The 72,089-nt window shown below is 39.3% G+C and overlaps 1 protein-coding gene across 1 annotated transcript; it reads right to left on the bottom strand.

The window, feature by feature from the left end:
- Nucleotides 1-34,726: 34,726 nt before the first annotated feature.
- On the bottom strand, nt 34,727-70,084 carry LOC127795018 (katanin p60 ATPase-containing subunit A1). Its single transcript, XM_052326416.1, has 7 exons — nt 69,601-70,084; nt 68,160-68,628; nt 66,993-67,190; nt 63,857-64,101; nt 63,268-63,426; nt 63,032-63,119; nt 34,727-35,265 (listed from the first exon to the last, which is right to left on the bottom strand). Exons 1-7 carry the CDS (start codon nt 69,738-69,740, stop codon nt 34,984-34,986), a joined length of 1,581 nt encoding a protein of 526 aa, XP_052182376.1. The 5' UTR covers nt 69,741-70,084; the 3' UTR covers nt 34,727-34,983.
- Nucleotides 70,085-72,089: the final 2,005 nt, after the last annotated feature.

Raw genomic sequence — 72,089 nt, 5'->3', positions numbered from 1 at the left:
TAATTTTTGTTAATATATTTTATGTGAGAGGCAGAGCCTCGGTTGCAACAGTATGGTTGCTCTGGGATCAAAAGGTCACAGGTCTAGGTCAAGGGTCTTGTATTTATATAGCCTTTGACATCCCCGGCAGACAACTAGCTATTAGAATTGATGAGCAGTTGACAGTTTTTCCTTTGCATTTTAAACTTTGGCTACATTTTGTAATCTATCAATTTCAAGTATTGTTTAAATATATTAATCCTTGGCTCATTATTTCTAAAAGCCATTTTTAAATATCATTCAGGGTAATTTAAGATTTAGTCATCATTTATTAAAGTTTTGTGTTGAAACATTTATCATCAAAACACTATCAAAATCAAACTAATAGAAGTGAGATTTTTGGCTTACTAGTTATCTCATGTGTTAAAGAAAATAGGAGAAGTATTGGTGTTCAAAAGCTTTTCTATGTTCATCTTTAATTTATTAAAGAAGTGTTGTAAGTAATTTATTTTAGTTGTATTTACTCACAATTACAATTAGGGATATTTTTATTATTTTTTTTAATCACAAGTTTAAGTTCTTGTAAAGTAAAGAGTTGGATTAGGTTGTTTTCTTCGTTAATATTTTCGTCAAACACCCATAGTATGTTTTTTATTAAGATAATATGCTCTCAGCTTCTGCAAAAGCAAATGACCACAGTTAAGTACTGTAATAATTAATGTTTCTTTTTTACTTAAGTTTGAATCTAAGCTCATTGGCTATTTTTATCTTTATTTATATTGTTAGATTGTGTTATTGTGGAAGGCATTTTAAATTTATAATGCTCTGTCTCAACTGTTTAGGTTAGGGATAATTGCTTACTCTTAGCTTGTTGAATTCTATACATATACTTGCTTGAACTGCTATCTGCTAAAAGTGTTAACTTTTTTGAATTATTAATATATATGTAAAGAATACTAATATAAGAGCTTTGTTTCTTTTAGGTTGATAGAGATATATATGTATATGTATATATATGTGTACATGAATACTAGTAGTGCTTTTATCCCATATTCTTGTGCTCTATAATTTAATCTATCTCTAATACTATCAATTTTTGTTGTATCTAGTATGATGGATAGGAATTGGATGCAATTTGATGATAGACTTTCTTACCAGTATGTTAATGGAGTTGATAATTATTTGTGATACCAACATTGTTCAAGGTATGTATCTTGTGAGTGATAGGATTTAATCACTCCCGCCAGGTGGTGAGTGATCACCCATTTTTTAAAATCTTGAATACTTAGTATTATATATATCCTGTGAGTGATAAGATTTAATCACTCCCTCCGAGTGGTGGGTGATCACCCATTATTTTTTATTATTAATACTTAGTACTATATGTATCCTGTGAGTGATAGGATTTAATCACTCCCTCCGGGTGGTGGTTGATCACCCATTTTTCAAAATTTTTAATGCTTAATACTATACGTATCCTGTGAGTGATAAGATTTAATATGTAACGATTCATCTAGTGAGCCTTAGATGTTAATTATATTTTTATATAGTGTGTTGTATGTGGGCTTGTTAGATGTCAAAAATAAGTTATGGGTGAATAAGAGGTTAAATGGCGCAAAATACTACGATGTGTACACCTCAAATGAGAAGAGAAATCAAGTAGGTCTAGTAGACATTGAGAGAGAGCAATGGAGACATTTTGTGCATTGGTTGAGCTCACCTGAGTTTCAGGTATACTACACTTGAAGGGTGTTTGCTTTATTATATTTGTATTTATAATATAATCCACTTATAATTGATGTAATCCACTTATTATTGAAAAAAGTTTCAAATTCTTCTTCATAAATCCTAACACAAATTGTTGTCCAATGATTAATTATATTACATAGGGTATGTCTTTAATAAACAACTCATGCTCTATTCTTTTCTAAAATTTTGAGTCTTCGTAGAGATAGAATTAATGTATCAATCATGATTCATACATATATATCTATATAAAACCCAAAAAGCCTTTAAAACTTTAATATAGGATTTGATTTAATGATTTCTAATGCTGTAAAAAAAAAATAATTTTGAAATATAGGATCTGAATCCTTCCAATATGAATTCATGGATTGTTGGAAGGAGATTTTATGTTTGAAAGTTGCATGAAGAGAAAGTGGCTTTTTGATTTGTGAGATTAGCCATGAATGCAAAAAATAATATACTTGCCATCTTCCAAATATTTTATGTTGGGTCATAGGACTAATGATCTTATAGAAGATATGGTCATGGATAAAGATAATTCACAAATTAGAATTCATATAGGTGGCCCCATTCCATAGAACTAAGGCTTAGTGTTTTTGTTAATCTACATCTCAATATACTTTATATTTAAGGGTTTCTATGTTTTGGTACATTTTAGTGATTGTATGTTATGTAGTTTGTGATGGAAACGTTTTGGGCTTTGTTAATTCTATTTCTAACATTTTATAAAGAAAACATGAACACTTCTTTGACTCTAATTTCATATTTTATTTTTTTTTTTATAGGTCAATGAGACAACAAGACTCTAAAGGAAGCAACTGCTGTCTTGGAGTACATGAACAGTTTTATGACTATATATAGTGTTTTGTTGTACATTAGTTTTGAATAGTATATATGATTGTTAAAGTGTTACTTTTAGTTGAATATCTTTTTTGGTGTAAATTTTTTAATAGTATATACAATTGTCAAAGTGTTATTTTTAGTTGAACATATTTTTTGGTGTAATTTGTTGGCAATTAACACTTATATATATACTACTTTTGGTGTATAAATGCTAATGGATAATAATTACTTTGGTGTTATTTGAATGACATGTTTAATTTTATAAGTGTTATTCCAATTTGATATAGATAATGATATATAGGTTTGGTGGTTTATATCAAAACAAGATGTTTTTGTCATTGATGACTAGCAATTATTTTCATACTATTAAAAAAAATAAAAAATAAAAATATTTTTTTAACGATAGGAATCATACCGTCGCTAATTGTTCACATTATTAACGAGAGGAAATATTGTCGTTTTTGGTTTGTATTTTGATAACTAAAAAGTTATTTTTAACGACAAGAATCATACGGTCGCTAATTGTTTAGACTATTAACGACGGAAAATATTTTCATTATTGGATTATAATTTGGTAGTTAATAATTATTTTTAACGACGGGAATCATACGGTCGCTAATACAATTAATGACGGGTTTATCATTCCCGTCGTTAAAGACTTTTATTCTCGGAGGCAATAACGACGACCGACGACAGGAAAATTCTCGTCGTTACAACTTTTTAACAACCGGAAATCAACTTTCAACGACTGATTTTCTCGTCGTTAAAACCCATTTTTCTTGTAGTGCACCCTTTTTGTGCAAATAGCAGCGCAAGCAAGAGATCGAGGGTCTCTTGCCCCCTCTGGTTATAGCAAATAAAGGTGGGAGACCAAGGGTGTCCCACCCTTCCAACAATGGTGGCTAAGGTAAGAAATCCATGGCCTCCCGCCTCCTTTAGCTCCAACGACATTGGTGGGAAACCAAGGATCTCGATCTCCCTCATCCCTCTCCAGCTCCGATGACCTAAGTCTCTTGCCCCCTCCTTCAACAGTGACATTAACAAGATATTGAGGGTCTCCCGCCCCTCCTTAAGCGAGACGAGTGAGGCAGAAAACCGGCGACGGTAGGAGACCTGAGGTTTCCCGCGCCCTGCCATCGACAACTCAAAGGCAGGAGACCATGGGTCTCCCAACCTCCGTTTGACTTAGACACAAAGGTAGGAGACCTTAGGTCTCCCAACTTACCTTCAAGCAACAACGCAGGCAGGAGACCCATGGTCTCCCACCCCTCTTGCGCAAATAGCAATGCAAGCAAGAGACCAAGGGTCTCTTGCCCCTCTTTGGTTATAAAAAATAAAGGTAGGAGACCAAGGGTGTCCCACCCTTCCAACAATAGTGGCTGAGGTAAGAAATCCATGGCCTCCCGCTTCCTTCTTTAGCTCCAACGACATTGGTGGGAAACCAAGGGTCTCGATCTCCCGCCTCCCTCTTCAGCTCCGGTAACCTAGGTCTCTTTCCCCCTCCTTCAATAGTGACATTAACAGGAGATTAAGGGTCTCTTGCCCTTACACACGGCGTCGGGGGGGGGGGGGCATTCCACACAATGCACAAATATTATCCATGAGAGATGATTATCTCTTAAGAGTCGTAATCCTAGCAAAATTAGAATTACTCCATACTCATCTATAAATAAGTAAACCCTCATTTCAGAAAAAGTACATCTTTGATATTAGTATGAATACTATTCTTAGATTTTTAATGCTTGACTTAACTATCAGAGTGTTTGCACGAGAATTTTCCTATGCCCTCTAACAATTATTTTCCTTGCAGACTCAAGCAACTTCACAACGATATTTTTTAGTCAAATAAATTTATTGTTATATCGAGAACAACAACAATAATTAGCACTATCTATGGGAATGAACGAAAAGCCAATGAATCGGTCTACAATAGCCAAAAATGAGAAACACCACCAACCAACAAAGCTAGGAAAAAGTAAAGACCTAGTCTTTGGGGTACCAACTCAAGAAGCAATATGTCCTCCGTTGCTCCATGAGACTGCCATGGGATAATCACTTTCATGCCACTCAGGACACACAACCTTAGGTCCAATAGGAGACTCACTCAGGTCCAATGAGAGACTCACTTTTAGGACCGGACTACAGACTCACTCTCAAGACCGACTGGAGATTTACTCTCGAGGCCAACAAGAGACCATCCCTATGGTCGCACAAATCCAACTGAACACTCTTTATCCATGGTATCACATGTGGGGTATGAGGCTTTGTAACGCCAACATGAAGAAGGAATAATAGCACTACGAGAACTGGCAAGGTTATTGCAAAACATTACCCCACATATGGCATTGCCACTAACCCTAAAAAAGTTTGTGTCCGACTCGATCCCTCTCCAAGAAGTATAGAAAGAAAGTTTTGAGACTACATTAAAACCACAAAGAACTTAGACATAGACCACTCCTCCTTAGAGGATTCTCGTGCGCAACTCTCCTCCCCGCCAAATTCAAGGTCGAGAAAGAGGGAAAGCCCAAAAAATTCTGAGAAACACCCAAAAGGATCCTCAAAAGGAAAAGTATCTTGAGACTTTGAGGAGCACGTCCATTAATGAAAATCGAATTCCACCAAGGGGTTTTGTGAAAATGATCAATACAATTGAAGACTCGTCATCATTTAGTGCTCAGGAGACAGTGGATATGAAAAGGATGATCGAGGAAGTTTTGGAGCAGAAAAAGTTATTTCCTATGTCAAAAGATCAACCTTGAAGGAGAATCTCTTTCGCCTCAACTATCATGTAGAAATCTCTACCAAAGAAGTTCAAAATGCCCCAAATATATGTCAATACTTTGGCAAGGACAACCCTCACGACCATATTCAAAACTACGAGTCCCTCATGGTGTTACATGGGTGTGGGAAGATGAAATTATGTGCCAAGATTTCCCTCTGAATTTGATAAACCACGCTTGAGCATGGTATATTGGTTTGCCTAAGGGCTCTATATCCACTTTCGAACAACTAAGATCTAAATTTTTTAAAGCATTCCTCATTAACAATCAAAGGAAGAAAGATCCAACTTATCTTCTCACCATCAAGCAAAATAATAAGGAGGCCTTTCGGCAATACATAAACAGATTTTGCAATGCAAAGCTCAAAATGCAAGACCTGCAAGTAGGAATAACAGTAACAGACATGTTATAAGGGACCAAGTCCACCTCACTACAAGAATCTTTAGCCTTAGACTAGCCAACTACCTTGGCAAACCTGTTTGTAAGGGCTAATAAATACATTCTTCAGTCGGAAGTCATGAGAACCGTAGGAACCAATGAGGAGAGAAATGGGAAGAGGATGGAACAAGATTCTAATGATCGTGAAGACAAGAAAGAAGACAAATCCAAGAGGAATAATGGTCCCCTGAAATTGCAATATAAGAACTACACTCAGCTTTCTAAGCCCGGATCCCATATCTTAACAGCCATTGAAAGGTCAAATATACTAAAATTCCCTAGAAGAATAGACTAACCCATGGGGAAAAGCAAAAACGCTTACTGCAAGTTCAACAAAACATATGGACACAACACTAACATGTCTCGTGATTTAATGAATCAAATTGAATCATTGATTGGGAATGGAAGGCTTCAAAGATATGTTCAAATAAAGGATAAAGACAGGATAAGACATAAAGAGGCAAAGAGAAATGAAAGGCCCACTGATGAAAGGCGGCACGATGATAGGAGAAGAGAAGAAAGGCAAAATTCCCTGCTAGACAATCAACTAACTAATCAAGTTATCTATGTTATATTAGGGGGAGAAACCATGTGATGATACTGGACTGATCACCGAGGTCTGTCTCCAACCAATTGTACTTGCAAGGGCGGGGCTTTAATCCCCTAGGAAGACTTCAATGCTCAAGTCAGTAGAAAAAGATACCCGAAATGAAAATTCACTCAGTAGTCAGGTGCCCATACCTGTAGAAGTTTACCTCTATTTATAGATGGAGTAAAACTCACTCAAAAGAGATAAGATAACCTTTGAAAGAGGACATTGGAGAGAATCTCGGTTGACCGGGTCCCTCTCGTTCAAATCGAATTTGGGATGGAGATCCCGAAGATCTGGAGGACACGTGGTGCTTCCTAAGATAAACACGTGGCGGTACCAGGTTGGTAGTCGCCGAGGGTAGTAGGGTAAATTTGTCCTTAGTAAAATATCTCCTCACCACTTGCCCATCCCAACTCCTTGAGCTACGCAAGTGAGGAGCTCGGGTAGTTGAAGGAGTAGTTATCCAAGCTTTCCTGCTCTCCTGCAAAAAAGAATTTTGCCAAAAAATAGGGTTAGGTATCTCAAATATTAGGCTCGCTTCACAACTCAATGTCCCTTCACACTTCTCATGCCTCTCAAAAACTCTATAAAATGGGATGGATATGGTCCCCTCATTACAAGCATTCTTGGAGTGAGAGCATTTTTGGAGTAGAGTAAAAGGTAAGAGGTATTTTCCCCATTTTTTCTTTTTTTTTTTTTGGGGGGGGGGGGGGGGGGGCGTGGTCTCGACCCTACTGGCGGAGGCCGCGGGCTAAGGCCGCGCGCCTCGGCCTCCTTGGCCTCGATCACGTGCTTTGGCCGCGCTGGCCAAGCCTGCATACCTCAACCCCACTGGCCGAGGCCACGCGCTTCAGCTGCGTTAGCCAAGGTCGCATGGCTCAGCCTCGCTAGCCAAGGCAGCCGTGCGAGCCAAGGCCAAGCCCAAGCCCGAGCCCTAGCGTTGGCTGAGGTCGCGCGCCTCGACCCAGTGCCATAGCCCCTTGGGGACCGGCTGACCCTTTTTTTTTTTTTTTGGAGATCTCTTGACCCCTGCCTCTAATTGGTTTTTCTTAGTTGGTCTTTTATGTGCAGGCTTCTCACAGGGTACGAGAGACTCTGGGCGGTCGTGCTTTTTAGCCAAGATGATTGATGACGCAGAGCTATGGGGGACTAATAAGCAAGCCGCTGAAGAGGCTAAAAGGGCCAGGAAGAATGCGAAGAGGCATACCAAAAACTCTCGTCTTCCTCCTCGGCATAAAAAATCAAAGGCCTATGGGTCTCATTCTGCTTTGCCTTTGCCCAAACCCGAGGCAGGGGGTTCTCAGGGTACCAAGCACCTTTCTAACATGATCTAGGAGGAGGAGCCCTCCATCCCCGCCTAGGCTCTTCACCATCCGAACTAGAATGCCCATGAGTCAGACTATAGTAGTGAGGCTTGGGTGGCAACTTAGCTTATCCAGGACCTACCGACTCCCACGGATATGGAGGAGGCCACGGATCTGACTTTGGAGTCTTGCTACTTCCAGGGTTTAGTTCAAGTGAGTCTCTAGGCCTCTTGATACGAAAAATTTCCTGCCTCCATATTCTAATTTTTTGCTATTTGAATATAGAGTATTATGGCTCAGAATGAGCTACAGAGGAGAATGGCGAGGAACTCTCGAAAAATGCTTGAACTGGATAATGCCCTTCTTGACTGCCATAGGACCGTCGAGCAAAAGGATGAGGATCTAAGGGCTCAACAGCAACGAGCAGCGGAACTAGAGGCACATCTTCAAGGGCTCGAGATTAGCCATCGTTCGATGAAGAAAAAGTTGGGACGCTCTCAGGAGCGCATCCGGGAGCTAGAAGAGAGATACGCAGACCCCACCCAACTCCCCGAGGTGAAAGAATATATCAGACGGGAGTTGCAAGATGTCTGGAAGAAAGTTTTCCTTCGCTTCAGGGAAGAAGTGCAAAAAGCCTGTCCTAACTTCTACTTTTTCCCGTCAAGTCTATGGATGACGTGATCGCAGAGCTCAGCCGAGCATCATCTTCCCAAGCCTCCGTCGTTGACTCCGAGGAGTCCGAAGAAAGAAGAAGCCTAGTTTCTAGTTTTATGTTCGTATGTATCTTCTTGCCGTGAGCTCGAGTTGTACTAGACCTTTGTCACTTTGTTAAATAAAGCGCCTCAAAGTTATGTTTTTTTGTAATAGTCCGAGCTGGGCGGTCTCTATTATCTAATTTCTTGCACCTCCACCGTAATTCTCATGTTGACGCAGCAAAGGATACTATTCTACTTCGTTCCTTTTTAATAGGGGTGGTCCCCTGGGGTCACATCTGTCCATATTATTTTTAGCCCTCATTAACTCCAGTATGGAGGTGAGGCCTTACGAGTCTCCTCCGAGACCCCTTAGGTCAGCTTCTTTGGGAGTCATCTCCACCCCTTTAGCCTTTCTTTCTTTTTTTATTTAGTAGCGGTCCCTTGGGACCATATCTGGCCCATCTCTTTTCCCTTTTTTTCTGAGACCCCTTAAGTCGGCTTCTTTGGGAGTCGTCTCCACCCCTTTAGTCTTTCTTTCCTTTTTTATTTAAGGGTAGTCCCCTGGGACCATATCTGGCCCATTACTTTTCCTTAGTATTTGTTATCTTTGGTGATAAATCTGCACGTGTAACAAAAAGAACATAATGAGATTTTATTTAGAAAATACGTAACTCCAACATCTTTGGAGAGATCCCATTGTTGATAAAATTTCCTCAAGTTCTGAATATTCCAAGTATTTCTTATTGGAGTGTCGTCCATGGTCTCGAACCAGTATGCCCCGAGGCTAAGGGTCTCGGTAACCCAATAGGGGCCTTCCCAAGTCGGCGACAACTTGTTAGAATCTCGGGGGTTGCTAACACTTGCTCATCGAAGGACTAGATAGCCAAGTAGGAAACTCCAAGCTTTCACCCTCCGGTTGTAGTACCTCTCAATCCGCTAATTATAAGCCACCTGGCGAACCCTTGCCTCCTCCCAAAGTTCCTCCATTGTATCCAAGTTATTCCTTAAGCCTTGCTCATTGGACTCCGGGTTAAAATGCTCCACTCAAAGAGTTGGGATCCCAATCTCTACCAGAATAAGGGCTTCTAAGTTGTAACATAAGCTGAATGGGGTCTCCCCGGTGGCCCCCCTCCTTATGGTCCGATAAGACCAAATGATGCTCGATAATTCATCCACCCAGCTTCCATCCACCTTGTCGACCCGGGCCTTCAATCCATGGAGCATAGTCCTGTTAGAGAGCTCAATCTGTCCGTTAGCTTGTGGATGAGCTACAAAGGTGAAGTGCTGCTTGATCCCTAACTCCTGACACCATTCTTTGACTGCTCGATCTGTGAACTGGGTCCCATTATCTGAAAGAATCACCAGTGGGATCCCAAATTGGCAAACCATGTTCTTATATAAAAATTGCTTTACTTTTTGCGCAGTGATGGAGGCTAGCGGCTCTGCCTCTATCCACTTGGTGAAGTAATCTATAGCAATGATCAAGTATTTAACCTGACCCATGGCAGGCAAAAACGGACCTAGGATATCAACCACCCATTGGGCGAAGAGGCATGGCTAGACCAGGTGGGTGAGCATGGCACTAGGAACATGGATTAGGTTAGAGACCCATAGGCATCTTTCACATTTCTTGACCAGCTACTCTACATCAAACATCATAGTCAGCCAGTAATACCCTTGTCGAAGGGCCTTCTAATAAAGTGTCCAGGCTCCTTCGTGACTTCCACATATTCCCTCATGGATCTCTCTCAAAACATAGTCAGCTTCATGTGGCCTTACGCACTTCAAGAGTGGTTGAGTGAAGGATCTCTTATACAACTCTTCATTAATGAGTATAAACTTCTAAGCCCTCATTTTCACCTCAAGGGCCTCTAAGTCATTCTCCGGTAGCTTTTCGTCTTTCAAATAACTGACAAAATGATCCAACCAACTTGATTCTAGGTCGAGACATAGCTACTCCACGACCTCGTCAATGCTTCTCTGGGGTAGTGTCTCAATAAAAATTTGTCTGGAATTGGTTGGGAAAGAGGCCGACGTAATCTGGGATAAAGTTTCTGCTTCCACATTCTGGGATTGGGGTACATGCTCTACATTCACAGATTTGAAATGACTCATCAATTCCTGAATAAAAACTAGATATTTGGACATGTGGTCCTTCCTGGTCTCATATTCTCCATTCACCTGCTGAACCATAAGGTTAGAATCAGACTGTACGTTTAGATGTCTCGCCTCGAGCTGTGCGGTGAGCCTCAAACTAGCTATAAGAGCCTCATACTCTGCCTCATTGTTAGACACCTGGAACTCAAAATGAAATGCATATAGCCAAGACTAACCCTCGGGGCTCTTAATCATCAGCTCGGCTCCACCACCCCTAGAGTTTGAACTGCCATCCACTGCCAGTATCCATGATCTTAGGTTGTCCTCTAGTGATCCCCCAAGCCCAAATCCTTCAATAATGAAATTTGCTAAGGCCTGGGCTTTAATAGCTGAACGAGGCCTATACTCTATGTCGAATGCTATTAACTCCATCGACCACTTCAGCATTCTCCCTGAGAGCTCTGGCTTCCTCAAAACCTGTCTTAAAGGTTGGTTAGTAAGTACGATGATAGAATGCGCCTAGAAGTAAGGTCGCAACTTCCTCGCTAAGACGACCAGGGCAAATGCTAATTTCTCCATGGGGGAATACCGAGCCTCTGCCCCAGACAATCATTTGCTCGTGAAGTATATCAGCCTCTGCCTCTTATTCTCTTCATGCATTAGAACTAAACTCACTGCTTCGTCTGTTACAGCCAAATAAAGGTATAGAGACTCTCCCATCCTTAGCTTAGTGAGGACTGGAGGGGAGGCCAAACATTCCTTGAGCTCATTGAAGGCCTCCTAAAACTCGACGCCCCAAACAAAATCCTTAGTCCTGGATAGGGCTTCGAAGAAAGGGAGGCCTTTTTTCTGCCGACCGGGAGAGAAATCTCCCTAGGGCCGCTATTCTTCCCGTGAGCTGTTGGACTTCCTTAATGCTTCGTGGGGTCGGCATTTCTAGTATCGCTTTAATCTTCTTGGGATTCACCTCGATCCCACTATGGTGCATGATATACCAAAATAATTTCCCTACAGAGACACCAAAAGCACACTTAGTGGCATTAAGTTTCAATTGAAACCTGCGCAAGGTTTTGAAACACTCTTTCAGATCTGCCGGATACTCCTCTGCCAGTATGTTTTTTACTAGCATATCATCCACGTAGGCCTCCATGTTGTAACCTAACTGGTTATGAAAGAGCCTATTTACTAAGTGTTGGTATGTAACCCTTGCATACTTCAAGCTGAAAGGCATAACAGTATAGTAATAGGTGCCCCAGTCAGTAATGAATGTCGTCTTCTCCTGACCTTCCTTATGCAACAAAATCTGATGATATCCTTGAAAAGCATCTAAAAAAATCATGAGGTGGCATCCGGTCGTGCTATCAATTAGGGCATTGATCTGGGAAAGTGGGTAACTATCTTTTGGACAGGCCTTGTTAAGGTCAGTGAAATCAATACATAACCTCCACTTACCTTCACCCTTGGAGACCAGGACCACATTGGCAAGCCACTCAGGATAATCAATCTCCCGAATATAATGTGTAGCCATCAGTTTTTCCACTTCAGCCTCTATAGCCCTTGCCCTATTCGGGGTAAAATTCCTCTTCTTCTGTATAATAGGTCTGTACCCCAGCTTCACTACCAAATGATTTGTCATCACTTCGAGGTCTATGCCAGGATTGTCGTGGACCGGCCATGCAAAAATATCCGCATATTGGCGAAGAAAGGATACAATCCGAGTCTAAAAAGGGTCTTTCAACTAGGCGCTCACCTTCACACATCTATCAAGTCAGTCCGAATCCAATGGCACCTCTATAAGATCATCCACTGGCTCATCGATCTTTGGGTCCTCTAGACCCTACAGCAAAAGACTGACAGTAGCGGGAGGGGAAATCCCGACCTCCCCCACATTAGGGCCTTGTCCCCATCCTGAATCCTCCTGCAGCTCCGACCACTCCTGTACGATACCCCTAGCTATGTTGATGGATACCATGTAACACTCCCGGGTGAATCTTAGGTCTCTTCTGACTTCTCCAACCCCAATAACAGTAGGGAACTTAAGTACCATGTGGTAAGTAGCCAGCACGGCCCGTAGAGCATTAAGTCCCGATCTTCCCAAGATCATATTTTAAGCTAAGGGGACCTCTACCACCAAAATGTTGAACATGACCTGGGTGGACCGAGAACCCTTTCCTAGAGTTAACGGGAGCTGGAACATATCGTCCGCATATACCACCTCCCCGTCGAATCCAATCAAATGGACACTAGCTAGCTTCAACTGTTCTATCTTGTATCACATGCCCAAGAAAGCCTATCGATATAAAACCTCAGAGGAGCTTCTTGGGTCAACGAGGATCCGCCGAAGCTCTCATTTTCCTAATTTTACTGTGATGACTAGCGGATCATTAGAAACATGTTACCCGGGCAAGTCGTCGTCCGTAAATGAGATAACATCCCCTAGTTGAGCCTTCTTGACTCCTATGTTTTGATGTAGATCAAAATTTTTCCTCGACTCACTGCCTGGAACCACCCTAGCAGCTAGAGTATGAAAAATTAAATGTTGTGGAGGACTCCCCTCCCCTTGACGACTCTCTCTCCTGGGTGGGGTTTTGGTCCCGCGCCTTTCTTGGGATCTACCACGTCTATGATGGGGGCTCCGTGATCTCCAACGTTCACCCCTTTATGGCTCTGTATCTTTAGCTACGAATCTCCTCAAGAAACCCCGATTGATGAGCTCTAGAATCTCTTCCTTCAGCTGATGGCACTCCTCCATGTTGTGTCCATGATCTCGATGGAATCGACAATACTTGTCTTTACTCCTTTTGTTAGCCAAGGCCTTTATAGGTCTCATTTCTTTCAAGTAATCCTTATTCTCAATTATAGCCAGGATCTCAGCCTGAGGAGTATTAAGCAGGGTGAACCTGACCTGACTCCATCGGGGGCCCGACCTTTCCCCCTATCGGCCTCGTTTATCTTCAGGCTTTTGCTCCCTATTCTGACTTTCCTTCTCTTTCTTGTCCGAGTACTCGAGTCTCTTTGCCCGCATCACCTCCTCGGCATTAATGTACTTGGTGGCTCGACTCAGGATCTCTGTGAACGTCTGAGGAGGCCTCTTGGCCAGTGACTGGGTAAAAGGGCCAACCCTCAAGGCATTCTGAAAAGCCACCATAGCAATATTTTGATCAAGATTCTCAATGCTCAATGCCTCCATATTGAATCTGGCCACAAAATCTGTTAACGACTCCCTTGGTTCTACTTGAGATTCACAAGGGTCATGGTAGACTTTCAGTGCCTTCAGAGGGGAGCAAAGTGAGCCAAAAACTTGTTTCAAAGTTATCCAAAATTAGCAATCAATCAGTGTGCCAAACTTGAATACTAGGCCCACGCATATCCTTCCAAAGTGGCCAGGAAAACTCTACACCACATAGCATCTGGTGCCGCCTGGACTATCAAGTGAGAGGCGAAGATATTCAGGTGGTCAGCAAGGTTGGTTGTGCCTCCATATGGCTTAATGGTTTGGATTTGAAGGCGCTCAGATGGTGTAATTGCCATGATTTCTCGACTTAGTGGTTGATTAGAAACAATGTCATGTGGCTCTTCCTCCCTCCGCCTCAACTCTGCAACCTCCCGTTCTAAATGCAGTAAACGTCTTTCCCTCGGGGCCCCTCCGGCCCGGGCATAATCGAGACTAGAGAACTCCTCCTCCTCTGAGCCCGACCTTCCATACTCACCACCCCTAGAGGGTCCACACCTTCTCTGGTCTTGATGGGACTCCTTCCTGCCACGGGGGGATCCGCCACCTTGGAATTCTCTATAAGTAGAGTGGCGGTCCCCCTGGTGCCGACTATCGTGATTGGAGTGCTCCCCTTGTCTCACCTCTGGAGGCTGTTGCTGAGTTAAAAAGGTGTTAAGCAATTCCATCAAATGTTAGACTTGTCCCTTTAAATGGGTGACACAATCCTGTGATGGCGAGCGATTCGGGGGATGACCCCCTACGAGGCCGCTCTCGGGTAGGTGGTTTTGACTCTGATCTAGGACGGGTTGGGTACCAACAGCTCGCAGTGGATTTCTTCTTGTCGCTGTAACACCCCAATTCTCGGGAGCGTTAACGTAACGTAAGATTCCGGGGATAATTTTTTTTTTCAAACAAAAACCCAACACAAAAACCATTCCCCGAAGATCCCGTTATACCTTCTCAGTATATCAACTATGAACCATTAATAAACCAAGACAGGTTCACCAACACAAATGCGGAAGCTAGATCGAAACCTCAACAGGTCATAACCAAAATCACTTTATTTATATATAAAGTTGCACCAACGTTTACATGACGTTTTCAAAAGTAAATAACATAACTGAAAAGACATAATGTAAACTATCCGCTAATCGCCGTCACTCCTCGACGATTCCTTTCCCTTTTGCACCGCTGCCTTCACCTGGAACGTTTGAATATTCCAGGGACAAAGTCCAAATTAGATGATGAATCATCTAAGTGAGAGTTCAAAACACATTTTTCATGAATAATGCAAGACATGAAATAAACCAATATACCCGGTAAGCCCTAGCTCAAGAGAATTCCCACGCGCTTAACCCTACCATGAGGAAAGAGCAATCTCTCTAAAAGCTATGCCACCATACCGACTTGACGACACGACGACGCGACGCGATTCTAGCTTAAATGGGGCTGCCAACGCATCTCACCAGAATACGTTCCCACCTTAAGCATCCAGGAACCACCATACAATCCCAACTCCAAAATTTCACATGGACCACCTAGTCGTCCTAGTGCAACTTCCCTGGCCAAATGGCCTGGCACGGAAATCAAGGCGGCTATCCTGACATGCACACCTAGCATCAGATACCCCTATTATTCCGTCACGCCCTTGGAGAATTACGGCTACACTATCCAGACAACATCCTAGGCTGACATCCCACATGAACAACACAATATGGACCACCTAGTCGTCCTAGTGCAACTTCCCTGACCAAACGGTCTGGCACGGAAACCAAGGCGGCTATCCTGACATGCACACCAGCATCAGATACCCCTATTATTCCGTCACGCCCTTGGAGAATTATGGCTACACTATCCAGACAACATCCGAGGCTGACATTCCATACGTACACATAAAACTCAAGACAATGCAACAACTCACAATTCACAATTCAATGCATCGTATAAACAACATTTATAAAATGCAATGCACAGTTCAAAACGTTTAGGGACAAACCTCCCTCATAAATCCAACCGTCACCGGTTACCATTTTAATGCACAAAATCATTTTGCATGAAATCACCATATGTTCAGATAGAACAAGCCAATAAATCAAGTTTTGGAGGAAAACCACTCACAAGAAAGCCAAATTTTGGTAGCGAACAACTCACCTTGAACGAAACTCAAAACACCTCGAATCTTGTGCCCAACCTCAATTTTCGTGCAACTCCTCAAGTCTTTTAACCAAACCACCTCCTTACAGGTCCTCACGCGTTGCCTAAGTGCTCTACGCGTGTGATGCCTCGCGTATGCTTTAAAAACCCTCTATCCACTACACCCGAAGCACTCTCGTCTAGCACAAATGTATCACAACTTCGAATGAGAGAATCCTTAGCCTTGAGCCCCTATTTATATGTTTAGGAAACTTAGCCACCAAGAAATATATATTCTGCAATCATTTCAAATCTTTCAAAATCTTTTCCAATCATTCCAAATCTTCTAATATTTTCTATAATCATTCCAAATCTTTTGATATCTTTTTGCAATCATTCCAAAATCTTCTAAGATTCTCTGCAATCATTGTAAATCTTCTATAATCATTCCAAATCTTCTAATATCTTTTGTAATCATTCCAAAATCTTCTAAGATTCTCTGCAATCATTGTAAATCTTCTATAATCATTCCAAATCTTCTAATATCTTTTGTAATCATTCCAAAATCTTCTAAGATTCTCTGCAATCATTGTAAATCTTCTATAATCATTCCAAATCTTCTAATATATTCTGCAATCATTCTAAATCTTCTAAGATTTTATATAATCATTGTTATCCAAATCAAATCTTATTCAAATCATATCCAACAAAATCTTATCCAATTAAATCTTATCCAAATCTTATCTTATCCAATCAAATCTTATCCAAATCTTATCTTATCCTTAAAGTCATCATGAGCCTTCATCTTATCTCTAACGTCATCACGAGACTTCATCCTTATCTCTAAAGTCATTTATGAAGCTTTTTCCTAAATCTCCCAAATGCCCCTAGTAAAAAGATTTCAAGAATTACATTTTGACCCGAACTTTTGGATAATTGCACTTAGACCCTTTTCAACATGGTCCCGGGCTAATTTTTAATTGCATTTTAGTCCCTGAAAAATGGACTAATTACGCTAATGCCCCTAATTTTTAGGTAAATTACACTTTTACCCCAACCTCAAAAATTACGATTTTGCCCCCGGCTCAAAAACTGAACTTCTCTTTAAAGACCTTTATAACCCTTTGAAATATCCCAAAACACTCTCTTTAAAATTCTGAAAAAATATCGTTTCGATCTCCCTCCGTCAATTTCAAAAAAACTGCACTTAGGCCCGAATCTTCGTTTTAGCTACAAACCCTTTTATTTCTTCCAAAAACTACTGAAGGGTTACTCTATATGCCAAATATGAACTTCCTTGGGGTTCCATTGACTTCCCAGATGCCCCGTATGATAATTCGGTATTTCAGCCTAAATCACAATTGCCTTTTTTTTTAGCTGTACCGGGAGCCGTTCCCGATCCAACTTCTTTTGATGCCTAAAATCATAACTTGTCTTACTTGTCGATACTATACCATTTTCCTTGGCTATCTAGGGTCCAGGGTACTCCCTCTAACTAATTCGATCGTCCAAAGTTGCGTTAGTATACCCTATAGTCTTATTTTCCACAAAGTCCATTTATGCCCTTCATCAAATATTATTTATGACCTCAAATCATTCTCGGGTATTACAGTCGCCATAACGAGGGGAACTTGAGCTCATCCAAGGTACTCGATAAACAAGAGCAGATAGAGCAACCGACCCCATGGTGGGCGCCAAATGATGATATCGGATCGATCACCAAGGTCTGTCTCGAACCAAGTACCTGCAAGGGCGAGGCTTTAATCCCTTGGGAAGACTCCGACACTTAAGTCAGTAGAAAAAGATACTCGAAATGGAAAGTCACTCAGTAGTCAGATGATATTTTTTGACAAATTTGGAGATCTCATCCTCGGTCAAGGGCTTTTGGTATGTTGTGCCTTCCAACCTTAGAGCCCATCAGTCTCCTCCAAGTGGATTGGCTATTTATGAGACATCTCTTGAAGTCGGGTGTCGGTTCCCCTTTGAAGATAACTTAGCTGAGATCTTTCTCCTCGTAAGGTTATGTCCTTCTCAACTAGTGCCCAATGGGTGGAGGAGCTTAGTCGTCTTTGTTATATGCTATCGGGCAAAAGATATCGTCCCTAAGGCTGAACTTTTCTTGAAACTATTTCGCCTTGTATGTGTTGACAAATCTGAACTCCGCTATTCCTTCATGGCCTACTGATCGGGCTGTCGAACACCGATAGATTAGATGAATAATGATTTTGATTTGCAGCAAGGGTGCAACCCAAAGTCGTCTCCCAACGAACCTCAAACGGATCTGTCAAAACAAGACTAAACGGGGGGGTTGGTGAAAAACAGAAAACAAAATAAACACGAAGACAATAAGCCGAGATGCAACCAGTTGCAACCTTTCCTCCATACCCGGGTATCATCATCCACCATATAAAGAACCTATTTATCTTTAATCCCCAGATCTAAAAAAAAATGCTTGACAATCACCGAAGACTAAATCAAAACAAATATAAAAATCACAGAAGATCTTCTTAATCAATATACAAGTTTCAATTTTTTTAGCACACAGATCTGAAACCGACATGAACAATCGCCCACTAAGTTTATGTTGTTTCTTGCAAACCAATACCCCAATTGAGCCTATTAGTCAAATCTGCCCAAGCATCATGCATGCATTCATACGATTGCATAAAATACATACACACTTGAGAAGAAGCAAAGAAACAAAACCATAAGATTAAAGATGAAAACAGATATACAAAAACATCCAAAGATTCAAACCAGGTAAGGAGTATGGCATACAACCGGTTACAAAATCCTTAGCCTTCCATCTTCCTTGAAGGGTTGGAAGCATCGATTTCTCTTTATGGGTTCTTCCTCTATTTCTATGGGTGTGCCAACCGCTTGGCGTCGATCTACCTTCACGAGTTTCCCGTGCAAAATGTCCCCATTAGAGAAAATGGATGCTGAGCTTTTGATGGGTCTAGAGAACGTCAGCACTGCCAAACTAATTAATGAGCAAACTTTGTTCCTTGGGGTGTGTGTCGATACCCATGCCTAGCAGCCAACACTCCCTTAGGTTGATTTTTTCATTCCTCTTGTTTTGCTTCATGCCTCTAATTTATTTGTGCTTCCTCATACTGAGCTCCATTTTATTTTGTCATGCTTTTTAGCCAAGATGATTGATGACACAAAGCTATGGGGGACTGATAAGCAAGCTGCTGAAGAGGCTCAAAGGGCCAGGAAGAATGCGAAGAGGCATACCAAAGACTCTTATCTCCCTCCTCAGTATAAAAAATCAAAGGCCTCTGGGTCCCGTTTTGCTTTGCCTTTACCCAAACCCAAGGTAGGGGGTTCTCAGGGCACCGAGCACCTTTCTGACATGATCCAAGAGGAGGAGGCCTTCATCCCTGCCCGAGCTCTTCACCAGCCGAACTAGAATGTCCATGAGTCAGACCACAGTAGTGAGTCTTGGGTGGCAACTCAGCTCATCCAGGGCCTACCAACTCCCTCGGACATGGAGAGGGCCGCGGATCTGACTTCAGAGACCTTGGAGTCTTGCTACTGCCATGGCTTAGTTCAAGTGAGTCTCTCAGCCTCTTAATACGGAAAATTTTCTTCCTCCATATTCTAATTTTTTACTATTTGAATACAGAGTATTGTCGCTCAAAACGAGCTGCAGAGAAGAATGGCGAGGAACTCTCGTAAAATGCTTGAACTGGATAATGCCTTCGTTGATAGCCATAAAACCCTCGAGCAGAAGGATGAGGATCTAAGGGCTCAACATCAACGAGCAGCAGAACTAGAGGCACGTCTTCAAGGGCTCGAGATTAGCCGTCGTTCGATGGAGAAAAAGTTGGGATGCTCACAGGAGCGCATCCGAGAGCTAGAAAAGAGATATGCAGACCCGAGGTGAAAGGATATATCATACAGGAGTTGCAAGGTGTCTGGAAGAAAGGCTTCCGTCACTGCAAGTGGTGAGGTGATATTTTACTAAGGGAAAATTTACCCTACTACCCTCGGAGACTACCAACCTGGTACTGCCACATGTCTATCTCAAGAAGCACCACCTGTCCTCCGAATCTCCAAGATCTCCATCCCAGATTCGATTTGAATGAGAAGGACCCGATCAACCGAGATTCTCTCCAACGTCCTCTTTCAAAGGTTATCTTATCTCTTTGGAGTGAGTTTTACTCCATCTATAAATAGAGGTCAACTTCTACAGGTATGGGCATCTGACTACTGAGTGACTTTTCATTTCGAGTATCTTCTTCTACTGACTTGAGAGTCGAAGTCCACCCGGAGGATTAAAGCTTCGCCCTTGCAGGTATTTGGTTCGAGATAGACCTCGGTGATCGGTCTAGTATCATCACCATGGTTAGCCACATTTCGTTATCAAAGAAAACATATGCACGACACACTTATCAAGTCAACTTCGTGATGCCTATACAAGACAATGAGAAAGTTATCACCTTTACACCTATTGCCAAAAGGGAAGTTATAATGCCACATGATGATCCTTTGGTTATCTCAAATATAAGCACTAAACATCCGATTGGGAAAATACTAGTAAACAATGGCAGCTCGATCAATTTTATATAATGGAATTGTTTCAAAAAGATAAATATCTCCATGGATCACTTGAAAACTATCCACTCTCCTTTATTCAATTTATGGGAGAACCAGTCCTTATAACTGGAGCAATACAACTAACAATCACATTGGGCACAAAATCCTGAAGTACTACCAAACAAGCCAATTTCATGATAGTCAAAACACCTTCATTGGCATACAATGTTATATTGGAATGTCCACTCCTAAATGACATGAGAGCCGTAATGTAATATCCCAAAATTTGAAAATAAATAATAATTATTTAAACCGGTGTTTGAGGACATTATTGAATATTTGGGAATGTAAGAGAAAGTATTTATTTATGTGGTTTTGAGGAAAATAAGGAATTAAATGTAATTAATTTAATTATTTAGAAATAGTTAATAATTATTAATTATTGTATTTGTGGTGTTTATTAAATATTTGTGGGTTAAAAGGAAATGTCAATTTATTGGGTATTTGGAGATTTAGGGAGATAAATAATAATTTGTGTATTTTGAGGAAATAGGAAATTTATGTATTTAATTAATTTATTTGGGAGTATTTATGGAAATAAGAAAATAAATTAATTTAGTGGATTTTCTGGAAATTCGGGATATAAGTGTAATAAGGGGAATTGAAGTTCGGGCGAGTGTGCAATTTATGAAAGCTGTGGGGGTTTAAATGTGATTTGTGAAAGTGGAAAATGATTCCTTTAAGTTTATTAATGTGCACATATATACTGAAGATGCAGCCAGCTTGCGCGGTCGCGCACGCGCGCATAGGAGCGAGAGGTCTGGGGTTCGAGTCAGTCGCGCGCGAGGTAGGATTTTGTTGATTTTTCCTGCAAAGGGGCACCCAAAACGGCCTCGTTTTGGGCCTAAAGGCGATGGCTTGCGTCGGGGCTGCCACGCGGCAGTCTCTGGTGCTTTCTTTTGTGGTTTTTAAGCCACGATTTTAAGGCCAATTTCGGCCAAATTTGAAACAGAATCAGAGGAAGAAAAATGGAAGAAGATGAGCAGTGCGTAGGGGGCCAAATTTGGGTGAAAATCCAAGATTAATTGAGGTTTAATCGCGATTTAATTAGCCAGGTTAGTAAATAAATACGTATTAATCATTTTGTACAGTTAGAATTTTGTTTTGAGTCCAATTTTATTAATTTTGGGAGTTATTCTATTTTACAGCGGTATTAATTTGGTGGTGTTTAAGAGGGAAAACGTTGTAATCAACTTAAACGAGGCAAGCTCTCATCTACCCTTGCGATTTCTTTCCATTTTATGATCCCCTCGTCTTCCCTTAACTCGTTTCGGTATCGCGTATTAATTATATATATAAATGGAGGATGTTATTGGCGTTATTTAATTTAAAATAAATATGAGATTTATTGGGGTTTTATGTGCGGTGTGCCTACATAGAATTTTAGGCGGTTAAATTATTTATATTACCCGGTTAGATTTAATTAATGCGAGCCAGGGTTTTATTAGTCACTATTAAACGTTTTACTTCGCAGCGAGAGTACAAGAAATGCAAGAAACGGCCGTGTAAAGGCAAGCTCCTAACCCCCTCTTCATGATCTTTAATTCCCGTGAAAGACCCTATGATTCCCTGTATTTTATCACCTCCCTTACTCTAATTTGGTACCTAGCCTTATTGGTTGAATTATTGTTCATTTGTTTTAATTTAAATTAAATCTGAGACTTTTAGAATTTTATTCGTTGTGAGCCTACGGGGGTTTGTACCGCCCCCACTCCTTTTGGGAATGATGTTGAACCAACTTGGGGAGTAGGTTCCTAGACGTGCAAGTTTATTTATGATTTTTCTCAAATTTATTATGATTCGATTAGAGCTATCGAGCAGTAGGGCAGGGGTCGGTTGTTTGGTGATATTGGGGTAGACTATTGTACGGCCCTGAAGTGGACCATCGGGTGGACACTCCTAGTCACTGGCCGTTGACTGGTGCCGGGTACTGCTGACTAGCTCTACCAGGTTGTAATTTACTACACATCTAGATTCATTATATTGCTGTTCATGATTTGATATGCACATGGGTGCGGGTTGCATGTTGGGGTATTCATTTATTGAGTATGCTTGGACACGAACATTCTAGTTTGGTTAGGTTGCATCTGGCACGGGCATATGCATCGCGTGTGGTTTACTATGTGGGCGGAGCATGGCCTGATGCCTAGATGTATGGGCGCCATGTATCACGTTGATGCTCACTATGCCATTGCATTGTTATGTGCATTGCATGGTTACTAGTAGTATTAGTTCTCGGACGGGAGTACCATTCCGATGGAGCCTATGACTTGAGTGTCGGGAGTACCGACATGGACGGGTGACGGGAGTACCGACCCGGGATGGCGCGCACAAATTTGTTGGAGGTATTTGTTACCTTCTAGGGCAGCGACAGGTTGGTTTGGGACTTGGGTGACAGGTGTCTTATGTGGGCCTCAAGGACCGGTATGTGCTTTTATTATGTTATGCTATTGTGTTGTAGCATCTCATGGCTTGTGTGTACCCGGGGGTTTATTCTGGGGAGAGTTTTCTGGTTTTGTGCAGCCTTCAACCTTTCTTCTCTTATGCTTGCTGAGTCTCTCGACTCACTTTATTTTTCCATCATTCCAGGTAGTGGCAGCGTGGGCCATGGCAAGGAGCCATCTTCTAGCGGCAGAGTCAGTATGGTGTACAGGCAGTCCCGTCAATCCTGGTCAACTCTGATAGTTGAGTAGGATTTACTCTATTATTTTTACTGTGCCAAGTCGTTTCTCGAGTCTCGTGTATGTCAGCACAGGAGTCTTTGTTTATTTATTTATCATGTGACCGCTGTGCTAGCGAGGTACCCGTAGTGCATGCATGTGTTTAGCTTCGCTTTCGCTGTTCTTATTTTTGTGTATGCATGCCAGGGTGGTTTTTGGTCTTATGTTCATTCTTTCTCCTTCCGTAGACGCTCCCGTTCGGGTAGTCCGGGTGGTTGGGGATATCCGGGCGGGGGTGCTTACAATGTTGGTATCAGAGCGTAGTTTGAGTCAGTTTATGAGACGATTTCCTGTACACCAAGGTTGTCGGGTAGAATTAGAGAGGTGTCTAGATTATCTTAGTGGCCGGATATGAGTCTAAATAAGGAACCCTATGTTTATAGGTTGGTTTTAGGTTGAGGGGTGAGGCATTTGGTACCTGGCTTGATACTTGATTTTGTGTGCAGATCATAGGGTCCCTTCCTATTTGGTATGGATCCAGGAGGGTCAAGCTCTAGGGTGCCAGACCCTGATCAGGTGGCACTTAACTTAGTTTGGAATCGTTAGGAGCGCGAGCTACTCCCCACCCTAGGCGGTAAGCAGTAAGATGGGGATCATGTGATGGCTTTCTCGTGGCGCATGGACCAAGTGTTTCTATTGACCACGCATGAGCACCTACTAGGGTACTCCGAAAAGCAAGTGCTTTTCGTGAGGAAGTTTATGAATGAGAGATGGAGGCAACTCACTCGAATTTTTATGGAGGATGCGACACTTCGAGTCCATTACGATCAGTTTGCCCGTGCTATAGAGCGACAGGCAGAGATTTGGGACCCAACTGATTTCGATAGACAACGGGTATCGTTTGCTGGTCGTTCAACAAAGGCTGTGGTACGGAGTTCTGCTCACCCGAGGGATGAATCTATGGGACCCAACTCTAGTGTTGGGAGCAGCGAGGGATTGGTGAGCCTGGCAGATGAGGCCACATCCTGAGCAGAAGGGGACACGACGAGCACCACCTAATGGGAGCGAGCCTGGGTTAGCAAGAGCATGCAACGGTATAAAAATATATATAAAGTTTTGATTGGATATTGTACATACTCGTGAGGCGTGCCTAGAACGAGTAAGGGCATGGCTTACCTCCCTGAGGGACTTGTGTGTGTAAACTATGGCTCATGATGTTGGTCCAGTGTGGTTCCAAACATAGCATGATGTTGGTTTTTATGGTGGTGTGACGAGTAATGACAAGCAAGTGTTGAGAGTAAGGTGTGATCGAATATAAACATTTTACGGAAATGGTTAAGGTGCAGGACCACGTGTGAGGGGACATGATGTACAATGTTATCGTGACTTGCCAAGTCACTTTTAATTGGTAGGTGCGTATGCATGTGTACTGATAGGCAACTGTAAGGAAATGGGTGAGGCAGTAGTGAGGCACAGCAGGTAGTCGACTGTGGGTGAGGGAGTTGTTGGCCGGTGGCCAACAGACACCAGTTCTCTTCCTATCTGTCGATCTCTTTGCTGGGAGCTCGATATATGCCATGTGTAGCAATGGGAAGGAAATTACAAATTAGATGTGTACGTTGCGTACTTGAGGATTTGGGTAAATGGGATAGGATGGAGTAGAGTGATTAAAGGTTTATGAGTTGCCACGAGGTAGGAAAGAATTAACGATAGGAAAAGTCGGTGAAATAAGGAAATGGACTCATTGGTACGTTTATAGGTTGTGTGCATATCTGGATGTTAAAGTTTTGTTATTGGGTATGACGAGCAAATAAATTGAAAGTTTCGTGCCTGGAAGGCCTAACTGCGATTTGATGATGGCTGCTTTGTGACATTTAGGCATTTACTCAGATGTGGAACAGACACTGAGTAGGCAATGAAATCGAACTAGGTTCGTGATAGATTTCAGTCATTAAAGATTTGGAATTCTGGTGTAACTCTGAGTGGGGAGTTATTGTCTCGGTGACTCGTGTGGATGGGTTTTAAGGAAATGAGTAAATTAAGTGATCGGGACCTACTAGATGAAGTAGGCAGTTCACTCGAGACAGTTATTAATGGTTGTGTTGATAATGGAAACTTAGAGGTATTAGGCTTAGGCGAGTGTAGAGCTTATGTCGGAACGTGAGAGTATACTCAAGGGCATGTCTATGAAGGGTTACCTTCTAAGCTGGAGACCGAGACTAGCAATGGATTGTTGTTTGGGTTCGTTAACGATCCAGCTTGATTAAGGATGTTCCCTAGGGTGCATTTGTGTTTTGAAGGTGAGGATAGAATAAAATAATAAAGGATTTGAGGGTGAACAAGGATAGTCGTGCATAAAATGGGAAGACCGTCATTACCCTGTTACCCGGTTTGGGGTAAAATAGTCCATCTGATGATGTTTGAGGTGACTAACATATTGGTGACACTTATGAACCGTATGGGTTGAGCATCCCGAGCATCTTTGGTTAGAAATCAGCTTTGGTCTCGTTGGTGTTGTTCGAATTAGCTATCGGCGGGGTTGTGGGTGGACTCCTGAGATGCAGACCGTGAGGGAAAGGATCACCGTGGGTCATCCTAGTTTCATCGATCTGTCTGCTATTTGTGTGGCCAGTCAGGCCATATGAGATGAATTATCTGTAGACAGTGGGGACGGTTGTTGGTTCGATGATCGTTTGCTTTCGATCTGACCAGAAAGAGGTCACAAAGCGAGTAACTGTAAACAACCGCCATAGCTTGATGAACAGAGGTTTAGAGGCCAAGGTAGAGGGTTGGTAGTTATCGAATGAGCCGTATGAGGGATCCATAATTGGGTAGGTCGATTCCTTTAGGAGGGGAGACCTTGTGACATTTTAGATCCCGAGATGTATTCAGTGGAGAGAGTTTATTCCTTGATAGTCCTGATTAAATGATTACCCCTATTTCTTAACGGGACCCCGAGCATACGCGACGAATTGTGGGAGTAAGTACTGTCAAGAAAATGCTGTGTATCTGGTTAAGAATCAGTTGAAAAAGTCAGACTAAAGGATATTGCTGTTGAATTCTTGATTGAGGATGTCGTATCATTTCCATGTTCCTATACGTCGTAAGTACGTGGCAGGTTTGGTCACGTTACCAAGTATTGGCTTCTCAACATGCAAGAGGATGGCCCCACTCCTATCATTACCGAATGTGCTTGAAGTTAGCTGTAATTGCATTGAGGTTTGTGGGGCGGATCGATTTATTATTGGGATTGAATACCTTTGAATTTTGAGCTTACCTTTAGATTGATATGTGGTCGAGATAGCTCTGGGGAACGATTGAGTTATGATGTTGTAATACGCGACCCATGTCGGTGAGTGTAATATGATGGATGGCGTTCCTTAAGTCGGTTAAGGTATTAGTGGTCATAACGTGGTCCAAGTGAGGTGATAGAATAGGGAGCTGTGCTAGTGTATTAAATCAAAGAGGATGTGTAGTAGACTTTGACTTGTGAGAATTGGAAAATGATAATATGAAATGTCCCAGAGGTGATGTTGGGTAATATCATGAGAGATGTGAGCGTATCTTGAGGACATGGACTAAATGCGAATTTCGAGGACGAAATTTTAATAAGGAGGGGAGAATTGTAATATCCCGAAATTTGAAAATAAATAATAATTATTTAAACCGGTGTTTGAGGACATTATTGAATATTTGGGAATGTAAGAGAAAGTATTTATTTATGTGGTTTTGAGGAAAATAAGGAATTAAATGTAATTAATTTAATTATTTAGAAATAGTTAATAATTATTAATTATTGTATTTGTGGTGTTTATTAAATATTTGTGGGTTAAAAGGAAATGTCAATTTATTGGGTATTTGGAGATTTAGGGAGATAAATAATAATTTGTGTATTTTGAGGAAATAGGAAATTTATGTATTTAATTAATTTATTTGGGAGTATTTATGGAAATAAGAAAATAAATTAATTTAGTGGATTTTCTGGAAATTCGGGGTATAAGAGTAATAAGAGGAATTGAAGTTCGGGCGAGTGTGCAATTTATGAAAGCTGTGGGGGTTTAAATGTGATTTGTGGAAGTGGCAAATGATTCCTTTAAGTCATTAATGTGCACATATATACTGAAAATGCAGCCAGCTCGCGCGGTTGCGCACGCGCGCATAGGAGCGGGAGGTCTGGGGTTCGAGTCAGCCGCGCGCAAGGTAGTATTTTGTTGATTTTTCCTGCAAAGGGGCACCCAAAACGGCCTCGTTTTGGGCCTAAAGGCGGTGGCTTGCGCCGAGGCTACCACGCGGCAGTCTCTAGTGCTTTCTTTTGCGGTTTTTAAGCCACGATTTTAAGGCCGATTTTGGCCAAATTTCAAACAGAATCAGAGGAAGAAAAATGGAAGAAGATGAGCAGTGCGTAGGGGGCCAAATTTGGGTGAAAATCCAAGATTAATTGAGGTTTAATCTCAATTTAATTAGCCAGGTAAGTAAATAAATACGTATTAATCATTCTGTACGGTTAGAATTTTGTTTTGGGTCCAATTTTATTAATTTTGGGAGTTATTCTATTTTACAGCGTGTATTAATTTGGTGGTGTTTAAGAGGGGAAACGTTGTAATCAGCTTAAACGAGGCAAGCTCTCATCTACCCTTGCGATTTCTTTCCATTTTATGATCTCCTCGTCTTCCCTTAACTCGTTTCAGTATCGCGTATTAATTATATATATAAATGGAGGATGTTATTGGCGTTATTTAATTTAAAATAAATATGAGATTTATTGGGGTTTTATGTGCGGTGTGCCTACGTAGAATTTTAGGCGGTTAAATTATTTATATTACCAGGATAGATTTAATTAATGCGAGCCAGGGTTTTATTAATCATTATTAAACGTTTTACTTCGCAGCGGAAGTACAAGAAATGCAAGAAACAGCCGTGTAAAAGCAAGCTCCTAACCCCCTCTTCATGATCTTTAATTCCTATGAAAGACCCTGTGATTCCCTATATTTTATCACCTCCCTTACTCTAATTCGGCGCCTAGCCTTATTGGTTGAATTATTATTCATTTGTTTTAATTTAAATTAAATCCGAGACTTCTAGAATTTTATTCGTTGTGAGCCTACGGGGGTTTGTACCGCCCCCACTTCTTTCGAGAATGATGCTAAACCAGCTTGGGGACTAGGTTCCTAGATGTGCGGGTTTATTTACGATTTTTCTCAGATTTATTATGGTTCGGTTAGAGCTGTCGAGCACTAGGGCAGGGGTCAGCTGTTTGGTGATATTGGGGTAGACTATTGTACGGCCCTGAAATGGACCGTTGGGTGAACACTCCTAGTCACTGGCCGTTGACTGGTGCCGATCACTGCTGACTAACTCTACCAGGTTGTAATTTACTGCACGTCTAGATTCATTATATTGTTGTTCATGATTTGATATGCACATGGGTGCGGGTTGCATGTTGGGGTATTCATTTATTGAGTATGTTTGGACACGGACATTCTAGTTTGGTTAGGTTGCATCTGGCACGGGCATATGCATCGCGTGTGGTTTACTATGTGGGCGGAGCATGGCCTGATGCCTGGATGTATGGGCGTCATGTATCTCGTTGATGCTCACTACACCATTGTATTATTATGTGCATTGCATGGTTACTGGTAGTATTAGTTCTCGGACGAGAGTACCGTTTCGAGGGAGCCTATGGCTCGGGTGTCGGGAGTACCGACATGGACGGGTGACGGGAGTACCGACTCGGGATGGCTAGCACAGATTTGCTGGAGGTATTTGTTACCTTCCAGGGCAGCGACAGGTTGGTTTGGGACTTGGGTGCCAGGTGTCTTATGTGGGCCCCAAGGACCAGTATGTGCTTTTATTATGTTATGCTATTGTGTTGTAGCATCTCATGGCTTGTGTGTACCCGGGGGTTTATTCTGGGGAGAGTTTTCTGGTTTTGTGCAGCCTTCAGCCTTTCTTCTCTTATGCTTGTTGAGTCTCTCGACTCACTTTGTTTTTCCATCATTCTAGGTTGTGGCAGCGTGGGCCATGGCAAGGAGCCATCTTCTAGCGGCAGAGTCGGTATGGTGTACAGGCAGTCCCGTCAATCCCCGTCAACTCTGATAGTTAGTAGGATTTACTCTATTATTTTTATTGTGCCAAGTCGTTTCTCGAGTCTCGTGTATGTCGGCACAGGAGTCTTTGTTTATTTATTTATCATGTGACCGTTGTGCTAGCGGGGTACCCGTAGTGCATGCATGTGTTTAGCTTCGCTTCCGTTGTTCTTATTTTTGTGTATGCATGCCAGGGTTGTTTTTGGTCTTGTGTTCATTCTTTCTCCTTCCGTAGGCACTCCCGTTCGAATAGTCCGGGTGGTTGGAGATATTCGAGCGGGGGTGCTTACACGTAATGTCTCTAGGATATCTTTTAATGAAATTTCCTATAGCTAATGGAGTTAAACAAGTATGAGGAGACCAAAGAAAGGCATGAAACTATTACATCTCCTCTACAAAGAAGAAGGATACAAAGGAAACTCACACTATTGTAGAGCATCCTGTAAACAAGACCCAACCTATGGAGAAGTTAGAAGCGGTACCTCTACACAAAAATGATACGAAAAAGTTAGTCTACATGGAAAGTCCACTAACCTGAATAGTTAGTCGTCATAGTCATAGTGAAGGAAGCAAATGGAAAATGGCAAGTCTGCGTAAACTTCACAGATCTCAACAAAACATAACCAAAGAGATTCCTAGGGACCTATTATTGTAGTTTCTTCATAAAAAGTCTCATGTTTGCTCTTTTTCAAATGCATTTCACTTTGCAAGCATAATGATAACTGGCAAATCAAAACTTCATCAAAACGAACTAAACGAACTCAAAGTGGCGTGATAGACAAAATAAACTCACTACAAACAACCACCATGAAAAAACCAAACGTGAAAAACTTATTCATTGTGGTTAAATTGTCTCGATAGGAAAAACAATTAAGATATTCAGGGGTTAATTGCATTGATGGGCGAAGGACTCGTCCCGATCACACAAAAAATAAGAAGACAGTTAGGATGTTCGAGGTTCACTTGCATTGACTGACGAAGGACTCGTAGAAAATAAGAAGACCCTTAAAATATTCGAGGGTCGCTTGCATCAAAAGACGAATGACTCGACCAAACACATGTGGATAATAAAAAGACCGTTAAGATTTTTGGGGATCTCTTGGATCAACGGACTAAGAACTCACCCTGAACACACACGAAAAGTAAGAAAACCATTAAGATATTTGGGAGTCACTTGCGTTGACGGACGAAAGACTTGCCTGAACACACATAGAAAATAAGAAAACCGTTAAGATGTTCGGGGATCACTTGCGTTGACGGACGAAAGACTTTCTCGGAGCACACGCGAAAAATAAGAACACCGTTAAGATGTTCAGGGGTTACTTACATTGATGGATGAAAAACTCACCCCGAACACATGTGAATAATAAAAGGACCATTAAGATGTTTTGGGGGTCAATAGTGTCAACGAATGAAAGACTCACCCCAAACACAAACAAAAAATTAAAAAAAAAATTGCTAAGATATTTAGGGGTCACTTACGTTGATAGACAAAGGACTCACCCCAAACCCATGCGAAAAATAAGAAGACCATTAAAAAGTTCTGGGGTCACTTGTATCGATGGATGAAAGACTCGCCCTGAACACAAGTGGAAAATAAGAAGTTTTTTAAAATGTTTGAGGGTCACTTGCATCGACAAATGAATGACTCGTCCAAACAAACACGAATAATAAGAAGACCCTTAAGATGTTCGGGGGTCATTTGCGTTGACAGACAAAAGACTAGCCTCGAACACATGTGAAAAATAAGAAAACCATTAAGATGTTTGGGAGTCTCTTGCGTCAACAAACGAAAGATTCACCTTGAAAACACATGAAAAATAAAAATCCATAAGAAGTTTGGGGATCACTTTGTGTTAACGAACAAAGAACTCGCCTAGAACACACACTGAAAATAAGAGCACCATTAAGATGTTCGAGGGTCACTTACGTCAATAGACAAATGACTCACCTCAAACACAAGTGGAAAATAAGAAGACCGTTAATATGTTTGGTGGTCACTTGTGTTAACGGACGAAAGACTTTGCCCAAACACACGCAAAAAATAAGAAAATCATTAAGATGTTCGGAGGTCATTTGTGTCGACAAACGAAAGACTCACACCAAACACGCACAGATAATAAGAAGACCCTTAAGGTGTTTGGAGGTCATAAGTGTCAACAAACGAAAGACCCACCCTAAACACGTGGAAAATAAGAAAATCATTAAGATGTTCGGGGATCACTTGCATTGATGGACGAAAGACTCGCATTTAAGACACGCAAAAAAACAAGAAAGTTGTTAAGATATTCAAGGATCACTTGCGTCAACGAACGAATGACTCACCTAGAACACAAGTGGAAAATAAAAACACCGTTAAGATGTTCGGGGATCACTTGCATCAATGGACAAATGACTCACTTCGAAAACACGTGGATCATAAGAAAACCACTAAGATGTTTGGGAGTCACTGGCGTTGACGAATGAAGAACTTGCCCGAACACACACAAAAAATAAAAAAATAGCTAAGATATTTGAGGTCACCTGCATCAATGAATGAAGGACTCACCCCGAACACACATGAAAAATAAGAAGACCGTTAAGATGTTCAGGGGTCTCTTGCGTCAACGGAAAAATGAATCACTCGAACACACGCAAAAAATAAAAAGACTATTAAGATATTCAGGGGTCACTTGCATTGATGAAGAAAGGACTCTCCCCAAACACACGTGGGAAATAAGAAAACTTTTAAGATCTTGGGGGGTCACTTGCGTGGACGGACGAAGGACTTGCTTCGAAGACACACGAATAATAAGAAGACCATTAAGATGTTTAAAAATCACTTGTATCAATAAATGAATGACTCACCCCCAACACATGCAAAAAATAAGAAAATCGTTAAGATTTCTAGGGGTCACTTACGTCAATGAACGAAGGGCTCGCCCTAAACACATGCAAAAAATAAGAAAACTGTTAGGATGTTTAAGGGTCACTTGCATCAATAGACGAAGGACTCATCCCGAACACACGTGACTAAAAAGATAACCATGAGCCCTCACGGCATTCAAACACAAACAAAGGCCTCGTTAAAGCCAAAAGGATTGGGGAATGGTGATGCAATCCTCCCCAATGTGAAGTCCTATAACAAACTAGTCCACACAAAGGACTAGGGATCGGTGATGCAATCCTCCCCAATGTGAAGTCATATCTTGAACCAATCCACCCAAAGGACTGGGGAGTGGCGACAATGCAATCCTCCCCAATGTGAAGTCATATCACGAACCAATCCACCCAAAGGACTTGGGAGGGGCGATGCAATCCTCTCTAATGTGAAGTCCTATAACAAACTAATCCACACAAAGGACTAGGGGAGCAGCGATGCAGTCCTCCCCAATGTGAAGTCATATCATGAACCAGTCCACCCAAAGAATTGGGGGAGCGGCGATGTAATCCTCCCCAATGTGAAGTCATATCACGAACCAATCCACCCAAAGGACTTGGGAGCGGCTATGCAATCCTCTCCAATGTGGAGTCCTATGACAGACTAGTCCACATAAAGGACTAGGGGAGTAGCGATGTAGTCCTCCCCAATGTGAAGTCATATCATGAACCAGTCCACCCAAAGGATTGGGGAGCGACGATGTAATCCTCCCCAAGTGAAGTCATATCACTAACTAGTCCATCCAAAGGATTAGGGAGCGGCGATGCAATCTTCATTAATTAAAAGTCCTTTGACAAAACCAGTTCTCCTAAAGAACTAAGGAGCAATCTACACAAACATATGTACAACATTGACATCACAAGAAAAATGAAGCGAGCATAGAGAAAAGATAGCAATGTCATCAAACAAATTTCAAAAGAAAGTTTGCAAAGAATATATCAATACATCGAAAGAAAAAGCATTCTTACAACACAAATGCAAAACCAAAAAGGAATAAGGATGGCACAAGGGTCAATCATGATGTTGGAAAGACCTGTAATCGGGATAGTAGAAAGAGCCAAAGTTGCAAAAAAAATGAGTCGGGTCTCCAATCACATCAATATCTAAACTCAAAAAGGCACTAACCTATTCTGGAGCTCTTAGCCCGCCTTGAATACTCCCAAGGACCCATTAGATTCTTTAGACTAACCACTGAATAAGAAATGCTACTTGAAGAAAACTTGAAAGTCTGAAGATTTGAAGTGACAATGAATAAACTCTGAAAATAAAAATTGGCAAAAGCAAAGACATCCCAAAATAATTAAAGAGCAAACCCCAACACAAAAATGGAAAGACACAAAGAAGAAATGAAAGAGAAATAAAGGTAGGTCATAACACAGTCTACTCTTCCTTTCGAGAAACTTGAATGAAAGAGTGAGGAGCAATTGATACGTTATGGCAAAAAAGATAAGAGAATAAATAAAACGATAAAATAGTAATAAAAAGATGGGTCGACCCAAGCCCAACGGGAGATCATCATAATCTCTCGACTCTCGCTAACAACAACATTAAGTCAGGAGACCTAAGGTCTCCCTCCTCAATCGGCAACTTAGAGGCAAGATCTCCCAACCTCCATCTAACAGCGACACAAAGGCAGGAGACCTTGGGTCTCTCGACTTCCCTCTTGCAGCAACGTAGTGGTCTCTCGCCCCTCCTCCAATGACAGCAACGGTCTCCCACCCCTTTCAATTATAAAGAAAACCTTCTAGCAATTGTTAGCGAGGTAGGAGATCCACGGTCTCCCACTACCTCCTTTGTTGGTAATATTGGCAAGAGACCGAGGGTTTCCGGCCCCCTTCTCTGATGACGACGGTCAAGGTGAGAGACTCACGGTCTCCTGCCCTTCCACCAATAATGGTATGCAAGCAAAAGACTTGTGGTTTCCCACCCCTTGATCTTTCGAAGACCCATGACAGGGGACCATTCCTATCCCCCAGAGAGAAGCAAAACCATCAAATGATTTTCCTGTGTACCAAGAAGAGTCCCATGCAACGTGTAAACTAAGATAATTCTGACATCTGAAAATTCTTCTGAGAAGATAAACATCATCAATAAAAGATAAACATTATTTGTAAAAGTCTTAATTTTAGTGGACTTAAGATTGTTCAATGCCCCTCTATAAATAAGCAAGCGATTATTATAAAAAAATATACCTCTAATATTAATATAAATACTACTCTCAAATTTTCAATATTTAATTTAAATATCAAAGTGTTTGTGCAAGAATTTTCTTACGCCCTTTGATAGTCCTTTTTCTTGCAAACTCAGGTGACTTCACAATTATATTTTCAGTTAAATAAATTTATTATTATATTCTAACAATATCATTAACATATCCCAAATCATCATTACAAGCAAGAGACTGCCTGTTTGGTATAAATGTATACTTGCCTGCCTTTCTACACGGGGAGAAATAATGAAATCATTTCCAAACTTGAAATATGCCCCAATCACCCATTAAGCTGCCTGCCTCACTGCATCCAGATTTTCACTATTAACAGTCCCGGAGCTGATGGCGAGAAAAATAGTGGTTTGCTTTCTTAGCAGTACATATATATATATATATATATGTATATAGTGGTTTTGCTCCAGATATTGAAAGAATTTTGAATTTACCATTAACAGATTGAACGAACTGTAAGGTCAGCACACATGATACAATGTGAAGATTAGAAGATGCACAGAACACAACATGAGAACTTCGCAGATCGCCACACTCGTAAGGCAATCAACACTCCTCAAACAGCAAGCACAATAATAGCAAGACGGAAGGAGAAGGGACCAAGCATCCAATTTGAATGGTGCAAAGATCATGGAAAACAACAGATGGATTGAAGTTCAGTGAATCCTTTTCATGCAGATCCAAATTCTGAAAACCATTTCTCATGTCTTTCAATGTCAGCTGCTGAAACACTGGGTTGAACCTTGGTCAGGGCCTCTTCAAAGTCACACATAGCAACTGGATCCTTGGAAATCTCGTCCTTAGACATGTTCTTGATTTCTTCACGCGTCTTTCCTGCAATCTTGCGCCTCATGCCATTTAAAGAGGCATCCCGACAAACATTTGTGAGATCATCTCCACTGTATCCCTCTGTCCGACGAGCCACTTCATCAATGTCCACATCAGGAGCCACCTGAAACAGATGGCAATCAAATAGTTAGGAACACTTGAACAAACCACCAAGAGCTGCTGGGTACCTCTCCCAAGAAACAAAGGCAACTTCATGAAAAGACAAGAAGCCAGAAAAACATGCTTTCCAAAATTTTGTTGTCAACAAGGAGCAACATAGTTGAAATTATCAAAAGATGAGTAAAAGCCACAAGGAGCGATTTCAAAACCATGGAAACAGGAATAACAAAGTAAAATGGACTAGCTTTCTCATTCACATTTTGTTCACCACAAAAACAATAAATATCAAGTAATCAAATAAATTAGCAAGTAAAACCATATATCAAAAACAAAAGCAAGTAAAACAACCACCCATTGCCTTTCTTCTGTAGAATCTGCAATTTACTTCACAAGGCCCAGAAGAAAAGTATGCAACAAGATTATTTTATCCTAATATATCCATTTTTTTTTCTAGTTGCAAATTTCATCATATTGTTTTCCTTTACAATCTGTTCTCCCTATTGGTCTCTAGCTACAAACCATCTTTCCAGTCCGCTCATTTTCTTCTTTTCTAGGTAGTGAAGTTTTAATCAAACCAAAGCAGCAACAATCTGCCAGGTATACTTGGAAGTCAGGTTTAGTGCCTAGACTACTGTTTCCTCAAAGGGGCTGAGCTTGGCAGCAACAGTAAAGTGCTTCTTTGTGATTGGAAAATCACATATTCAAGTTGCAGAAATAGCATCCTTGAAAAGAAACTGTCGTGCCTACTTAACGCAGTGCACTCATGAATAAGGGAGGTCATATAGGCTGATATGCCTTTTACTTAAGAGCATGGCTTGGGCGATTGTACTTTGGCAGTTATTACTTTTGGCGGGAAAGAACTCCCATGTGACTTGGGGAATTAGTATAAATATAAACTGATCTCACCCAAGGAAGGAATAAGAAGATTCATTCAATTCAATTCATAATTCCTCCCTTCAAATTCTCTCAATTCCCTCTCTTTCTCTCTCTACCTCCCCATTCTACAGAATTCGCTCAAGAATTCTTGTCAAATCCTTAAGATCTGACAATTTTGGTGTCAGAGCTCATCCTAGGCCGGGCTAGTTCGCTGTGAACTCGACACGATGGCGGAGGAGACGGAGATGAAGAATCTGGAGTCGCAACTGCAATTACATGAAACAAATTAATTTCAAAGAGTAGTTGATGAAATTACATTTCAGGTCATCAAAAATACTTTTTAACTTCATAAATTCCCAATAACAGTTTAAGATTGATTCTGTACGTAGATGAAATTGAAATCACATATATAAGTGCCAACCCAAAGGATTTTTTTTTAGAGAAAAAAAAAAGAGTTGAAACCGGCCAAGGGATCTTAAAAGGATAGCATCAATAACTCTCATATGTTCATTTTTAACCTTAGATAGGTAGTGCAGTTTTTAGTTTTGACACAATTTGGCCTTATCTGGTCCAATGGCTAATGGAAGATCTCATTTCTATCCATTATATTAAGGGACTGTTAACCCAAGAAAATGGATTAAACATAGAAATAAAGGACATTACAACTGCTATTGCAAAAACCTTATTTGCGAGGGTAAAAATATTCGTCAAATTCTAATTGTTCGCTAAGGTTTATAGTTTAATCAAGCACACCTTCCCCCTTCTTAATACACTCTAGCTTCTTACCATAAAGAACTACAATGTGGGCTTGTGGTTTCTGTAGATCTTTTCTAGCAATTCATTAACTATTGTATCAAACTTGTCTATGTTTTGCCTAGTATAGCTTATTGGTTTGATCCTAATAATAATATTGCAGGTCCATAATTTCAGACTAAAATATCGAGGACCTTGATCCCATAGTTTTTGATGGATCTTCACTCAAGTTTTCCTCTAAATTTCATATATCCAGTGTTGTGAAAGTCGAATGCCAGCTTCCCAAACAAGGGTATCTGAACACTTTTCAATTTTAAGAGCAAGACTAACATCATTAGAAATAAGAACCATGGAAATAGGCACAGATGAAATTATTACCCTAAGATAATATCCCCACATATAAATGCAAAATAGAATTTTAGGAATAACAAATTGTTTATCCATAAGCCAAACAGTTGAATTTTTGGTAGAATCTTGGATTTTTAACACCAACAATTTGAATTGGGAGTTCTATAGCATCCGTTTTCTGGTAGTACAGCATTATGCTTGCTACAATAACTGTTTATCTATCTATGGGAACATTGAGTGAATATGGTCTATGTTCACTAGAAACTGAATGCCCCTGTAAGAAACACAAGTCTCTTTTCCCTTTATTTAGGGTAAAAATGAGTTATTTAAATTGCAAGTGATATATATGCATGGAGAGGCATTCTCTTCTTTTCATCAGCTATAAATTGTTCCTGATTTGAACTTTTACAGTATTGAGCCCCTTCTTGAGTGCTACTAGGCTGGCCATCTCCAAATGTTGTTTTGAGTGAGTAAACTTTTCCAAGTTACTTTGAGAAAAAGTCCGGTCATCATTCAATGATGGGTTTTCTTATATCTTTAGAATATACCGTTTTCCCTTATTAACTATATTTAGATTATTAGTTGATATTAATGTTGCCCCATAAGTAAATTCACTTAATAACCCATTGCTTGTTTCCAAGTCCTTCAAATTTATTGTCTTGGACGAATTTCTATGTCAAAATGTCTAGGTTCAAAATTTCCTACAATGTTTTTCCTTAAAAAAAAAATTTTGATGTCTTAATGTTTTTGTCAACTCATGAATTGCTTTCCCTTCTAGGACAAGATCCTGAGAACCAAGTTTCTCTCGAGTTAGATCTTGATTCTAACCGTATCCACCATATTAGGCTCAATAATTGATACATAAGATATTTTGGTCTTATGATACCAAATTATAGTATCAACCAAATTTGTTTTGAGTATCTTCCGATAAGACTTTGAAGGGATTATAAAATCTATTGCTTAAAACTATTGTTAATATTGGAGCATCTATTCCTTGTTTTAGCCATTTATCCTTATATAAAACCAAATCTATATGTGAACAGAGGATAAGGATAGGTATAGGAGACCTGATACTTGTTAGAGTTGTCAGCTATAAATAAGTACCTATAGTTCAATTGTTGATAGACCACGCCAATAATCTGAGAGATGGCCTATTGTGTGTGTCCACAACCAGTTATTTGGAGTACTGGAGGGTTTCATTTTGTCCATGCAAAAACTGTGCACTGTGATTAGGGTGGGTTTGTAGTTTTTCTGTTCAAAATTACATTTAGTGGATTTTGACAATGTAGAGGGATTGTGGACATAAATATTGAGGCCGAACCACATTAAATTTTTGTGTTCTTGCTTTCTCTTGATTTCTGCAATTGATTTGTGCGATCCAACCCCAAACAACCATACATGAAACTTCTTCCATACTGCTATTTTCATTTCTAATGCGAATGTCTACCTATCCTTTAGAAGAGAATTTTTTGTTAGTGTTTACACTAAAATATACTCATCTTCAATAATATCCCCTTCTTTTTGAACAATTAACATGAAATATCTAAACTTATCTTTCCTAGGGATAACTTGATTTTCAAGTCTCACCACAACAGACTCGCACTTCTATTTTAATTTTTAACTGAACATATGATACATATATTCAGTCTTCAACCTGCTCAACTTGAAGCTTTTGGATCATTGGTTCAAGTTTAGTGTTCTAGCCTTTGTCTTATCACCAAGACAGTATTGTCTGCAAATATCACAAACCAAAGCACCTCCTCTTAGACATGTTTAGCATGATCATTCATCACAAGAGTAACAAGATAAAGGCTTAGTATAGATCCTTGATGGAATTAAATGGTAACTGAAAAGACTGTAGAATTTTCACAAGTCGTCCTAATCTACGCCTCTACTTTATGGTGCTTTCTTTTTTTTTTTTTTTTTGCTAAGTTATGATACATTTTTTTAAAACCTATACATAACCAATCCAAACTCTTTTCTTCTCATAAAACAGTCATAAATTTTCTCCAAATCTTTAAATACCATATGCAAATCTTTCAATTTATGTCTAGGCCTTTCTGTTACTCCTCAATAAATAAATAGCTTCCATTATTGACCTATCAAGCATAAAACCAAATATATGATCCCCATGCATTTTCATAATTTTGTTAATTATAAAATGCCATCTTTCCCCATGCATTTTCATACTTCTAGGTATATTATCTGATCCAATTGTTTTTTAACATTCAACATCTTTTTGTAGCTTGCTTTATTTTTATCAGACAAATACATCTATGGAATATGTAATTCTTTTGGAGTTACCAAGATGTTTCAATATAATATTTATTTCTCTACATTGATTGCAAACTTTTGCACATGCTCCTTCCAGCACTCATCGATCACCCCTCATTTACCAATACATTTTGGTTTTCATCTTTTATGCACTTCACTAGACCCAAATTTTTTTATTTCCTCTCATTGTTTAAGCCGGCTTATATATATATATATATATACATATATATATATATATCCTTCCCATCTTTTTTGTCATGCTGATGGTACAAATCTTCATAAGCTTTTAGTCTGCTTTACCAACTGCCTTCTTTTTTCAAAAATATTTTGTCAAGTCGAAGGTAGGCTGCATTCCCCAATAAAGAGATTTGAGTTAAAGTTCTACTAAGCTAGCAAAGAAAAACTTTTAACACAGGGACCAGCGCATCTAGAGCTTGCTAATTGCCTACTCGCCCACACATTATTATCTTTGCATAAATGTAGATTTCCCAAGTTATCCTATCTTTTCATTGAACTCTACTCTAGAATACACAAATGAAATTGCACATTCTACAGCTCCACCATCATGCTTTTTGAGCAAAGCTACACTTTTAGCGTCACGCGTTTCCTTCCATCTCATTTTTGTTAACTGCACGGATCAACTTGTTTCATATTTTCATCAAATATTTTTAATGAATCAACTGACTGCATCAATGCCCATATCCAGTATCAAATCTGCAAGGGGTCTTGCATTTTTGTGGACAGATGTGAGTATAGTTAGTCCAAGATCATACATTAAGAACTGCATTATGGAATATCAGGACTCTGACAAAAAAATCTATGTAGTGGTGGACACAATAATTAGAAGAAAAATCGATACTATGTGCCTCCAAGAGACAAGATAGGTTAGAGAAAAGGCTAAAACATCGATACATGCTGGATATAAACTTGGATTTCAGAGAAGGATCATAGAAGGAATGGAGTGGAGATTGTTATGGATAATGAAGTGGATGTGAATGATAGGAGATATGATTATTACAACAAAAGTCATTCATCAGAAGTTAGATTAGGAGAAAAAAATTAAAGAAGATTTAAGGAGTTGAAACAATGAATACCTAGAGGAAAGAAGATCATTATAGTAGGTAACTTAAATGGTCATGTTGGTAAGATATGAATGGGTAAGAGGAGGTATATGGAACTATGGGTTTGGAGAAAAACATAATGATGGCATAGCTATTTTTGGCATATAAGTTCATCATAATTAATACTAATATTTTAAGAAATGGGATGAACACTTAAGTCAAATATAGAAATGGCTTATCAACTACTCAAATAATCAAACATAGAAATGGTTTATCAACTACTCAAATGGTCAAATATAGAAATGGCTTATCAACTACTCAAAGACTATTTTTCTTATGGGACAAGAATATTGCTTATTTTGTAAGGATTATAAAGTGATATCAGGAGAATGACTAACCACTCAACTATCATGTACCTAGGGTTTACCTAGGGTTTGGATTGGAAATTGGGAGAATGAGGGGGGAATTTAGCAGAAGAATAGGGAGAATCAGAAGAACAAGAAGTGAGGGAGAGTAAGATCGAGAGAGAGAGAGAAAATGGAGGGGGGAAATCACAAATATTCAAATGTATTGATTGATGCCCATGAATTATGCTGGATCAGTCTTATATATTGATCCAGATAGCAGTAATTTGGCGTTAATAGGGCTGCCAAATATTCAAACCAATTATAACTGAAGGCTGTTGCCTTCTAGGTACAACTCCGACTACTTCTAAATACAGCTGGTTCAATCCAAACTAAGAGCAAATACAAACAAATGAATACATCTATACCACCCCTCTATACCCTTGGATCCTGACAGGCCTTATAACATTTCTTGTCCCCAAGAAATGCCACCCCTCCACCGCTTCCAATATGCTTTTTCCTTCTCTTCCACAACTTGGATGGCGCAATCCTGAAAAACTTTTGTAAGCCCAACACATTGCCCATAGCTCTCTTGGACTCATCAGCTGAAACAAAACCCGAAGCAACCACTCGCTGGTTGTCGTAGTGAGCAGAATTTCTGGCTCCTTTAGCTCTTTTCCTCCACTGAAACCTCAATAGAGATCTATTTGTTGAAGCCATACTTTCTGTCATCTCCAAAGCAGTGTTTTGCTTAACTGGTACACAGTACCATAACCTTCCTTGAAAAATTGAATTATCTATCTCATGCAAGACCTTGTGTCCAGCCATAAAGCCTGCTTCCGTTCTTTTCTGTAACTGTCTTCCGATTACAAGTTGTCCCCATACTTCCTTATCAAGTCCACACACCCTCACAATATTGGAAGATATGTCAGCTGAGGACATACCTCCAAACATACCATTTCCAGCAATAGTAAGGGACTCAAATTTCCTTGCCTTTCTTGCCGATTATACTGATTGCATAGGAAATGATGAGAAAGTTCCACAGGTTCTTCAATGGCTGAAACAAGGCCTCCATCACTACCTTCATTCCAAACATGATTTAAAATCGAATTATCCAATGAAGCAATATCCCTTACTGGAATATCAGCTGCATGGAAGCTATCTTCATAGCAGTTCTTATCTCCAATCTGATTTATAGCTTGCATATCAACCGGATCATCAGCTTCCTACTATTGTACAATGTGGTCTACACGGATCTCCACATCCAAACTCCTTTCATCTCTGGAATCTTGAGTTACCATTGATAGGTTCACGTCAGATGGTTCCTCAAACCCCTGTAAATCAAAATCCTATTGAAATACTCCAGCTCCAACTTCCTCAATATCAACTAATTTTACAGTTGAAACCTCCTGATTCCATGCAGACAATTCAGCCACATCTATTTCTTTCTGTTTGCCAGAATATTCCTCTTCGTGGACTTCTTTTTCCAAGGGATCAGATGGTCCCTTTGGATCTACAGTCCTAACAATCTAATCGTTATAGTTTCCTTTTAGATAATGCTTTTCAACGCTAAAATTATTCCCGATATTGCAATCGTTCTTGTCATTGATTCCTAAATCAGAATACTTCTTCTTCTAGCCAAAATCTAAAGTAGGCGAAGAATCAGTCTTCCACAATCTTGACTCCTTAGGCGGCTTCATTTTCAGTGACTCATGAGGAGAATAAGGATTTTTCGTAGGATCTGATAGCTTCTCTATAATATTTGAATCAGAATATTCTCAAGAAAGCAGTGTTCTAAAACGCACTAATTGCTAGTTGAGCGCCAGACTAGGGCCTAGGCGGCACCTAGGAAAATTGTTGTTTTTTAAAAAAAAAAATTGCTATAAGTTGGAAAGACAAGTGAGAAGAGCTGCAAAAATGATGAAAGAAACTGATAAGCTATCAAAATGTGATAAAAAGACGAAAATAAACATATTATTGAATAATACAAAAAAATACATCAAATGCTCATTTTTACTTTTATTTAATTATAAATTGCTATTATATATATATGTATATATATGTTAAAATTAATTAAAAATATATTAATACAATATATATGTATATGTATATGTTAATATTGTTGTTATATATATACACACACACACATATAGACACAGCGACAAAGGAGATGGACGACGACAGGCAACAATTGGTGGGGGCGATGGATGGACGAACGGCGATGAGAGACAAGAACGTGGCTGAGAAGGACGATTGGTGATGGCGATGAGAGAGAAAGCGATGAGACGATTGGCGACAGCAACAAGAGATAGAAATCGATGGAAGGATATAAAAGCAAAAGAGGAAATCCAAACGGGTGTCCGCCGCCGCCAGCTAGGTGCCGCCTGGGCTGCCGAGACACAGATTAATCAAGCCTGGTGCCTAGGGGTGTTGATTTGCAGGAAATTGCGGTGACCAAGGGCTACCTAATGCCTCGGTGGTGACTAGCTAATGCCTCGGTGGTGACTAGGCCGTTGCATTTTAGAACACTGTTGGAAAGTAAACAAACAGGTAATCTAATGGCCACTAATGTACCGAACCTACCAAAGACGCCACAAGCATGGAGGATAGAAGAAGGAATCAGCACATACAGGTGTAACAACCAGTATGTGCGCGCGCGCGGGGGTGCGGGCTAGAATTGTAATCCACATGCTGAGAGAAAAATCAGCATGTGCAAGGGAATTCGATTAGAGAGGAGCAAATGAGAGGCGTAAATAGCTTAGAAGAAGAGAGAGAGAGAAAGGAGGCTGATTTTTTGGTAGAGAATTCTGAAGAGTGAAGGCCTCTTGAATGCCCTGAATTGTTCTTGTTCTTTGCTGGTAATTTCTAAAAGCTATTGATATTGGGTCATAATATTGGATACCTATCGAGTATCACATCATAATCTAACCTAATTTTGTCTAGCAAACATTATCATGTACTGGTCCATCATCCATCTTCTGAAGTCATCCCAAATTTCACGCGTGTGACTAAACTCCTCTCCCCACATATCAACAACACTGTCTAGCTTCTTATCCACTGCCAATTCTACAAATCCAATATGGTTCTACCTCTTCATCATCGTAAATCACCACTACAAAATATAGAGTCAATTTTCATAAACCACTTCCAATTTCGTGATTGGCTTCCAAAATCCACTCGTTATGTCTGTCAACTTCGATGCAACCAACGGAATTCGTCAGATCTACTTCGCTTTTCAACAGTCAAACTTGAATCAAGAGCGAGAGAAGTCGATGTTCCAAAACAAACAGAATTTTCTTTAAAACTTGCTTCTTTGAGTCGTAGGAATTCTGCCAGCTGCTGATCTAGATCACAAACGAAATTCGTCGGAATTACATTGCCCTTCCACTTTCGAACAAGACTCACCAAAATTCCACCAGGCTGTGTAAATTTTGCCTGCCTCACTCCTCCTAAATTGATCGTATCGGCTGCAGCTTCTTTGAAATTCTCTTGCAAACAACTTCGAGGATGGGATGGCCTTGCTCATCTGGGAATTCCGACCAACTAGAACTTCCTTAGGAGTCGTCATGATCACGCTTGTCTCCAATACGAGCCCAACCGTTGAGAATTCGTCGAAATCACAATCGGATTTGTCTAGCCAAGTTGCCATCCAATTCAGAATGGCCTGCTCATTTGCAATTTCTGACCAATGCTCCTAAATGGATTGACTCCAATCACACCACCAAAAATGGATCGACTCCATTATTCAATCAATTCATTGTTGTTTCCTGAATCGCCTCATGCGATTTGTTCTGTTCCGCAACCAATCGCCGATCAACTAACGCTCCAAATCCACTTTATTATGGATCGGCGGGTGTGGTTGGTTTGTCCCAAATCATTGTTAACTCACTTCACCTGAGTCACTAGAAACCCCATCGTACAACACCTCTGAATTTTTACAGCCAAAATTCAAGATTCGGACTCGTCTTCAAGACTCGGACTCGAATCTGTCGGAATCATCGAAATTTGTTGGGATCTGCTTTACTTCACTAATGACGTTCGCTAAACTTAGCTGGCTCTCTATGATCACATGCAACATGTAACATCCCGGTAATTCGGGAATAATTAATAACTATTAATCTAATCGAGAACAGCTGATAATTATTAATTTAAATCGGGAACGGTTAATAATTATTAAGTATTGTATTTACTGTGATTATTGAATATTTGTGGGTTTAAAGGAAATATTAATTTATTTTGGTGTTAAAGAAATGGGCAAGTAATTATTAGATATTTGGGGGTGTAAGAGTTATTAATAGTTGGTGTGTAAGTGGTAATTTCTGGAAGTGTGGGGGCGTAAATGCAATGTTCAGAAACTATCTTGGGATCACTTTAAATTTAATGGTGTGTGTATATATGTTGAAGGAGCTGCTAGCGCGGGTGGCATGCGCACGAGAGGAGGATGGTGAGGTCGCGAGATCAAGGCTTGGGGCTTGCTTGCGCTGGAGGGGATTTTGCTGGAATTTTCCAGCCAATGGCACCCACCCCAAAACGATGTCGTTTTGGGGGCTGGAGGCGGTGCAGCTAGGCTACCACGCGGCAGCTATTGGTGGCCCTTCCTTTTACCTTTTTAATCCTTTGTTTTAGTGTGTAATCGGGGTGATTTCAACAGCAACAGAGAAGCTAAAATTACAAAGAAAATGGAAGCGTGCGAAGGCTGGAAATGAAGGGGAAAATCCAAAAGAAATGGTGGAAAATTCCGTATAATTGAGGTTTAAATGTTCAAGTAAGTGGGGTAAATTGTGTAAATAAATTTGTACAATTGGAATTTAATTTGGAGTGCAATTTTGTTAATTTTAGGAGATTATATTTTATTTTGCAGCGTGCACTAATTTAGTGGCAAGTGGGCAGAAAAACGCTGAAATCAGTTAATTTAAGGCAATCTCTTTACTCCCTTGCGAGTCTCCTTTGATTTATGAATTTCATTTCCTTCCTTCACCCAATTTGGTTCTAGAAATTATTTATATACGTTATGGATATTGATTGTGTGAATTAAATTAAGTTAAATTAAATAGAAGACTTTCGGGGTTTAATTCGGTAGATGCTTACAAGGTATTGTATCGCCCCTACTTTCCTGGGAATAATGCCAAACCTGATTGGGGCTAAGCTATTAGTGAGTCAATTGTGGTTGTGGGTACCCTCCTGAGTGAGTTGTTGCAGTCGGGAGTCCCGGGATTTGCTTGTATGAGTCGTAGGGTGTGGGATACAGAGCTACTAACTGTCGACCGTTGGGTCGTGGCAGTTGATGGCTGGATGTATGGGCGTCGGTTATCAGCTGTTACAATGGACTATAGACGGGTCAGGCAAGCTTGTATCGCCGGACTCCCACCATTGGGGTTGTGCGTATCATGATGTGAATGTGGTTTCATGTCGATGCGAGTGGTAATAACAGGCGGCGTGAGCTATCGTCCAATGAGATAACATGTTGACTATTTGGTGACACTGGGGCGAACCGTTATCGAGTCGAGGGCGACTGTCGACTGGTTGCTCCTAGTCACGGATTGTCGACCGGTACTTGATCACTGTCGACCAGCTCTACCATTATGTGGCATATTGCATGATATTACAGTGCATGGGAATGGGCTTACATTCATTAGGGGTCATGCTTTGTATGTACGAGGAAGTGTGCACATTGGCATAACCCGGTTGGCCTGTTGAGTGCCGACTTGGATACAATATGTGAGCATATGCATTTAGAGCATTTTGCCTGTGTGGGTTCTTATGTGGGCGTAGCATGACCTAATGCTTGGCTTATGGGTCTTGTCATCACGTTAATGCTGCATAAACCATTGCATTCATTATCTGTTGCATTGCATAGTTACCATTCGATATGGACTATGATATGGAGTTGACCATCAATAGCTATAAGTGGGAGTTGGGCTCCATATAGCTATGACTAGGGGTGAGCAAAAGTTCGGTTAAACCAAACTAACCGAACCGAACCGAAAAATTTGGTCGGTTCGATTTGGTTTTTCAAAAGAAACGATTTGGTTCGGTTATTTTTATCCTTAAAAATCGGTTATTTGGTTCAGTTCGGTTATTTTAGTAAAAATAACCGAAAAACCAAACCGAACCGAGTAGCAATAACCCCCCTCTCTGCCGAACCGAACCGCCCCCCCTCCCTCACGCGGGTGTGGCACCCCTCCCCTGCCGAACCGAACCGGCCCCTCCTCCCTCACGCAGGCGCGGCACCCCATGTCTGCTACTGTCTTCTCTTCTCTTCGTCATTCTCTCTCTAAGATTATATCCCTCTCTCGCCATTTCGTCTCTCTTCTCTTTGAGATCTAGATGGCCACAGCACTACCTCATCTCATCTTTTCATAGATCTCAAATCTAGTCGCGCGGCAACACTGCCTCATGGTCATCTCTTCGTCCATTCTCTCTTCCTCCACCATCCCTCGCCGTCGCCGATGGTGAAGATGAAGGCTCTTCGAGGCTTCGTAGATCAGGCCACCTCATCTCTTCTCTCTCCCTCCACCATCCCTCGTCATCGCCGATGGCGAAGACGAAGATGAAGGCGAAGGTCGGAGACGAAGATGATGCCGATGCTAGCTGCTGCCGATGGCCAGAGACGAAGATGACGCCGATGCGAGCTGCTTCCAATGGCTAGAGACGAAGATGACACCGATAGTTTTTAGGTAAGTTTTCTGGGTACAACTTCTCTTTTACATTGAAAGTTTGAAACCTAAATCTAATACAATCTAACCATTATATGCTTTTAATTTTTGGGTATGTGGGTCATCGTGGTTGGGGGAATCCAATGATCGATTCCGATCATCGGAATCACCGGCCGACCATGTGGCCGGCGACAACAGCAAGGCAGTCTGTTGGTTAGTTTTGTGTTCCAGTTTGTTTACGGTTCATTTTCAGTTCGGTTCGGTTCGGTTAGTATGGTTTAGGCTTCGGTTTGTTCGGTTTCGATTTGTTCGGTTAGTTGGGGTGGCTCGGTCGGTTCGGTTCGGTTCGGTTATTACATAAAGTTCGGTTCGGTTCAGTTCATAATTTTTTGTCGCCGATGGTGAAGATGAAGGCTCTTCGAGGCTTCGTAGATCAGGCCACCTCATCTCTTCTCTCTCCCTCCACCATCCCTCGTCATCGTCGATGGCGAAGACGAAGATGAAGGCGAAGGTCGGAGACGAAGATGACGCCGATGCTAGCTGCTGCCGATGGCCAGAGACGAAGATGACGCCGATGCGAGCTGCTTCCAATGGCTAGAGACGAAGATGACACCGATAGTTTTTAGGTAAGTTTTCTGGGTATAACTTCTCTTTTACATTGAAAGTTTGAAACCTAAATCTAATACAATCTAACCATTATATGCTTTTAATTTTTGGGTATGTGGGTCATCGTGGTTGGGGGAATCCAATGATCGATTCCGATCATCGGAATCACCGGCCGACTATGTGGCCGGCGACAACAGCAAGGCAGTCTATTGGTTAGTTTTGTGTTCCAGTTCGTTTACGGTTCATTTTCAATTCGGTTCGGTTCGGTTAGTATGGTTTAGGCTTCGGTTTGTTCGGTTGCGATTTGTTCGGTTAGTTGGGGTGGCTCGGTCGGTTCGGTTCGGTTCGGTTATTACATAAAGTTCGGTTCGGTTCAGTTCATAATTTTTTATCGGTTTGATTCGGTTATAACCAATTGCACACCCCAGCTATGACTCGAGAACTCCGGTATGTGATTGCGGATCATGATATGAAGTTGACCCTCAATAGCTATGAGTGGGAGTTGGGCTCCAGATAGCTATGACTCAAGAACTCCAGAACTCCGGTATGTGATTGTGATGAGAGCCTCGAGCTCATGTGGATCATGTTGTGGGAGCCTCGGACTCATGGATTTTATGCCAACCAGTTCATGGTTGTGGCAGCTTTGTATGCTGGGACTTGGGTGCCAAGATGTGCATTTCTTATGTGGGCCCCAGGAACCGTTATGTACATTGGTATATATTATATTGAGCACTGGATATTATGTTGCACGATATGTCATGGCATTTTCATATGCAGCATTGCACTTTGTGGGGTGTATTCTGGGTGAGGGATGTATTCCCAGCATTACCATTGTTATGTAGCGAAGCGTATGCCGAGTGTGGTTTATTTTTTATTTTACCTTTGTCTTGCCTACGTTTGGTGGGATGTATTCTAGTGTGGATCTACACCCAACTTTACCTCTATTCTGTTGTTATGCTTGCTGAGTCTAGTGGCTCATCTTGTTTTTTCATCATTCCAGGTGTGGAAATTGACGTCGTGGCTAGACAGTTTGGTGTGTCAGTCGTACGTGACTGTGTGTACAAGGCAATCCCGACTTAAAAGATCCATGAAGTGCGAGTTGTGATCAGGAGCTCGATTATTGTGGCTTGTTTGGTTTGGTTGGTTGTTGTGTTGTTATGTATGATTAAGTCCCTGAGTGGTGTGTTTCATATTCATTTGGCTTCCACTGTTGTAATATTTGGGGCAGAACCCCAATCCATGTATTTGGAAATCCTAGATCGTCACACAACAACTCTAAGGAACAACAACCAAGATCGCAATTCAATGGTCGAGGATCACCGACTCTACTTCAGCTTCACACGCCACTACTTTTGATTTCCATAGTTGTCTCCAAATTCCAAGAATCAATCCTCCTAGTGTCAGAATCAAATTTTGAGAGTCAGTTGCATTGAACAGCAAGTCTAACAGTAGTTGTCGTTTTTCGTCAGAAATTAATCAACAAGAAAACCGCTAAGGATCGATGCTCTGATACCAAATGATTGTGTACCTAGGGTTTGGATTTGAAATTGAGAGAATGAGGAGGGAATTTGGCAGAAGAATAGGGAGAATTAGAAGAACAGGAAGTGGAGGAGAGTAAGATCGTGTCACAAGCTGCGACCGAGATGCCCATTTAATTTCTTATTTTATCTTCTTGTTATTTGTATTTCGTTTATTGTTGTCACTTTCTTGCTATTTGTAATTTTGTATTTCCATTCTTAGCTGTTTAAGATTGTTAACCTGGAAAGGCCCACAAGTAAAGGCCAAAATAGGACAAAAGCGGTTGTTATAACCGCCTGTAGGGAATGATCTACTGCGGCAGACCCTTGCTAAAAGTGTATATACATATACTCTCCAAGGCACTCTTGGGGAGCATTATCGAATATCTTAAAGAACAATCTAAATTCTCTCTCAGTTTCTCTCTTAACTTTTCTCTCCCTCTACTCTTTTCTTTCCTTACTCTTCTCTAAATTCTGTTCAATCTTTCTTGGTTACTATATTCGATTCTCACCGAACCAGAAAAGTTATTGTCACCGACCAGAAATGACAATTTGGTATCAGAGCTCGTTCCCGGCTTGAGCTTGGTGAGTGAGTATACAATGGCAGAAGGAACCTGCATGAAGAACTTCGAGTCACAGCTGTAGCAAGTCAACTCGGCCATGTCCGAGTTCCAAGGTCAAGTGGACCAACTAGAGCTGGGGAATGAATGAAACCATGAGCCGATCATGGCAGTCAATCGTAAGGTGGAAGGTTCCATCGAGGGGTTGGAAAGGAGATTGGGCAGGGCTCTCTCTCATATGCGTGAAGATATCACGCAAATGAGGGAAGAAATGGGAGCGCAACTTCAACATTTCATGGTTATGTTTACATGCCAGAACTCGGAAAGGATTGCCCCGAGCCTATTATAAGAGATAATGGAATGAACCATGGGAATGGAACTTCAGAAATTGAGGTGGAACAAGATGAGGAGGTAGAAACTGTAATGGATAGGGGTAGAGAGGTGCAGGGACATCATCAACATCCAGGATTTCCTATGCCTCAGATGGAGATCCCTGTTTTTGAAGGAAATAACCCCAAGTGATGGGTGAGAAAGTGTGAACGCATGTTTGACTGTTATAACATACCAAAAGGGAGAAGAGTGACCTTTGCAACAGCTTATTTTGATGATATGGTAGATGCTTGGTACCAGGGTTGGACTAGAGTAAGAGATAATCCCACCTAGGAAGAGTTTACTGATAAACTGTGCGAAAGGTTTGGGGAAAAGAGTATGTCCGAAGAATTTAATAAGCCAAGGCAGGTGGGTGAAGTAAAACTTACTTAAGAAGGTTTGAGGAGCTGAGGTCACTAATGATCAATCATAACCCTCACTTATCCGAGGCTTACTTTGTGTCCAATTTCTTAAGTGGCCTCAGTGAGGATTTAAGACCCATGGTAAAGATGATTAGGCCACAAATTGTTGAACAAGCTGCGAACAGTACAAGGTTGCAAGAGATGGTGGTGGAGGCCTTGATGAAGAAGCAAAGGCAGTAGCAGAAGGCCATAACTGTTGGGAATTCGAATCAAGGAGGAAGAGGATTCCACCGTGATGCGGGTTAGAGGCAACCCAGGGGTGAAAAGCTGGGGGGGATCCAGCTCAAGTGGAAAGAACAATGAACACAGGAGGCCACCGGGCTTGTGTTTAAGGTGCGAGGATAAGTATTATCCTAGGCACCAATGTAGACGCCAACTGTTACTGCTGGAGGGAGGTCCTCAAGAAGGCTAAGAGGAAGAAATAGAAGAGTGTGGGGGGTCAAGAGAAGAGGATAATGGAGAAATTTCAATTCATGCATTGAAGAGGGTGACAACCAACAAAATAATTAAGGTGGAAGGAAAGGTGAGGGATAGCAGCCTGCTAATTTTGATTGATAGTGGAAGCATTCATAGCTTCCTAGATGAAGTCACCCTTGAGTGTGACGATGGCAAATGGTAGTAGGGTGATGAGCAAACAGCCTGCCATGGATTTAATTGGGAGATGTAAGGAGAAGAATTTGAGGTAGATCTTAGGCTGCTGCAGTTATGTGGTTGCAATGTAGTATTATGGGTCGATTGGATAAAGGGGGTTAGCCCCATAAGTTTTGACTTCAATCGAATGGAAGTGACATTTGATAAGGGGGGAAAGAAAATGACTCATAGGGGAAAAAGAAACCAAAACTTGCAAAATGATAACTGGGAGGAGATTGCACAAGGTAATTAAGAACAAATGGTGCCAGCTGACCCAATTGTTCTCAATTATGGTAGTGGGGTCAGGACCCGAAGAGATGACGAGTGGGGAACTGCACCTAACACTTAGCAATCAGTAAGGGAAGCTTGATCGAGTACACCCTCAACAACTTATTGATGAACTGCTGGTAGAGTTTAAGGACCTATTTGTTGAACCTATAGCCTTACCCCCTACCAAAGCCTTAGATCACTCCATTAACCTTAAGCCAAATTCGGAACCCATAAATATTCGGACTTACCGCTACTCCCCAGTACAGAAAACCAAGATTGAGAAAATGGTGAAAGAAATGCTAAACCAATCATTTATCAGATCTAGCCAAAGCCCATTTGCTTCACCAATCCTCCTAGTCAAAAAGAAAGATAGATCTTGGCATTTTTGTGTGGATTATCGCCAACTAAATGCCCTAACCATCAAAGACAAATTTCCCATACCCCTTATAAAAGACCTAATGGATGAGCTATATAATGCCAAGTTCTTTTCAAAACTTGACCTTCGTTCGGGCTACCATCAAATCAAAATGAAACCATAAGATATCCATAAAACTACTTTTAGAACTCACCATGGACACTTCAAATTCTTGGCGATGCCCTTCGGGCTCACCAATGCCCTTGCCACATTTCAATCACTAATGAACCAAATCCTTGAGCCTTACCTAAGAAAATTCATAATTGTACTTTTTGATGACATCCTTGTTTATACCCCAACGTTGGACCAGCACTTGAACCACTTACGAACCACTCTACAGGTCCTTAGGTCTAACTAACTATTTATCAAAAGGTCTAAGTGTTCCTTTGGTCAAGGTCAAGTGGAGTATTTGGGTCACTTGATATCGGGAGATGGGGTAAGTACCGATCCAAAGAAGGTGGAAGCCATGCTAGCTTGGCCCAAAGCCACAATAGTAAGAGCATTGAGAGGGTTCCTCAGCCTAACCGAGTATTATCGTCGATTTGTAAAAGGGTATGGAATCATTAGTAAACCCCTAACCGACCTCCTTAAGAAAGGAAATTTTAGTTGGGGGCAAGAAGCTAAAGAAGCCTTTGATAGGTTGAAAGAAGCAGTAAGCGAAGTACCTGTGTTGGGACTATCGAACTTTAGCAAACCTTTTGTGCTAGAGACAGACGCTTGTGGGATGGGCGTTAGGGCTGTACTGACACAAGAAGGAAGGCCCTTGGCATTCCTAAGCCAAGCCTTAAGTCCCAGATACCTTGGACTGAGCATTTATGAGGAGGAGTTCTTGGCAATCTTGATGGTAGTAGAGAAGTGGAGACACTACTTATAAAGGGGGAGGTTTATAATTAAAACAGACCATGAGAGTTTGAAGCATTTGTTACAACAAAGGTTACAAACTCAACTGCAAAAGAAAGGAATGGCTAAGTTGATGGGATTGGACTATTCGATACAATACAGGAAGGGCAAAGAAAATGTAGCTGCGAATGCACTTTTGAGATGCCACAAGGACGAGGCATTTTGTAGCCATCACCACTATAATTCTCAAGTGGTGGACAGCTTATAAGGGGGATGAACAGGTGATGAAAATCTTGGAAAGAATTGCTGTGGAATATAAGGAAGTGAAGGGCTATACATTGGTGGATGGTATGTTGAGATTCAAGGGGAGACTTGTCATTGGTGGCAGTGAGAGCCTTAAGAAAAAGATTTTACAATCCCTGCATGAGTCACCTCTAGGGGGACACTCGGGCATTCAAAATACTTACCTTAGGGTGAGACAAATATTCCATTAGCTCAATCTAAAGGCAGAGGTGAGGAGATTTGTTCTATCCTGTGATACCTGCAAGAGGTCTAAGCTGGAAAATATGGCTTACCCCGGTCTTCTTCAACCCTTACCAATACCAGACCAAGCTTGGTCTAGTGTGTCAATGGACTTCATTGAGGGATTACCCAAGTCTGAGGGGAAGGATAACATACTGGTTGTGGTTGATAGGTTCTCCAAATTCGCCCATTTCATAGGATTGGCTCATCCCACAACCCAAGAGATGGCAAGGGCATATCTGGATCGGGTGGTGGCACTACATGGGGTACCAAGGGCCATAGTATCAGATCATGACAAGATCTTCACAAGTACTTTCTGGCAGGAACTCATGAGGTTTATGGGAATCAAACTCAATATATCTATGGCCTATCATCCCCAATGGGATGGACAAACAAAGAGGGTGAATCAGAGTTTAGAAACCTACCTAAGGTGTGTTTGTATCTTGCACCCCAAAGGCTGGCACCAGTGGTTGACATTGGCCCAGTGGTGGTATAATTCCACCCACCACACCTCCTTAAAAATGTCCCCATTTAAGGCCAACTTTGGCTACAAACCTCCAATTTTGCCAGCCTTAGAAGGACATACCACTGCGGCTTCGGTAGAGGAGTACCTACAGCAAAGGAGGTTGATTCTACAACAGTTGAAACAAGAATTGGCTTCGGCCCAAAATAGCATGAAACAATATGTGGATAAGAAGAGGAGTGACAAAGAGTTGGAAGTTGGGGAGAAGGTTTACTTGACGTTAAGATATCCCCATTTGAAGTCAATAATCCAAGGGCTGGTGTCCAAACTCAGCCCCCAGTACTTCAGGCCATTTCCCATTACAGCCAAGGTAAGGAAGGTGGCCTATCAACTACAACTTCCTGAGGGATCTTAGATCCATCCGGTATTTCATGTGTCCCTCTTGAAGAGATTAGCAGGCACTGAACAAGCTAACCCCGCATTACCATCATTCCCTAAGGAGAAAGAGATGGTGGAAGAACCGAAGGCCATCATAGACAGGAGGGTGGTCTACAACCAAGGGGTTCCTCTTATCCAAGTCTTGGTAAAATGGCAACATGGAGACACCAGAAGCAGCTCCTAGGAATACCTACCAAGCCTACTCCAGCAGTTTCCAAGAGCTGCCAGTCTCCTTAGCATTTCTTGAGGACAAGAAATGTTTTAAGGGGGGAGGAATTGTCACAAGCTACAACCAAGATGCCCATTTAATTTCTTTTTTTATCTTGCTATTATTTGTATTTTGTTTACTGCTATCATTTTCTTGCTATTTGTAATTTTGTATTTCCATTCTTAGTTGTTTCAAATTGTTAACCTAGGGGGGCACATGAGTACAGACCAGAATAGGACAAAAGCGATTGTTATAACTGCCTGTAGGGAATGATCTGCTGCGGCAGACCCTTGCTAAGAGTGTATACACTCTCCAAGGCACTCTTGGGGAGCATTATCGATTATTTTGGAGAACAATATGAATTCTCTCTCAATTTCTCTCTTAACTTTTCTCTCCCTCTACTCTTTTCTTTCCTTACTCTTCTCTAAATTCCCTTCAATCTTTCTCGATTACTATATCTAATTCTCACCGAATCAAAAAAGTCATTATTGTCACCGCCCAGCAGCGACAGATCGAGAGAGAGAGAGAGAGAGTTTGGAGGAGGGAAATCAGAAATATTCAAATGTATTTATTGATGCCCATGAATTATGTTGGATTAGTCTTATATATTGATCCAGATAGCAGTAATTTGGCGCCAATAGGGCTGCCAAATATTCAAACCAACTATAACTAAAGGTTGTTGCCTTCTAGGTACAAATGCGACTACTTTTAAGTACAACTGGTTCAATCCAAACTAATAGCAAATACAAACAAAGGAATACATCTATTATCTATTACTTCTATACTCCTGGGTCCTGACATCAACATAAGCTTATGGTCCTTAAAGTCCATATCATAAAATGTAGGAGGAAGAATGACGCAATACAAAGGCCAAGAATCAGATAATGGGGCTTAAAAGGTGAAAAACAAGCTATTTTCAAGGCAAAAACATGTGGCAAAAAAGATTCGACTGTAAGAGAGGCTAACCAAATGTGAACGAAATGGCACACCATTTGAGATACGACAAAAATGGTTCTAAGAGAATCAAACAGAAAAGCTCCTAACCAAAAAGAGATTCGGTAGTGGAATGAAAAGGAACAAGAAAAAAAAATCAAAATTAAGAGAGCTTGCATCAAGAGTTTACATACATGTTGTAATGAAGAAAATTTGTGGAAGTATACTTTAGCAAGAAAAAAAAAGAACAAAAAAGCAATGAAGGCAATTTGCCAAGTTAAAAGCTTAAGAAAATTTATATCGACTTCACAAAGAGAGGAAAAGATATACATACACATAAACTACGTAAAGTAAAAGAGAAAAACAAAAGATTTTAGTCAAATGAAATGCATAGAACATGAAAATCAAAAAAGTACTAGTAACTTTGAAGAAGATAGGAATAAGTATTTCTCGAATTTATTCAATGACAGTGGCAAAATAGATATTACATCGGCACATCTTAGTAACTCTAAACAAGAAAGGTGTTGATGTTTTGCCCAAGTTATTATGCTGGAAGTCTAGAAGAAATTAGCGAAGAGAATGAGGATGATCAGATGGCGGTTAGGATGTAGGGTTTATCTATAATTAACTATAATTAGTAGGGGTATTTTACACTTTGTATTAGTCAATTATTTCCCCTAGGAAGGTCCACCCATTTAGTTTATAAATAAAATGGCAAAGGGACCTACAATCATAATCAATCATTTGTCATTCCATTCTCTTATTTCGAGTGCAGTGAGAAAAGAGATATGTCATGACCATTGGGTATTATAGAGGCAAAGTTGTAATTGAGTTACAATTACAGTTAGGGGGTATTATTGTAATAAGATATAATAGTTTGTTAGGGATATTTGGTTGTTTGTTAGGAGCACATGGGTGCTATTAGAAATTAGTTAAGAAACTAGCTATGCCTATAAAAAGGTCGATTGTAAGAGGAGAGGATTATGTTTTGAATTGATAAACAAGAACTGATTTCTCTCTACAATTCTCTTCCATTCTCTCTCTCATTTCTCCCTACTTCCTCCCTGATTCTGTTCAATCCCCCCCTTCAATTCTTCTCTGTTTCTTCCCCAAATTCCTTCCAATTCCTTCTAAGACTCTAGCTAAACCCTAGGGTCATGACAAGAGAGAGTTGTGATTAAGTATAGTTCTTAGAGTCTTCATGTGAGTATTGTATTCGAGAGATAAGAGAAGGAAAGTGAGAGATTCTTGTACTGATTTCTGAAAGTTCTTAGTGGATTGTTCTCTTCGTTGGAATGCTGGATGTAGTGCAATTTCTATGGCATGAACCGGGGTAAATCGGGTGTGCTGCATTGTGGTTTGCATTTCTGTTCTCTTTTAAATTCCGTCAATTATTTACTTTCTATTATTGTAAATGTGTTGTGATCGGTTCTAGTGAGAGTATTGAGTGATTATTAGGCCATATTAGTGTTCGGTTTCAACAAAAGGAATTACATGGCTTATAGACATATTTGTCCAAACAAAATAAAAGAAGCATTGGAAAAGATGACAAATAACAAAGCAATCGGACCAAATAATACCCCAATATAAGCATGAAAATGCATGGGAGAAAGGGGTTTTTTTTTTGGATAACAAAAGTATTTAATGTGATCCTTAAATCAAAAAGCATGTTGGATGAGTGACCAATAAACGAGATGGTCAAATATGTGGAAATTATAGAGGGATTAAGCTCATGAGCTACAAATGAAACCTTGGAAAGGGATAATTGAACTAAAGTTGAGACAAAGTAAGGTCTCTAAAAACTAATTTTGTTTTATGTTTGTTAGGTCAACAAAGGAAGCTATATGCATTTACTAAAGGCTAGTTTGCTAAGTTTTTCATTTTCAATTTCAACGTTCATTTTCATTATTTTGTCAATGAAAAAGGCATTTGGTTTCTCATTTTTTTTTTCACAATTTTGAAAACTCTAAAAAGGTATTTTCACAATTTTCATTTCATTCTTCATTTATTTCCCCTCCCATGTGTCACGAACCTAGGGTTCGTAATAGGTTAAAAGAGGAATTGGGGAAGAAATCAGAATTAAAGGAAGGGAGAAATCAGTCGAAAGAGGGAGAGATATTAAGAGGAAATGGGGGAGAAATAGTAAAGAGAAACCAAGGGAGAAGGGAGAGAATTGTAGAGAGAATCAGAATTTTATTTCATCAATTCATGCATACCTTCTTCTCTTACAATGGGGCCTTTATATAGATATAGTAGCTAATTAACTAATTTCTAACAACCTCCTAACAGCACTCGTGTGCTTCTAACAACTTAAAAATATCCTAACAACCCATTACAATTCTATTACAATAATACCCTTCTATTATTCTTTGGATCATGACACCATGCTCCTTACTACCAATAACTCAATTTTATTGAAAAATAATTGAAGCCTAACCACCTACCCTTCTTGGAAAGATACCACTCCCCAAAGCATCAAAATCCCCTGGGAATCATTGGGCAACATCTAGAGATGGTGACCCACCATCATCATGTGGCATCCTTTTTGTGCAACTCACCCGTTTTCTTGTGCTATCTACCATCATCGTTGTGGCATCCCATTTGACAATGGCAATGACATTGGGTGGGATGGTGGTGGGAGGCAAGACCATGGGTTAAAAAGTAAAAACTGAAAATAAACAAAAATTGTCAAACAAGCAAGCTTTTTATTTTTTTAAATGAAAACCTAAACTAAACACAAAAAAATGAAAAATGAAAACTAAAAGCTTAAATCTCTGTCAAACAACCCTTAAGATGCTTAATGGAAAAGTTCAGAGATAAACAAAAAGATTAAGGAAAGTTACAAAGAAACAAAAAGATTTACGTACGGTAATTATAGACATAGAAAAAGACAAAGACAAAGTACCTAAATAAGACTTGTGGAAGGTGTTGGAGAATAAAGGAGTTCAAATTGCATTATATATATGTTATGGAAAACATGTATCACCAAGTAGGAATGCATTTTAGGACTTTTGTAAGAGATACTGAAGCTGAAGCTTTTCTACTTACGATCAAATTATATCAAGGGTATGTATTGAAGCCTTAACTCTTTACTTTTGTCAAGATGAAATCAAAAAAACACATCCAAGAAACACCTTGGTGTATATTATTTCTAGATAATACTATCTCGACTTAAGGGATGAGACAAAAAAAAAAAAAGGCATGAACAATAAACTTGAATTACAAAGACATGAATTTAAAAGTTTTAAATTAAGTCAAAAAAATGAGTATGTTGAATGAAAGTTCAACAAAAATAAAAAAATGTAAATGATATTATTGTGAAACTTGAAGATAAAGTTATCCCAAAAAAAGATCAATCTATATCTCGGATCAATTGTTCAAAATGAAAGGAAAATTCTGAAGGATTTTACTCATACAATCAAAAGAAGGATGGTTAAATTAAATTTCGTGTAATATTTTATATGACCATAAAACTCCTTTAAAGTTAAAAAAAAGTTTTATCCGACAGCTATAAAACCATCTTTGTCTTATGGCTCAAAATGTTAAGCAGTTAATTATTAACATATGCAAAATATAAGGATAGCTGAAATAGAAGGTTTTGATGGATGGCGGCCATACAAGAAAGGAAAAAATAAAAATAAGAGCACATGTAATTCAGTTGGAGTGGCACCTATTGAAGATAATATGAGGAAATCACAATTAAAAGCCTGTTTGGTCATGCTGTGGCGAGGGGAAAAAAAAGCCCCTTTTTTTAATATTGAAAGCGCTTTTACCCATTTTTTTACTGTTAGGCTAAGCATATGAGAATCTATTAGTGAAATAAGGTCAAAAGCATATGAGAATCTATATAAATGACTTGATACAAAAGATGGAGAAAAGGATATATATAAATTAGCTAAAGCAAGAGAAAGAAAAACGAGGGATCTAAACCAAGTGAAATGCATAAAAGATGAAAATCAAAACGTATTATTGAATGAGGGAGCGATTACGGAGAGATGGAATGAGTATTTCACAAAATTATTCAATGATGGTAGGGACACGAGTTAGGTTGGGACATCTTAATAACTCCGAAAGAAACGTGAGCTATACATTTTGTCGACGCATAAGTTCAAAAGAAATAAGGCAAGCATTAAAAAAGATGAAAAATCATAAGGCGGTGGGATCGGATAATATACCAATAAAAGCATGAAAATGCATGGGAGAAGAGGGCATCTCCTAGCTAACGAAATTATTTAACGCGATCCTTAAATCAAAAAAGATGTCAAATGAGTGGAGGAAGAGTACTTTGGTTCCTATATACAAGAACAAATGAGATATTCAAAACTATGAAAATTACAGAGGAATTAAGTTAATGAGCCATACCATGAAACTCTATGAGAGACTAATAGAGCAGAGACTCAGAAAAAAAATAAACGTCTCGGAAAATCAATTTGGTTTCATTCCTGGTAAGTCAACAATGAAAGCTATATACCTACTGAGGCGCCTAATGGAAATGTATTAAGATCATTAGAAGGACCTGCATATGGTGTTTATAGATCTAGAAAAAGCCTATGATAGATTCCTTAGAGAAGTATTATGGAGGATATTAGAGAAGAAAGGAGTCCGAATAGCCTATATACAAGCCCTTAAGGACATGTATCACGGTGCAGAGACAAGGGTCAAAACATGCGGAGGAAATACAAAATCGTTTAAAATTACAATGGAACTACATCAAGGTTTTGTACTAAGTCCATACTTATTTGCTTTAGTAATGGATAAACTCACTAAACACATTCAAACAGAGGTGCCATGGTGTATGCTATTTGAAGATGACATAGTGTTGATGGATGAAACAAAAGAGGGAGTAAACACTAAGCTTGAATTGTGGAGAAACAATTTAGAATCGAAGGGATTTAAATTAAGTAGAAGGAATTAAATTAAATAGAAGGAAAACAGAATATATGGAATGTAAATTTAGTAAGAATGCAAGAGTGGAGGATGTTATAATTAAATTGGAAGACCAAATCATACAAAGAAAATACCATTTTTGATATTTGGGATCAGTGATTCAAAAAGATGGAGAAATTCACGAGGATGTCATGCATAGAATTAAGGCAAGTTGGCTAAAATGGAGAAATGCATCGAGGGTGTTATGTGATGGTAAAATCCCATTAAAACTGAAAGGAAAATTCTATAAGACAGTTATAAGACCAGTTTTGTTGTATGGCTTAGAATGTTGGGCAGTCAAATACCAGCATGAGCAAAAGACGAGCGTAGAGGAAATGAGGATGCTAAAATGGATGTGCGGCCATACAAGAAAAGATAAAATTAGAAATGAAGTTATTCGTAATAAGGTAGCAGTAATGCCAATCGAGGAGAAGATGAGAGAAACTAGACTAAGATGGTTTGGTCATGTTAGAAGAAGACTAAGAGATGCTCCTGTGAGGAGAGTTGATGAAATGAAACAATTAGTCAAAAAAAGAGGTAAGAGGCAAACCCAAGAAGAGTTTGGGAGAGACATTAAAGTTTGATATGAATTTTATAGGCCTAAATGAAGATATGACAAAAGACAGAAATACATGAAAATCTAGAATTCATGTAACCGACCCCACATAATAGGATAAAGGCTGGATATGTTGTTGTTGTTGTAGGCTAAAATTTAAAAGTGCTTTTAATGACAGAAAAATCAGTTTTTCTCCTGTACAACAAAAGCAGAAGCAGAAAATTAAATTATTAATGGACCAAATTAACTTTAATAAATATTTAAATTACAACTATTGTCCAATCTAAGAACCATATTTTCTGTGTGTTTGTGTGTGTGTATATATATATCATCGACAACTGTTGTTGTTACAAAGGAACCCTGCAATAGTGGCACAGTGGGTTGAAGCTCTCTAGCCATGGATTTCAGATTCTGTAGCCGGCTGTTGACACTCTGTATATATATATGTGTGTGTATATATACAACATAAAATATATTTTTAATGAAAAATGTAATAACTTTTTATTATTAAAATAATATTTAATCATGAAAATTAAATATGTTGAAATCATTTTTATTCAAATACTATTAATTATAAAAGCACTTCTTTCAATGTCCGTGTTATTAATTTGATCGTTAAAAGCACTTTCTTCATTCACTGACCAAACATATATAACAACATTAATGCATTTTCAAATAATCTAGCCAAATGCTAAATTAGTATAAAAAGTGATTCTTATAGACGTGCTTCTCATGAAAATGATTCTAGCAACAGCAAAAATTTCACAGCAATGTTGAATGAAGCCTTAGATGCTTTAAACATGTGAGAAGGAGACCAATAGAAACACCTGTGAGGCAAGCAGATGAAAGAAATTTGTAGCAATAGTGGGAAAAGAAAACTGGGTGGCAAACCCTAATACATGACATGGGATATAATGACTTTACAACAAATATGACCAGAAGTAGAGATGGATGGAAATCTAGAATTCATGTAGCCAACCTCATCAAGTGAGATTAAGGGTTTGTGATTGTTGTTGTTGATAGACAAAAAAGGGGGTAGAGTTATATAAATATACATATGTATTCATGCAAAAAAGTAGCCTTTAAAACATATCTCCTCAAGTTTTCCAAGTTCATATTTTGCTCTTTTTAACTTCAACAATAAGAATCTTTTTTGAAGAAATTAGTTTTTCCCCAAACCCCAATAGGAAAAGGAACCATGCAAAATTATTTTTATCTATTTTATTTTTTGACTAGTCCATTCAACAGCACATGATGCCTAAGCAAAAGAAACCAACAGACATCCTCACGAGAGCAAGTTCAGAATCTTATAACCCATAATACCTATCACACATACAAGAGAAGACAGGATGTTTGGACTTTGTTAAATCTACAAAATAAACCATTATTTCAACTTATATTTTATCTATAGCTGCAGTATGCCATTAATTTAGACCATCCGTATTTAACATCATGATTATTGTTTACTCTTATGGCACAGTAACAAGGGCATGAACAGATCTTGGGGATACATGCATCCAGGTTATTGCCTTTTAAGCTTAAAATCGAGAAATGAAATGAAAGGGAAAAAAACTAATTGAGTTCAATGGCCAAAGTTCTTTAGCCACCAAAGAATCATAGTAACTTTACTACATAACTGATCAAAGACCTTGGCATTTACAGGTAGGCAGGCTATGCCTGATTCTGGAGTAGTTGCTGAAATATAGCGGTCAGAAGGCATTAAAACTTCAGCCTAGCAATCAATATGTTAATTGTTATGAAATTTGACAGCAAAGCACTTTACCTCAACAGTTCTTAAATTGATTCGTATTAGTTCCTTGCGACTTTCAAAATTTGGAAGTGGTATATATATTCTCTTTTCCAGTCTCCTCCTGCATTATATTAACATAAAATAGATAGAGCATCATAACTAGATAAAAGCCAAATAAATATCAACCAGTCAGACACTCAGCAGTATTAGTTAAAATCTAGTTGACAGTTGAAATATTAATTATGGTATATAAAGAAAAGAGATCCAACCTCAGTGCCTCATCTATATCCCATGGAAAATTAGTAGCAGCCAAAACCATCACTATTTTGCGACTACCATCTTCATTTGTGCCAGTATTATTTACACCATCTACCTGAACCAGAAGTTCAGATTTCACTCTTCTAGATGATTCATGCTCCCCTGAAGCCCTGAACAGTGCAAGGTCATTCACATAAGAGCAGCAGGGTTTAACAAACATACAAGACTATCAATCAGTTAGAAGTTGGATACATGCAGAATGCAACATTTTGGCAACCCAAATACAGAAATGCAAGGAACATAACAATCTTAAACCTAAAACTGCATGTGTACCTGATAAAGATGTTGTCCACATCTACAAACATTGTATGCAAATATAAACAGAATATGAACACGGGCATGCCCTACATATTTCAAATTATTGAAAACCAAGCAAATCTGATCTTTTTTTTAACTTGAATGCAAAACATAGTGAAACATGAACTTTAGTCTCTTAAATGGAAAAATGCAGTAGACACCAGTGGGTTGTCATGAGGGGCATATCAGAAAGAACTGCATGATTGATAGCTACAGAAACTCAGTTCAGAATTAGAGACTTACCCCCGAGCATTGCAGAGAGAATCAATCTCATCAATGAATATTGTGCTTGGAGCATAAGCTCTTGCAAGATCAAACAGGCATCGCACCATGCGCTCACTCTCCCCTCGCCATTTTGAAGCCAAAGTAGCAGAAGAAACATTGAAAAATGTTGTACCACACTCAGTAGCCACTGCTTTAGCCAAAAGTGTCTTTCCAGTGCCAGGAGGGCCAAACATAAGAACGCCTTTCCACGGTCTCCTAATTCCCTGCATGTGCAGAAAAATTTTATCTACCTGGACTGCGTACACATCATATGGATGCGCATGCAACTTATGTGTGCAGTAGGATAAACCAGTATTTTTAAAGGCTCTAAGTGCACTCAAGCAGAATGGCCTTCTAGAGCTTAAGTGCTAAGCAGAAGTGCGAACTCAATCAAAATAAAGCACAAATGTTGGAAAAAATAAAGAGATAATATATAACAGCAACCAAATTACCAGATTTATGCTGTCAAAGACAAAAATTCATGCTGCAACAGAACAAAAGAGGATCTTTTAATTCATTTTCATGATTTAATTTAATCTAGATTAAGAAGTCATCTTCATCATTAGAGTTATGGTTCTTATCATCTTCCTCATCAGTACCATCAAATTGATTTCTTCAACCAAAACTCATGAACTAGAAGTTGAAGCTGGTGTTCCTATTGTTGCATTGCCTCCTTTACTTCTAATATTAAATCTAGACTCTTCAACTCTAGCAATATTAGCAACATCACCCCATGTCAAAAAATCATGACCAAACACTGAACCATTCTCTTCTACAACACTCCAAGATATATTTATAGTGTGTTCTGAGGTATTAGGTACACAGTAACAACTCTTTTTTATTGTAAAACAGTAAAAATCAAAATACATATAAATGTGCATGAAATAAAAAAGTGCGCAGTTTTAGCATGTAACAGAGCTTTCTCGTTTGCGATTCATTTTCACCAAAAAAAAAAAAAGCACTAAAACTGGGCTTTACGCTTTACTGGCGCTTAAGTTCGCTTTTAACAACACTGACATTAACTACTCAAATGATAGCTAATTGCAGCATGCAGCTCAACAATTTTTAAGCCCAAACCATACAGGATTATGGGATCCCTCCAAATAGGAATACTGTAAGTTCCTCTGACACTTGGGACTCCTTTATATTATAAACAGTTTGTTTGCTAAGAATTCTAGTTCTTGCAAGCATTGTATAAAAGGTCCACATTCTTAAAGATCATACATTTAAAACACTGCTCGAACAAACAGGAAATCCAGAAACTGTCAACTTAAATGCTACTTTTGAAAATGTCAACCTTACCAAGTCAAAATAACTTAAGCTTTTCAGCATATCCTACATTTATAACACCCAAGATTCAAGGAGAATAAAATTCAATCATAACCTTTAGGTCTTTTAGAAACAAAAACAATCCCTTAAACGACAACCAACAAGTTGTGGTGACAACTACTTGCAAATTTTGAATTTTATCTCCATAAATGTTAGCTTTGAGATAGCAATCGAAGTCAGAATATATGTACAACGATTCTCGCCAAGTGATGATTGAAGGGAAATGGAAATTCTCGACCATTAAGGGGCTATCTAGTTTTGGAAAACTGCTCCAGGTTTTTTGGAAAATTACTCCACAATAAAAAAATTAGAAACTTGTTCGAATGCAAAAAAATTCCAAATAGAAAATGGAGATTTGAAAAATGTGGTTCTCCAAAATTGTATTGAACTTCCTAAAATGAGTTTTCTAAATTTTCCTTACTAATTTGGAGATTTCAAAAACATGGTTCTCCAATTTTTCCCAAGTCATCTCTTCCCCTACACAAGTTTTCCAATCTTTTTTGAACACATGTTCTAATTTTTCAGATTGGAAATTATTTTCTGTACTACTAACATTTGAATGCGATTTTCAAATTTTCTTTGGAAAATGAAAACTAGAGATTTTGTAGAAAATTAGAAATAGAAAACTGGAAATTATTTTCCACAATCAAACATGTTAAATTGGGAGCACTGGAATTCTCAATCTTTGCCAATACACAGCCACACACACACGATTTGATCCCCAATGGCAGAAACAGAAAATAAGAACATACATAGAATTCAAAAAATAAAGGAAGAACATGCAAACCACAAAGAAGACAACCGGTTTTATCCTGGTTCAGACCACCAATAGCGATCCTACATCCAGCCTCTTGTCCCGAGAGCAATCCACTAAGAATCTTGAATGAAATCAGTACAAAGTTCCCTCTCACACGAGTACATCAATCACGAGATTACAAAGGCTAACTTGATCTAGACTTTCCTCTCACTTTACTGCACTTGCATAACAGAAATGAATGATGTCCCAAGCGACTGCCCTATGCCTTCTATTTATAGACATTTTGGGCGGACAAAACAAGGTAATATAAAAGATAACACAATACCTATTAAACCCCTCATACATATACTACTGTTAGACACAATCTAACTTAACTAACACTGCCACTTGAATCAATCTGACTTCACTGACTTCTTCTAGGCTAGACTCAATGCAAAACTATAACAAAACAGGGACAAAGGTGTGCATAAGAACTCCTTTGGAAATTGATAAACCTGCAACACTTGAAAAGAATACTTAATTTTTCACTGATTTCAGAGAAATGAATTTCTCAGGATCTATTCCCATCTAAAAAAATAGGGCCTTCACACAAATTCATAACCATAAAGTCATGTAATTTGGCCACCCAGGTGGGGGGTGGGAGTGGAGGTGGTGCCTTTACAGTGGTGCCTTTACAGTTAGGGGTCACCAGAATAATAAGATTGTTAGAACTGAACACTTGAGGCATAAAATTTGTTATAAAGAATTTCCTCCTTCAAAAAGCCCATTTATATAGGAGGTGGCCTTGAAAGCACACAGTCTCACTTTATTCTAGGACATCTATGCATGGAATGGTAGGAAACACCTGCTATGATATTATAAAGTGTTCCCTCTTGGAAAAGAAAGGAAGGAAAGGACATACTTGTTTCCAGTACTAGGAAAAATGAAAACATATCTGGAGACACCTATGCCTCCACCACAACAAGCAGAAAGATTCAACAATAATATTCACAACAAATATAATCATATTTCAACTTCAAATCCATTTACCTGGAAATATTCAGGCATCCATAAAGGAAGAACAACAGCTTCCTCTAGAAGTCTTTTTGCTTCAGTTAACCCCGCTACATCATCCCACCTCACCCCAGGGGTGGAATCCAAAACATCCCTTTCAAGCATTGCAGCCAAGTCAGCATCAGGACCCTCATACTGTACGCGCTTCGACTTCACATCTTCAGCGTCACCATTCTGCATTTCAACAGAAAGGAGTAATTTGAGCTCAGGTTGAACTGAGGGGATCCAAAAATACATGACTAAAACAAGTATCAGTTAGGGTCTCTGTAACACTATCAAAAGCTTCAAGATTCATAGGCAAATCTATATCACAAAAAAAGAGGTGCCCCTTTAAAAAAAATAAACAAAGAACTCCGCCTGATTATTAAAGAAGATGCTGAACATGTAAAACACACCCATGTTAAACAACTCCACCCATGTTAAACAACTCCAGGATGCCACATCCCAAGAACAATCAAGTTTCACTTGGTTCTGTAATGTTTTCTATAAATTTCAACTTTTAGACCTTGACTTTTGTTATGACCAAGACTTTGTTTGACAATGGACTAACAAAATTACTCCTTGGGTGTCCACAATATTAAATATTAGTCAAAATGAGTCAACAGATACAAATACAGATGAGCTATTTTGACTTGAAGAAAATAATTGCAAATTCTCAAAGCTATTTTTGACTTAAAGAAAATAATTATAAACAAAAAGTAAATTCCCAGGGCTATGTTTACTTAAGGAAATAAATTACAAACAAAATATCATAGGAATTCCTCTCATACCCAATGCCATAGCATTGGGATTTTCAATGATAAGACATTCATGATCCTTTGATGGATATGACAAACAATTTCTATGGGTTATTTTATGTGGCTTCTATATTGACCTCCATTTCTGAACTTTAAGCAACTAAAAAAAATGAGTTTGCATATTTATGTAGCATTGTCTTCAAAAGAAGGCTTTAAGAAGTTTCTCATATGAAGCCAAATATTCCTCAAATTCATCTACCTCAAGATTACACACATCAACCATCAAACATGGTGAATATGAGTATGCTCTCCGCAATTAAATATAAAAAAATAAAATTCTACACTTCAAACAAAACACAAGCACACAGGGTCATTGTACTAATTATTTTTGTCTTGTAGAGCGTACCATTGAATCTGCCTTGCCAGATTTTCCTGAGCCAGTGCCTTTCTTACCAGTAGTAGAGGCTCGGACTCCAGTGTTTGACCTACTAGAACCACCAGCCTTTGCTCCACGACCAGTTGTTCCAGATTTTGTTGAACCACGACCCCAATTTCCATCTTGAGTGGATTTCCTCGTGCCCATTTGACCTGCTCTTGTGGGTCTTCTACTTGTGTTGTCTCTACTAGGCGGCCTCCAAACATCAGGATCATCCATTGCAGCACCAGATGAAGTTGGGTACTCATCCAACGGTTGAAAAACAAACGAGGATTTGGTTGAAATTGGGGGTGAGGATGGTCTCCTACCGAAGGAAATCTCCTTGAAAGCCCTTCTCTCAGCATCCAACTGCTTGACAACCTCTGTTTCTTCTGTAAGAGCTTTCTTTACATTCATCCATTTTGCACGAATTAAAGGATCATCCAGTGTGTTTAAATGCCTGAAGAAAGGAAATAAAAATAAAAGAGACTTCCCAAGTGAACTAGTGAATAAGACAAAAACAAATTTATATGTATATATACACAAACACATCCACACGATGCAACATAAAATAAACAAAATAGGAATAGTTAGTTCCTAAGTAAAGAGAATGCCATATCGAAATTAGTTCCGGGAAAAAGTTTCTTTCAGGAACCAAATTATCATCATGGTATGTGATGAAACTCAGTGTGAAATTAATCATGTCTATTAATCCATGTTTGAAAATGAGATTCTCAAAGGAAAGGAAATTTGAGGGAAATTTAAATCACTTATACCTATGCAATTTGTTTTATCAAATCAAAAAATGATTCTCCAATCAAACATCTAGTGGCTTACTTTCAATTTTCTAATCATATGAAACAAATATACAAGTTTAGCTTCAATGCCTAATTTTTATTTTCTTAATTTTTTTTTCGTATCCCTCCACGAATCCAAGTCTAGAATGACAGTATAATAATTGTGAAGTCACCTACAAGAAATTGAGCCGGGAAAAGATCATCCCCTTTGGGACCTCTCCGTGTGTCTACTCCAAGTCTATCAAGCACCCAAACCACCCTTGTATTTAAGGAGGCATCACTTCAAACACGTTCACATTTCACACTGGGAACTCATTCGACGGGTGGAAAAAGATTCCATGGACATATCCTCCATGACGTTTTCAATAACGTTTATTCAAGCAAAACAAAAATACCAAAAGATTCAACTGCAATGCTAAGTTAATCTTCACCAATTGAGCACAGCAATGATTCAAGTGAGTTTCTCTTCTTCTCAAGGATTTACCTTTTACATTCCAATTCCATTTACTAACTAGTAAAGACAAAATAAGAGTTCTATTTGTCACAGTAAACATTACATCCAGCAACTTCTAATTTCAATTTATACAACAAAAGGCATTCAACTTGAAGAAAAGCCAGAGAGAGGAAGAGATTACTTGTTGATCTGAGCAATGGCACCATCAAAGAAGATAACGGAAGTATCGTAGAGACCTTCGAGGGCGTATTCTCTCGCCAATTTCAGATGATCTTGCAATCCCCCAAGCGCCGCCGTCGTCGACGACGTGCCCCCCGCCATTATCACTACTCTTATCTATTACGGGTAGAACAAAGAGTTAAAATCTCGATTTTCCCCTAGGCTCTTCAGAATCTGCCCTTTTGTTTTAAGCAGATGCTCAGAAAATTCAAATAGAACAAAAGATAGAGATTAGGGTTTGAAATGAGTAGGGTTGGTGAAGAAGAAGAAGAACAAGAAGAAGAAGCAGAAGAACGGGCAAATGGAGGCTCGACTGGAAAAGAAGTCCCCTGAGAGATCGAAGCTCTTCGGCTCTCTCTCTCTCTCTCTCTCTCTCTCTCTCTATGCAGCCGGATGCTGCTGCTGCTTCGCTTGGAGTAGTGAAACTGAAGGCGACGTTTAAACGGCCGATGGACGGGGGACTTGTCAAAGGGATAAAAGGCCCAGGGAGAGAGAGAGAGAGAGAGAGTGAGAGAGAGAGAAGATTGTGTTCCTGAAATGCCCTTGCTCTTTATGGAGCATTAATTTGGATTAACTACATTTAGACCCCTGAACTGGTATTGATTCTCAATCAAGTCTGTCATCATATTTACAACTTGACCCTTTTCCTTTCAAATGTCGAACCGCGGTGCATTTGTACAATCAGAATTTAGCCACGTGCACACGCACATGACCAGCTAAATATCATTTAATTCCCGAAACACCCTTTTCATTAAAAACTTCTGTGTAAACCTTGTCTGTAACCTGTTGAGTGTAGTATTGAATGTTAATGTAACGTTCGACATAGCGCAATCCTTAGCTAGCAACTGTTATATTATGTAAGCTGTTGACGTCTGTTCGCGCTGTATCTACTCGTCTGTTCGCGCTGTATCTACTCACTTTCTTGCCCATTTTTAGGTGCTCTTTGCAAAATAGAGAAGAAAGAATTTCTATTTATAGGCCCATCCTTAACTCTTTCTTATTATTAGTAAGAAAGATAATTTTAGTGGAGTAAAATAATAATTCCAATTTGGTTTTTCATAAATATGGCACCCCATCCACTATATTTTAGTGTGCTAAATAATTGTTCTTTTCTCATATCGATTTAAGTACAAAAAGCCCAACCCATAAAACTAATAATGAGTTTAAGTTGTAAAAATTAAAATATTTATAAAATAATAAAAAATATTATTTCTAAATATTATTTGTATAAAAGATGAAATAATGAGGTTTCAACTTTAATGATATAAAGACTTATAATTTAATTTCAACTATAATTTCAATTAAAAGGTGTTAACTTTAATCTCACGTTTTGTTACTTATTTAATCGCAAAAATGGTAAAATCATAAAAAAGTTTATCGTTTCCTTTTGTTTTAGAAAATAATTTTTAATTTTATGCCATAATATTTTATATTTTAAAAAATCATAACATTTATTTTCTAAAAATTTAAAAATATAAAAAATTATGTTTTTTAGTTCATTGTATGAAGATGAAAAATTAGGGTCCCATCTGGTTTAATAAAATATTTTATAATTTTCAATTGTAATTTTATGATTAAAAATGTCATAATACTTTATGTTTTAAAAGATTATAGCATTCATCTTGGGAAGCTTAGAAAACATTAAAAGGATATTCTCTATTTTGTAGTATAAGGTTGAAAAATTAGAAAATTAAGGATCCATTTTGTTTTCAAACTATTTTTATTTTTTTAAAATAGTGAAAATACATTTATTTTACTATTTTAAAAAAATATTTTCAAAAACAAGAAAAAAAATTGAAAAAAAAAACTTAAAATAATAAAAAATTATTTTGGATATTTTTAGTCAAAACAACCAAAAAATGAAAAAAATGAGACAATTTATTTATTTATTTGTATTTTATTCTTATAACGGAAAAAAAAATACAAGATTCACTAACTTTCAAATGTATATATTTCTTAATAATATATTAGCATTAAATAGTTGTAATTTAATAAATAATTAAATTTATTGAATAAAATGTCATTAAAAAATTATTCTTAAAATTCCAAACATACCGAGTTTTCTAATTTTTGTTTTGACAAACAATTTTTTAGAATAACAAACAAAACGTGTTTTTTGTTTTCTAAAAATGAACTAGCAAAACAAAAAAAATGAAAATTGAAACTCAAAAAATGCAATTTTTTTATTTTTAGTGGAAAATTTAATTATTCAACAAAAAATTGAAGTTGAAAAATAAAAAATATTTTCTATGACTATCAAACCCTTAAATACTTGAGTTTTCTATTTTCCAAATAGATATTTAATTATTTAATAAAAAATTAGAATTAAAAAATATAAAATATTATGTCCAATTAAACAAGCCATGTATTCTGTTAGTCAAATGGTTAACGTACAAATGTGATATGTAAATAAAAACATATCAATAAATATGGCTTAATTTTTATTTTAAA

The sequence above is a fragment of the Diospyros lotus genome, chromosome 2 (genome assembly GCF_014633365.1).
Source record: "Diospyros lotus cultivar Yz01 chromosome 2, ASM1463336v1, whole genome shotgun sequence".
Taxonomy (NCBI): domain Eukaryota; kingdom Viridiplantae; phylum Streptophyta; class Magnoliopsida; order Ericales; family Ebenaceae; genus Diospyros; species Diospyros lotus.
The sequence above is the reverse complement of the archived record's forward strand: the minus strand, read 5'-3'. Positions and strand labels throughout refer to the sequence as shown.

Bases quoted from the DNA above. Each gene is read 5' to 3' on its own strand.
- LOC127795018 (XM_052326416.1), bottom strand. From the start codon at position 69,740: ATGGCGGGGGGCACGTCGTCGACGACGGCGGCGCTTGGGGGATTGCAA. The intron at 67,191-68,159 runs GTACGCTCTACA...GTTGAAATGCAG, and splicing joins CTGGCAAGGCAGATTCAATG to AATGGTGACGCTGAAGATGT. The intron at 63,427-63,856 runs GTAAGTCTCTAA...TGCACTGTTCAG, and splicing joins TCTCTCTGCAATGCTCGGGG to GGCTTCAGGGGAGCATGAAT.